Genomic DNA, 72,089 nt, shown 5'->3' with positions numbered 1-72,089 from the left:
ACCATGGTATGTGAAGAAAAAAAGGGTTATCCAGTTACTTGGTTATAAATACCAACAGATTTTTAAACATGTTTTCTGTATTAGACAATTGAAGAAATTTTGTTTTAGTTTCTGGGATTTCTCTTTCTCTTAAGATCTCTGTGCCATGCATAGACTTTGGGGATTTTCTTTTTCTCCAAAGTATTCAATAGATCATTATAAAAGCAGGAAGTTGAATGTTGGACTAATTAAATAACAGTTTTTGAAGTGTGTTAGAGCTTGTAGTACAACTCTATCATTTTACAGACTAAAGAGAATGAGCCTCAAAGATTATTATGATTTGTTAGAAAGAAACACCATTATCTATCAGTCTACTGAATAGGAGTACAAATTGTCTAGGTTGTGAAAATACTTTTTCAAAAACCATCAAAATCTTCAGATGCATATAGTTTGGAGATTCATTTGGCTGCCAAAGTGATTTTCCTAAGGCATGATTTGACCCTGTCATCTCTCTATTCAATAAATTTCAGTAGCTCCCTTCTGCCTTCAGGATCAAATCTCAAAATCTTTTGTTTAGTATTTAAAACTCTTCACAACCTGTTCCCTTCTTACCTTTCCAATCTTTTTGCATTTTACTTCCCTCCAATCATTTTTTTTGGTCTAGCTATATTTAGAATATGAAGCCATTACTTTTTCACACATTCTCATCTCTTGACTTTGTACCTTTACACTATTTTTCATGTCTAAAATGTTCTCATTGCCACCTCCTATTTTCCTGGCTTCCTTTAAGACCCAGTTCAAATCTCACCTTCTAAAGGGGACTTTTCTTATTCCCTCCTGCCACCAGTAACTTCCTTCCAAGGTTGTTTTCCATTTACTCTCTCTCTCTATATATCTTTAATGTACCTAACTATTGGTATGTTTTCTCTTCCATTAGGATGTGAGCTCTTTTGAGGGCAGGGATCATGTTTTTGCTTTCTTTGTATCCTTTTTGCTTAACACAATATCTAGCACACAGTGCTGAATAAATTCTTGCTGACTAGACTGATTGATTGACTGGTTTTTATTATATTTGAGGTTAAGAAATAACCAGCTTTCACTTGTTACTGGTGATAAGGGAAACCAAATTCATAAATAATCACTAAATTTTATTTTTGTCATTGAACTTCTATTGCTAGCCCTCCCCCCCCCTATTTTTTATACTATTTTACTTTTTCCAGTTACATGTAAGGATCATTTTTAACATTCATGTTTTATAAAGTTTTGAATCCTAAATTTTCTCTCTCTATCCCTTCTTTCTAAGATGGTGGCACTTTGATATAGGTTTTATATATATGTATATATATATATGTATATATATACAATCATGTAAAACCTATTTCCCCATTAGTCATGTAGTAGAAGAACATTTTGCAAATACTGTTACAGTTTGCAAAAGGAAAAGCCCATGGGGAAAAAAAAAAAAGCAAAAATAGCATACTTTGATCTGCAGTTAGACTCCATTTTGTCTTTCTTTGGATGTTTTTTTTATTAGAATTTTAGTAGGTTACAAAAATGGACTCTACCATAAATAGTAAAATGCTCAGAAAGATGAGGAGGTCAAAAGTCATCTACAAATTGAATAGTAAATCTTTGAAACATTCTAAAATCAGCTATATTAATAAAACACCTAGCTTTCAACTGAGATAATTTTAGCAAAGCTTTTGCTCAAGTATCGCATTGATCTTAAGGAGAAGATGAAGAGATGAATTTCATGTTAATGTAATCAGATGGATCCAGAACTAGTTTTATGGCCTAACTTAACATTAATAGTTAATAATTAACATTTTATATTATACATTAATTGATTTCATTAATTATAGTCAATAATAAATTATAATATTAAATAATGAAAAGTTAGTAAATAATAGTTAATAATGAGTTATAGTTTAATGTCAGTTTGGCGGGAGTGGAACACCCTGAGCATCTATTCTGGGCCGGGCCCTATGATGTTGAACATTTTTATCAATAATTTATATAATGACATAGATAGTTTACTTATCAAACCTGAATATAATACCAAGTTGAGAAGTTACTGGATCCAAATGGATTGCCAGGGTAGAGCATTAGGCTGAATTTAAGAAATGAAATTCAACATGAACAGATGTGAAATCTTATTCTTAGGTGTAAACAAATCAACTTCAGTATAAAGTGGGGAAGAAAATGGTTCGTCTGAAAAATATTCGATAATTTTAGTGGATTACAAGCTTAATGTGAGTCAGCAGTATGATGCAGCCATCAAAAAAAGACCATAGACTACAGTACTGAGGGAACTCACTTCTGGAAACAGGGAAGTAATAATTTCAGGGATTTCTCAGTTGATAAATAAAATCAGATGTTGGAAAAAGAGCTGCTCTAAATTGTGATTTGATTATCACAACAAAAGGATTTATTATCTTAGGTGTGTATAGTTTATGTAAATTTGATGTGTTACATTCTATGACTTCAACATATAGGTCATTCTTGTTCCTTTTTCTTTTAATTTTCCAATTAAAAAGTCAGTTTATTAAATTTTATTTTTTATTTTCAAAAAGAAATTAAATTAAAAAATAAAACAAGGGAAAAATAAACAAAACACTTAACTGCACATAATATAATTAGATCATTGTGAAAGTTTTCCTATTATTATGAACATTAGTATGGTCGGTATTTAATATAATCACAACTACTTGATGGTACTTTTGAGTTCTTGTGGCTGTAATAGCTTTTTGAGTGATGTTTACATTTCTATCCTGGCCCATTTCCAAAAAAGAAATGATATTAGAGATTTTTGTGATGGGTTAATTTTTCTCTTTTTGGGCTTATTTAAAAAAATATATTTTAAAAGATAGTCTCATTGGCCCTTGCCCTTCTCAGACCTCATCTGACATAAGCATTGCAGTTTAAGAAGGAAATGGATAAGTTGGAGAGTGTCCAGAAAACCGCAACTGGGCTGGTGAAGATCCTTGATTCTTGATTGTGGGAAGATTGGTTGAAGGAACTTGAAATATTTATGCTGGAGAGAAGAAAACACCTGAGACTGCTTCAAGTATTTGAAAACCTTTTAAGAAGGAGGGAACTAAATTTTCTTTCTTTGGTCCCAGAGGGCAGAACCCAGAGAAACTGGGACAAGTTGAAAAGAGGCAGATTTAGTCTTAAAGTCCAGAAAAGCTCCCTAACAATGAGAGCCAACCAAGAATGGAATGAGCTGCCTTGCAAGTGATGGTTGATCTCTCCCTAAAAGGTTTCAAGCAGAGACTAGATGACCACTTGTCAGATTATGTTAGAGTGGGATTCCTTTCACATCTAGATTGGAATAGATGAATTGCAGAGGTTCTTTCCAACTTTCAGATTCCTTGAATAAATAGTAGCATAAGATCTGTAGATGTGGGTGGGTTGGGAATCTTCAAATCTAGAGTTAGAAATTGTTGAAATTGCAGAACTATTTGAGCAAAATATGGTGCTATATTCTGGCACACACACACACAAACACATATGTGACATTTCTGTTGTTACCTGTGACAACTTGCTGATTTCTCCTAACTTTAATTTGCTATATGAAGAGTCCAAGTTTTTGAATGAAAAAGTTTGAGTCTTGGCTGTGATAACTTACTATACGTCTGATCCTAGATAAATTTATATGTTCTCGTTTTGGAATTTCAGTTGGGATTTCTAAGTAGAGGTGTTTTGTAGACAGAAATAGGAAATTGGAAGACAAGGAAAAAATTGCTCTTGGGGATATATTGTGCAGTAGGAAGTGCTGGATTTTGAATTAGAAAACCTGAGCTATTCCAGTGCTGTTATTATCTGGGTAATATTGGTCAAGTCACTTAACTATTTTGAGGTTCAGTTTCCATAACAGTAAAATGAGATAAGGTAGTAAATGATTTCTAAGTTTCCTTTTCTAAATTTGTGATCCTATAGGTTTAAAAAGCTCCACAGAAACTTGGTTGATTTTTCTTTCAGATTTCAGGTAGATTAGATCACTCACTTGTATATAGATGATAGTAAAAGGGTGTGAGCTACTCCAGCTAATGAGTAAAGCCAAAATTTTAAAGCATTTTATTTTTCTATCAGGGGTCATTGATATATAATATGTTTTTAAAAATTTGATTTCTAGGCTTTTTGAATCATCTAGTGCAACACTTTCATTTCATGGATGAGGAAATATATCCAGAGATCAGAAAAGTAAAGTGAGTAATGTTAGATCACTCAGATAATTAGTATTAGAACTGAAACCTAGAACCCACCTCAGTTGGCTACTAATTTAATGCTCTTTTCATTGTATTTTATTGTACAGGCCATAAATAAATAATTTTGTACCACAAACTAAATAGCACCTTTTTTCTTTAAAAAAGCAAATTTGGGAGCAGCTAGGTGGTACAGTGGAAAGAGTACCAGCACTGAAGTCAGAGTAAAACCCGAGTTCAAATCTGGCTCAGACACTTAACACTCCCTAGCTATGTGATCCTGAGCAAGTCACTTAACCCCATTTGCCTCCACAATAAATAAGCAAATTTGTGAAGTTGAGAAACTATAAAGTCATGGTGTTATATATTATCAACAAGGATTTCCTGAGTTTTTCTAGAAAGGAGTGGGCTGTTAGAAGTCAAGGTCAAACTAGAACCAGGATAAGAAGATACAACTTGGAGTTATAGGAACTTTCAACTGACTTATCTGAAGAAACAGAAAAATGAATAATAAAGTGAAAATACTATCACCATTTCTTGGAGGAGTTTTAACTAATGTAATAATTCCCATTAATGGGACCAAAAGTTCCCATTAACTCTTTCGGTTAGGAAATACTTTATCTCCTTGGCACACTTCTTGGTTTCCAAGGATGCCATTGTGTCTGAAGGGAGTGGGAGAAGTTGGAGCTATTCCACAACAAAGACATTGGGGGATGCATTGTGATTTAGTGAGAGCCAGACTTCCATTGAAGTAATCAGTGCTTGGCACATTTGTTTTTCATGTCCAGCTCTTTGTGACCCCATTTTGAATGGTTTTCCATTTCCTTCTCTAGCTCATTTCACAGAAGAGGAACTGAGGCAAATAGGGTTAAGTGACTTGCCAGCCAGTGTCTAAGGCCAGATTTTAATTCAGGAAAATTAGTCTTCCTGACTTCAGGTCCAGCACTGCGTCCACTATGTCATCTGGCTGCCCTCATCTTGGCACATAAGAAATACTTAATAAATATCTATTGATTTCAACATCACCAATAATCTGATCAGCCACAATAGGACATATTGTAACATGACTAACAGTGATGTCATTTTGGTTCTCTTCAAAAAAGAAGGACAACAACCAACCATTTATTGATTTAGCAGGGAAGAGGCTAATTTCTGTTATTCTATAATTGGTATTGTCTGACAATTGCTAGATTTTGGACTGTCTTTATTAAATTTGATGCCTATTTTTGCAATAGGGGAAGCATAGTACATATCCCAAGTTTTGCTGTTTACCTGAAATATGATTAGAGTGGAAAACCTTTAGTATATTGAGAGATACTTTTAGAGTATTTTTGGAAACTTTGGACATGCTGTGTCTAGTTGCAATCTGCTCTTATATAAGGGGTATATTGATGACATTTTGGCTCTCTGAAAGTTTTTGAAATGGTCTAGACCTTATATTAAACAACAAAGAATTGATTTATTTTTTCATTATGTTTGAAGTGGGGGAAAATTGAGGTTTGTCCAGGAGATGACATTGGAGAATATCGTATGGTTTGGGGACAACCAAGCACATATTGAGATTATATGGAAAGAGATGAGGAAGAAATGCCAATTGGGAAGTTGGCAGAATAGTATAGAAAATTCTAAACTTTTCATATCCCCATCCCCCACAAACAGGATAAAATTGTGCCTCAGGGCAAACTATGGTGGTAAAAAGAAATAAGAATTCCTCCTGGGACAATCTGGGGAGAGCCAAAGAAAGGCACTAAATTGGAGGTTTGGCCTAGGTAAAGTGTAAACACCTCTAAGCTAGTTCCACTGAAATAGCAAGGAGCCAGCCCTGGGGCTAGCTGGGTTGGGAAATAGCCTTGGTCTCAACCACTGGTATCTTCACCTCCCGCACAATATGGAGAATTGGGCAGCTGAGTTGGGGAAAATTAAAAGAATCTCTATTAGGGGCAGTTAGGTGGCGCAGTGGATAGAGCACCAGCCTTGAATTCAGGAGGACCCAAGTTCAAATCTGGTCTCAGACGCTTAACATTTCCTAGCTGTGTGACGCTGAGCAAGTCACTTAACCCCAGCCTCAGAAAAAAAAAAAAAAAGAATCTCTGTTGATAAGGAATTCAGGCCCAGTTGTGCTGTGAAATATACTTTGGCTGAAAAGGAACCAGTGCCTGGTAAGTGTAGAAGTGTTGCGGGCGTAGCCCCTTTAAGATTCCTTGTCTGATCTACCTTTGGGACAAGATCTGGTCAAAACCACCCTTTTATATTCCTAGGGGCAAAGATCCATATCTGAGCCAGTTTGGGCTTGTACCCACCCCTACCCCCACATCTGAGCTGGCTTGGATAACCCAACCCCCAACTATCTGCTCAGGTTTCCCCAAAACAGTTTCTTCCTTATCTGAAAAGCCTGCCAAAAAATCTGGCCTTCCAGGAATCAACCTGAGCTCTGCCCATTACATCTTCAAGCAGATAAAAACAGCAAAGCTAGTTTAGTCATCTTTGGTCAGAGAGTTGAAAGATGCCAGCCAAGTTGCTTTGCATCAGAAACCCTCTGTCCCTGCCGCTGCTGTTGGTATGTATCTTCCTCTCTCTAATGCCTTTTACTAACTAGACCTTAACCTTGCTTCCAAACCTTGCAGTAAACATCTTTTTACCCATCTAGGTTTTTGGCCTGTAATTTCATTTACAGGGGACTCTCACCGCCACTAGACCTAATTTAACTTTGTATCCTTGTGCCCAATCCTAAGGGGTTGCAGGGGAGCTCCATGTGACTCCCTGTACCCTGAATCCTGCCACTAGACCTTAATTAATCCTATTGAGGTATATACCTCACCATTAGGTATTTACCTCAATTATGAGGTTCCCTGTTACCTCATCATGTTACCTCATCTGAAGCAGTGGGGTGGGTACTTACAAGTGGGTGGAATTTTTTATTTTGGTTTCAGAACAGAGGGAATAACTAAAGGAGGATTTTAGTCTAGAGGCACCATTCCCACACTCCAGGGCCAGAAGTAATCATTCTAACAATCTGCTACTAATTTAAAAAAATAAAACCCATGAATAGGTAAAAGAGAAAGAACCCAAATCAGAGGGAATGGGAAGATCAAAATTCAACTTCAGCTGAAGATACTAAAGTAAAAAGAAAATCCTCTCCTATTGCAAATAGCAACATTGCCCAAAAAGAATTCAGAGAAGAACTCAAAAATGACTTTAAAAATCAAATGAGGGAAAACTAAAAAAACAAACAAAAAAAGAATCTGAGAGCAATAAGATTATGAAAATTATGTAAATTGCAAAAGGTGATACAAAGTTTTAAGGAAGAAAATGACTCCTTGAAAATTAGACTTGTGCAAGGGGAAGCCAGAGAAGTTAGAAAAGATCAAGAATTTACAAAGTAAAATATAAAGAGTGAAAAAATAGATGAGAATGTGAGAAAAATAAGAAAAACAGATCTGGGGAACAAATCTGGAAGAGAAAACAGAAATAATTGAACTACCTAAAAGCTATGATCAAAAAGAGATCTGGATTCAATAATACAGGAAATAATTAAAAGAAAATTATCCTGAAGCTTTAGAACCAAAGGGGAAAGTAGAAATAGAAAAAACCCACTAATCACCATCTGAAAAAGATTCTAATGAAAAAGCCTACATTAACGTCATAACCAAAATTCTGAAACCCCCAGATCAAAAAGAGAATATTACCAGCAACAAGGAAAAAACAATTCAAATACAGCAGAGCCACAGTTAGAATTATACAAAACCTAGTAGTTGCTATATTAAAAGACCACAAGTCTTGAAAAACTATCAAAGAACAAAAGAACTAGGGTTGTGACTGAAAATTACATACCTAGTAAAGTTAAGCATGATCCTGAATGGAAAAATTTTTTTAAAATTGATATTCAATGAATTGCCAGGCTTTCAGGATTTTGTTGCAAAAAACTCCTTGAACTTAATCGAAAATTTGACATGTAAAATCCAACATAAATATGAGCTAAACCTGAAAGACTAATTTCAAGGAACTCAATAAGAGCAAACTTTATGTTTTATTTGTAGAAATATACATATACATATATGTGTATATATATATGTGTGCATATATATATATATATATCAGTAATTGGGTAGTTCAAAAAGCTGAGTAAGATGTGATTCTAAAATAACAATGTAGGAAAAGGTTTAAAAAAAGTATCTTCTATGAATAAGATGCAAAAGCTAGAAGTGACAGAGGAATTAGATGGGGGAGGAGGGTTGGTAGTTTTGGAATTCTCACATCAGAATAGGTTAGAGAGGGAACAATTTGTATATATCTTAAAAGGTATAAAAGTTCTAAATTTATAAACAATAATAAGGTAAGGGGAGGTAGTTGGAGAAAGATGTATAAATAAATGGGAATAGGAAAAAAGAGGGACAGAAAAAGTATGGGGAGAGGATAAGGGAAAGATCCTGGAAGTGGGGAGGTTAAGTAATAGCAAGGCAAGATAGCAGATTGAAGTAAAGCAGAGGAATTAGTAGGCATAGGAAATAAGAGATACACACAAACATAAAGACAATGATCAGGAGTAAAACTTAGGAAAACCTAGGGCTAGGAATCACTGGTTTCAGACAAAATTAAAACTAAAGATGATTGTCTACTTACTGGTTTTTTTGTCTTTTTTGATTGAAAAAGGAAAATAGGGAAACTACATTGTCCGCTATATTAATATTTTTAGGTTACTTAAAATAACTAGATAGTATAAGATTGAAATATTGCTGTGGTAGAGGAAGTGATGAGTTGGTGGATTTAGAAAAATATGGAAAAACTTAAACTTCTGAAGGATGATGTTATTTACCTTCAGAGAAATAGGACTTTACAAACAAAGAACAGCCTAACATAGATATACATGCTTATGATTATATCTATGCTTAATTGTAGCTTTGTGGGGGAGGGAGACGAGGAAAAGGGAAAAAAATAAAAAGTACACAGCAGAGAACAGAAGAAAACATACATGGAAGAAAAGATGGACAGCTCTGGACACAATATGTTGTATTTATCATACGATTTCTTGAAAGGGAAATTTATCATCTTATATTTTAAATTTTCTCATGTTCTGTGCATGTGGGAATTTTTTCTTTTTATATTTTGCTTGTTTTTCTATTTTGAAATTTAAAAAAATGAGGAAAAAGTTCTTGCTTGATCAGAATTCCTTATTAATGGAGAGATTATTAAGACACAGAGGATGATAGTAGTAGAAAGAAATATATGAGTATATATTTACCATTTGTTTCAGTTGTGTTTGAGTTGTGTAGAACAAGGATTTAGATGGAGGCGACTGGAGGCGACGGAGGGTAACTAGAATTGAGGAAAGAAATTAATAGAGAGTAACTTAATTTTTAGTCATGAAGGAAACATAATTTTTGATCTGTTCCTTAGATTTTTGGTGGGGTCAATTCTCCTAGAGCCTCCACAGCTGTGGATCATAACATCTGAAAGAGTTGCAAGGCAGCCTTTGCTGACACAGGTGTTGTGGACTGGAAATGAGATAAATTGGAGGCAGAGGGAAGAGGAGAGAGGTCAGACAACGCAATGATCTCTCAGTCAGAGAGGTCAGAGAGCAGTAACTGCCTCTCAGTCTCCTTCTATCATCCTCTCACAAGAGGAGATCCATTCTGGGTTGGATCTCCAGCAGCCACTGTCAGGTGGCTCCTGTGTATTCCAACAGGGTGGGAATGTATTAACATTGTATTAATAATATTAACCCTGGCAGAAATGGGAAAATTTGAGAAAAGCTTCTTGTTGATAGGAGCAGAATTATGAATGAAAAGTGTTTTAATGACCATACAGTGTATTTTGTAATTAGAAAACAATCAGAAATACTGATAACATTGGAGGAATGAATGATTATGTTGGAAAACAAATGATCTTTTATTAACATTGGAGGATTGTAGCTTTGTGGTATTTAATTGGAAATTAATATTGAGGGTGAAATTGATGTTAGTGTTAACCACGGCCATCTTAGGGTGAGTTTAATTCATTCTTTGGGTTTTAGAGAAAGTGAATGTCTCATTTAAAAATCATCCTTTCTCCTTGGAAAGGAGGTAATAAGAGTGGACTTAAGCAAATGAACAGGATGCTGTATGTCCCAAGGGGACCCTTGAATTGCTATTCTTGTTGCTACAATAATTTCTAATTATTAGAAATAAGTTCCCATTTTCTTAACAGGATTTAGTGCTTCTCAATAAAATTTTAAGTTCCATAAAAGTATGAAGCACATCACATTCTTCTGTGAGACTCCCTACCTTTCTACCACAGTTCTGATATGTGATGTATATGGTAACTACCTATAGTAGGTTACAAATTATATAGAATTACTCTGCTGTTTTATCAGTGTCTTACACACTCTTCATTTCTTTGTTGTGGCCAGCCTCATCCCTATAAGTAGGGAGCTAAATAGCTGGCAAGCAGATATGTGTTTGTGTTTCAGGAATCAGTGACATTCAAGGATGTAGTTCCAGACTTCACTTGGGAAGAACTGGTACAACTGGACCCTGTTGAGCAGAACCTATACAGAGATGTGTTGCTGGAGAACTACAGGAACTTGGTTTTTCTTGGTAAATTTCCCCCGTATATCTCAGAATCACTAATTTTTAAAGACTATGGGCTTTGAAAGTATCACAGTGAATTTATTTGATGTAGAAATCAGAGAATCTTGATTTTTTTTGTATTTTAGAATTGAAAACGAGGCAGTTTCTTTCCCCCTTTACTAGTCTGGATACTGTCCTTTTCCATTTCTTTGCCTTTTTGTGTTCAGATTTTCTGCTAAGAACCCAGTAAAATAATTTCATAGGTGGAAGATTTGTATTATCCTCAGTCCTTGTGGCCCATTCTCCTGTATTTTATGAGGATATAACACTGAGTACTTTTGAAGTTCTTTAAATTGTGGCTAACATATGCTACCCTCTCTAAATATGTAGAGTCTTGGATTATATTTTGGAATGATTTTTCTACCACAAAAATATGCATTTCACTTTACTTTTCCATGAACAGGTCTTTCAGCTTCTAAGCCAGAAGTAATCTCCCAGTTGGAACATGGGGAAATGCCATGGATGCTAGAAAGAGAACCCCCCAGAGGTATTTGTCTATTTGAGTAAATGAAAAACTAGCAGACAATAATTTATTGTAAGCAACAGCTCATTTTGTTGGTCAGAGAAAAAAAAAACCTTGGAAATGTTGATCCAAGAAACTCTTAAAAACCTTTAAACTATTGACAAGGACTGAGAGAAACTTCTATTCCTCACCTAGAAAATGCTGATTACATTTATACTACCTATTTCACAGGGTTGTTATGAGAAAAATGTATTGTTAACCTTAAAGCAGCTACAGAAATATGAACTATTTCATCAGGGGTAATTTTTTAATCTTACTTTGTTTTTCCATTTCCACTGCAACAGTTTCTTTCTTCTTTCAGATTCAGTCATTATTCCTGAAGCCAAGGCATCATTTGAAAAGTGGGAAACATCTGTGGAAAGATCACCTCAGGAAGCAATAGTGGAAAGACCCAGAAAACATATTTCTTGGAACTTCAAACTGAAAGAAGCTTTTCACTGTTATGGCAGATTAGTCAGGCAGCAAGGCCACCATAAGCATTTGGAGCAAGAAACTGTTATACATGAGGAAATTTCCAGTAATGAGAAAGACTTTGAGAATGATGAATTTGAGAGAAGTTTCAACCTGAGGCCTGTCTTAGATACAGAACAAATTCCTATAGTAAAAAACATGTATAAATATGATATATATGGAAAGAACATCAAAAATAATTTAGGGCTACTTAAGTATCAAAAGATCCAACCAGGAAAGAAACCTTTTGTATATAAAGAATGTGAAAAAGCCTTTAGTCACATTTCACAACTTAATCTTCATCATGACCATCATTCTGGTGAAAAACCCTGTACATGTAATGAATGTAGGAACATTTTTACCAAGTGGGTAAACAGTGCTGAACATCAGAGGATTAATTCTGAAGAAAACTTAAATCATTATAAATATAATGAGTGTAGTAAAGTCTTTACTAAGAGGTTAAATCTTATTCAACATCAGCAAATTCATTTTGGAGAGAAACCTTTTAAATGTAAAGAATGTGGGGAAACCTTCAAATGGATTTCACAATTTAATGTTCATTGTGCCCGTCATTCTGTTGAAATTCCCTTTACATGTAGTGAATGTGGGAAAGCCTTCATCAAGTGGGCAAATTTTACCGAACACCAAAGAATTCATTCTGGAGAGAAACTTTATAAATGCAATGAATGTGGGAAAGTCTTTACTAAGCAATCTAACCTTATTCAACATCAGCATACTCATATTGGGTTGAAACCATTTAAGTGTAATGAATGTGGAAAAGACTATAGCTACATTTCACAACTTAATCTTCATCAAAGAATTCATTCTGGAGAGAAACCTTATAAATGTAATGAATGCGGGAAATCCTTTACCAAGCAGTCAAACCTTACTCAGCATCAGCATACTCATATTGGATTGAAACCATTTAAGTGTAATGAATGTGGAAAAGACTATAGCTACCTTTCACAACTTAATCTTCATCAAAGAATTCATTCTGGAGAAAAGCCCTATAAATGTAATGAATGTGAAAAAGCCTTTACTAAGCGAGCCAATTTAAATCAGCATCAGAAAATTCACTCTGGAGAGAAACCATATAAATGTAATGAATGTAATAAAGCCTTTACCAAGCAGGCAAACCTGACTCGACATCATAGAATTCATTCTGGAGAAAAACCCTATAAATGTAATGAGTGTGGCAAAGCATTCACCCAGAGAACACATGTTACTCAACATCAGAAAATTCATATTGGAAAGAAACATTATTGAAAGTATTGATGATCAGAAAAGTTTCAATCTGAGAACACATTTTAATCTGTATAAAAGAAATTGTAATAAAGGGAAATTTTGTAAATACAACGACCTGTGATTTTTTTTTCTTTCAGATTTCTTGTTCTTTTCAGAATCATAGGCTATCAGACTCTACAATTTAAACTATGTTCTTAGTTCAGTTGCCTTGGGCCAAGTAAAATAAGATTCATAACCAAATTATAGAACCAAAGAGCTAGCCATTACTTTAAAGGCTATTCCATTCTATCTACCTAGCCAGGGATTCTTTTTACAGCATCCCTTACAAGTGGGTTTTCCATCTTCATGCAGATCTCTAATGAGAACACATTGTCTTCCAAGGTAATTTATTCTACTTTTTGTTAACTCTTGTCATTAAGAATTTTTTTTCCCTTGAGGCAATTGGGGTTAAGTGACTTGTCCAGGATCACACAGCTACGAAGTGTTAAGTGTCTGAGGCCAGATTTGAACTCAGGTCCTCCTGACTTCAGGATCATTAAGAATTTTTATGTCCTCCAAATTTAAATCTGGCTTTTTGTAGTGTTCACCCATTTCTCTCAATTCTGCCAGATGGGGCCAAGGAAAATAACAGATCTTTCATTTATATGATAACCTGTCAGATGTTAGAAAGACAATTATGTTCCTTCCATGTCTTAATTTCCTCTGATTATATGTACCTATTTCTTCTAATCAGCCCTTGTCTGGACATTTTCCAATGTTCTTACTCTCCTATATTCATGCTCTACTAGAAAGTTTCCTTATATCTATTTCTAAAACTGTCATCTAAATATTAATTGACCAAGACACAATGTAATGTAACTATTACTTGTTCTGAATATTTTGTATCTCTTAATGCAGACTTGAGTAGAACTGAAGAATCCTATGAGTAGAAAGAGGACATTATTTTGATTTGATTGAATTAACTCAATATAGATTCTGTAGAAATCCTGTAAAGTACAACACACAGTAAATAGAACAAGGTATCCATGCCATGGCCTATCTTCTGTCAATGAAGAATTCTGACAAGTTTTTGGAGTTGTTTGCTTCAGGGGAAGCTTTTTTCTGAGTGATTTGCAAACTGAATTATCCAATGGGTGAACTCTAGAGAAATGGTTTACTTATGTTGTTGACACTGGGAAATGTGGACCTAGTTATCAATACCTGTAAGTTTGACAGTAGTGGAAATATTAAAAGTACCTGTTACAGCCCTTTCCATCTAGTCTCCTTTGTGTTTCTTCTAAGACCAACATCCTGGTTTCAGACAGTAGAGTAGTGTAATGGGTCAGAACTCTGGAGAAAGGTGTTAACTCAGTGGAATTGATAAGAAAAATGGCTATCTAGTTTAGCATGGTGATTAAGAGTTCTCTAGTTCAGTATGATTAATTTAATTTTATAACAAATAATGGTTCCTAGTAATATAATAATTGGTTTTTCTCAATATGATGAATTGATTTAATTGTAATAGAGACAATAGGGACAAACAGCCACAGAAAAGAAGACTTGAGCAGCCTCTTAGTAGCTCTCTTGCTTCCTGCATTCCTCCACTAAGAAGACCTTGACCCATTGAAAGTCCCTTAGAAAGCTAGCAGGGCCCCAGATAAGGAGACAGACTGTGAAGGAGACAATATTTGCTCGGCCTATCCAAGAGCACTGAATGTCTTTCCAATTATTTAAATCTGACTTTATTTTTGTGGCAAGTGTTTCGTAATTTTGCTCATATAATTCCTGACTCTCCTTTGGTAGATATATTCCCAAATATTTTATACTGTCGACCGTTATTTTGAATGGAATTTCTCTTTGTATCTCTTGCTGTTGGATTGTGTTGGTAATGTATAAAAATGCTGAAGATTTATGTGGATTTATTTTGTATCCTGCAACTTTGCTAAAGTTCTGAATTATTTTTAATAGCTTTTTAGCAGAGTCTTTGGGGTTCTCTAAGTATACCATCATGTCATCTGCAAAGAGTGATAGTTTGATTTCCTCATTACCTACTCTAATTCCTTGAATCTCTTTCTCAGCTCTTATTGCCGAGGCTAGCGTTTCTAGTACAATGTTGAATAGTAATGGTGATAGTGGGCAACCTTGTTTCACTTCTGATCTTACTGGGAAAGGTTCCAGTTTATCGCCATTACATATGATGTTTACTGATGGTTTTAAATATATGCTCATTAATTTAAGGAATAGTCCATTTATTCCTATACTCTCAAGTTTTTTTAGTAGGAATGGATGTTGGATTTTATCAAATGCTTTTTCTGCATATATTGAGATGATCATATGGTTTTTGTTAATTTGGTTATTGATGTAGTCAATTATGCTAATAGTTTTCCTAATATTGAACCAGCCCTACGTTCCTGGTATAAATCCCATTTGGTCATAGTGTATTATTCTGGGGATGATTTTCTGTAGTCTTTTTGCTAATATTTTATTTAAGATTTTAGCATCAATATTCATTAGGGAGATTGGTCTATAATTTTCTTTCTCAGTTTTCAGCCTACCTGGTTTAGGTATCAGTACCATGTCTGTATCATAAAAGGAATTTGGTAGAACTCCTTCAATCCCTATTTTTTCAAATAGTTTATATAGCATTGGAGTTAGTTGTTCTTTGAATGTTTGATAGAATTCACATGTAAATCCATCTGGTCCTGGGAGTTTTTCTTAGGGAGCTGGTTAATAGCCTGTTCTATTTCTTTTTCTGAAATGGGACTATTTAGAGTACTTACTTCTTCCTCTATTAATCTGGGTAAGCTATATTTTTGAAGGTATTCTTTCATTTCATTTAAGTTATCGAATTTATTGGCATAAAGTTGAGCAAAGTAGCTCCTAACTATTGTTCTAATTTCCTCTTCCTTAGTGGTGAGTTCTCCCTTTTCATTTTCAAGACTAACAATTTGCTTTTCCTCTTTCTTTTTTTTAAAATCAGATTTACTAAGGGTTTGTCTATTTTGTTGGTTTTTTCATAGAACCAACTCATAGTTTTATTAATTAATTCAATAGTTTTTTTTACTTTCAATTTTATTAATCTCACCTTTTATTTTTAGAATTTCAAGTTTCGTGTTTGTCTGGGGGTTTTTAATTTGTTCCTTTTTTAGCAATTTTAGTTGTAAGCCCAATTCATTGACCCTCTCTTTCTCTATTTTATGCAAGTAGGCCTCTAGAAGTATAAGACTTCTCCTTATTACTGCTTTGGCTATATCCCACACATTTTGGTATGATATCTCATTATTGTCATTTTCTTGGGTGAAGTTATTAATTATGTCTATGATTTGCTGTTTTACCCAATCATTCTTTAGTATAAGATTATTTAGTTTCCAATTATTTTTTGGTCTATTTTCCCCTGGCTTTTTATTAAATGTAATTTTAATTGCATTGTGGTCTGAAAAGGATGCATTTACTATTTCTGCCTTACTGCATTCGATTTTGAGGTTTTTATGTCCTAGTATATGATCAATTTTTGTACAGGTTCCATGAACTGCTGAGAAGAAAGTGTACTCCTTTCTGTCTCCATTTAGCTTTCGCCAAAGATCTATCATATCAAACTTTTCTAGTATTCTGTTTACCTCTTTGACTTCTTTCTTATTTATTTTGTGGTTTGATTTATCTGGTTCTGAAAGTGCAAGGTTGAGATCTCCCACTATTATAGTTTTGCTGTCTATTTCTTTTTGCAGCTCTCTTAATTTCTCTTTTAAGAATTTAGATGCTGTATCACTTGGTGCATATATGTTTAATAGTGATACTGCTTCATTATCTATGCTATCCTTTAACAGGATATAATGCCCTTCCTTATCTCTTTTAATTAGATCAATTTTTGTTTTTGCTTGATCTGAGATGAGGATGGCTACCCCTGCTTTTTTAGCTTCACCTGAAGCATAGTAGATTCATCTTGCTCCACCCTTTTACTTTTATTTTGAATGTATCACCATTTCAGGTGTGTTTCCTGTAAACAACATATAGTAGGATTCTGGCTTTTAATCCAGTCTGCTAACTGCTTCCTCTTTATGGGGGAGTTTGCCCCATTCACATTTATGGTTAGAATGACTAATTCTATATTGCTTGCCATCCTGTTAACCCTTGCTTATGCTTTTCTCCTTTCCTTCCCCCTATCCAGTATTAAACTTGTGAACACCACTTGCTTTTCACAGCCCTCCCTTTTTAGTATCTCTTCTCCACCTTAAAGTTGCTCTTCCTATTTTACCTCTTTTTCTCACAATTTCTGTATTCCCTTCCCCTTAGCTTACTCCTTCCCTCTCACTTTTCAATGAAGTGGAAGAAGTTTCACCATAAATCGAATATTTCTATTGATACACACTATGTTCATCCCCCTCCTTTCTTTCTCTCAGATATAATAGGTTACCTTTGCCTCTTCATGAGATGTAGTACCATCACTTTACCCTTTTTTATGATATAATTTCCTTTTCACCTCTAGTTTCTAGGACAAATTATACATGTGTTCTTTACATATCTTTATGGCAGAAACATAGTTCTCAAGATTTCTTTTTACCTTTTTAGAAATCTCTTGAGATCTGTATTTGAAGATCAAACATTTTGTGTAGATCTGGTTTTTTCATCAAGAATAGATGGAATTCATTTATTTCGTTAAATGTCCATCTTCTTACCTGGAAAACGATGCTCATTTTTGCTAGGTAAGTTATTCTTGGCTGCATACCAAGTTCCTTAGCCTTTCGGAATATCATATTCCAGGCCCTTTGTTCTTTTAATGTAGACGCTGCTAGATCCTGGGTTATCCTTATTGTGGCTCCTCCATATCTGAATTGCTTTTTTCTAGCAGCTTCCAGTATTTTTTCCTTCATGTGATAGTTCTTGAACTTGGCCAGTATATTTCTTGGTGTTTTGATTTTAGGGTCCCTTTCAGTAGGTGATCAATGAATTTTTTCAATGTCTATTTTACCCTCTGTTTCCAAAACGTCTCTCTTTGATAATTTCCTGGAAAATAGTGTCCAAGCTCTTTTTTTCCTCACATTTTTCAGGGAGTCCGATTATTCTCAAATTGTCTCTCCTGGATCTGTTACCCAGGTCTTGACATTCTTTTCAATTGTTTCGTTTTTCTGATTTTGCTTGACTACTTCTTGGTTTCTCCCTTGAGTCATTCATTTCTACTTGTTCCATTCTAATTTTCAGTGATGTATTTTCTTCACTTACTTTTTTTATATCTTTTTGTAATTGTCCAATTGAGTTTTTATCTTCTATGGAATTTTTTTTCCATTTCATCCATTTTATTTTTTAGAGAGCTGTTTTCTTTTTCCAGCTCACTAATCCTGTTTTCCTTGGAGTTGTTTACCATTTCTAATTCACTAATTTTATTTCTCAATGATTTGATCTCTTCATCCACTCTGGATAACTTCTCCAGGCTCTCTTGCCAAGCTTCCCTTTCCTTTTCCCATTTCTCTTTTAGCTCTCTTCTGAGAGCCTTTTTGATTTCCTCTATGAGATTCTTTTATATTGAGGAGCAGATCATATCCCCCTTAGGGGATTCCTCTGGAGACAATCTGCTTTTGGTCTCCTCAGTATTTGAAGTCTGCTCTCTCTCCATACAGAAGCTGTCAATGGTTAAGAGTCCTTTTAAATTTTTTGTTCATTTTGTCAGAGCGGGAAATTGAAGAAAACAAATTGACAAGAGAAACAATTGGTCTGTTTCTGGCGGGGGATTGGGCTGGATGGTGTTACTAGGCTTCCTCTACAGACTGCGGGAGACAGCAGCAAGGCACTTATAGGACAGCGATGACTGCGCTGTGTCTGTGCTCTAAGACTCTTAAGAACCTGCTGAGTTATTCTGGGTGGGGATGGGGGTGGCCAGGTCCCAAGAGATGCTAGCTTTCCAGGGTTTTATTCTTTACCTCCGGTGTTTACACCTTCTCCTCTGCTCCTGGCTTGCTGCCAAGACAGAACATCCACCCTGGGGTAAAATTATTTTTGCTGAAATGAAAGAGATAGCACCCCTCCCCCCTCTGGTCCAGGCTGTGTGAGCTTCCTTTCTCACTCTGGCTGCCTGCCTTCAGTCTGCACCCAGTCTGTTCGACCCTCCCCCGAGCAAACACAGACCTTCTCTGGCGAATTTCAAGGATGTCTTCTATTGGTGATTATTTGTGGGTTTCTTTTCCGGTCAAGCATTAATTCCGAGGCTTGTCATGAAGTAAGTCCTGAGAGAAAACGCGGAGCTGAAGCAGCTGTCTGCCTCCATGCCGCCATCTTGGCTGGAAGTCTCTCTAAGCTAGTGTTTCTAATAAATATTGAATAGTAATGGTGATAGTGGGCAAACTTGTTTCACTTTTGATTTCATTGGGAATGGTTCCAATTTGTTACCATTACCTATGATGCTTATTGATGGTTTTAAATAGATGCTACTGACTATTTTAAAGAAAAGTCCATTTATTCCTAGACTCTCTAGTGTTTTTAATAGGAATAGGCATTGAATTTTATCAAATGCTTTTTTCTACATATATTGAGATGATCATATGGTTTTTGTTAATGTGGTCATTGATATAGTCAATTATGCTTATAGTTTTCCTAATACTGAACCAGCCTTGCATTCCTGGTATAAATCCTATTTGTTCATGGTGTATTATCATGGAGATGATTTTCTGTAATCTTTTTGCTAAGATTTTATTTAAGATTTTTGAATGAATATTCATTAGGGAGATTGGTCTATAATTTTCTTTCTTTGTTTTTGTCCTACCTGGTTTAGGTATCAATACCATATCTATGTCATAAATCATAAGAGGAATTTAGTAGGACTCCTTCATTCCCTATTTTTTCAAATAGTTTATATAGCATTGGAATTAATTGTTCTTTAAATGTTTGGTAGAATTTGCATTACTCCTTCCTGTGTTAATCTAGACAACCTATATTTTTGAAGGTATTCATCCATTTCATTTTAGTTATCTAATTTATTGGCATAAAATTAGGTAAAGTAATGCCTAAGTATCACTCTAATTTCTTCTTCATTAGTGGCAAGTTCTCTCTTTTCATTTTTAATACTAACAATTTGATTTTTCTCTTTCCTTTTTCTAATCAAATTTACCAAGGGCTTATCTATTTTTTTTTTGTTTTTTCATAAAACCAACTCTTAGTTTTATTTATTAATTCAATAGTTTTTTTTTTTTTTACTGTCAATTTAATTGATCTTTCCTTTCATTTTTAGAATTTCAAGTTTAGTGTTTGATTTTAAGTCTAGCTTTTTTCGTTGTAAGCCTAATTCATTGATTTTCTCTTTCTCTATTTTATGCAAGTAGGCCTCTAATTTCCCCTTAATACCACCTTGGCTGCATCCTACATATTTTGGTATGAAATCTCATTTTGTCATTCTCTTGGGTGAAATTATTAATTGTGCCTATGATTTGCTGTTTCACCCAATCATTCTTTAGGATGAGATTATTTAGTTTCCAATTACCTTTTGTTCTGTTTTCCCTTGGCTTTTTATTGAATGTAATTTTGGATGCATTTACTATTTCTGCCTTTCTGCATTGAATTTGAAGTCTTTATGTCCTAATATATGGTCAGTTTTTGTACAGGTTCCATGAAATGCTGAGAAGAAAGTGTACTCCTTTCTGTCTTCATTCAGTTTTCTCCACAGAGTTATTATACCTAGCTTTTCTAGTGTTCTATTTACCTCTTTAACTTCTTTCTTATTTATTTTGTGGTTTGATTTATCTAGTTCTGAGAGTGCAAGGTTGAGATCTTTCACTATTATAGTTTTGTGGTCTATTTCTTCTTGCAGCTCTCTTAACTTCTCCTTTAGGAAGTTAGATGCTATATTGTAAGGGTCCTTTAAATGGGCGACCACAGCACAACAGGAGATTGAGTGGCCCAGAAATAATTTCTGTGGATATAGGACTGCCCTGTGGATGGGATCCTGGCCATATTGAGATAGCTTTGTAATGGGTGACGGCTCTCTAGCTGGTTGGCTGTGTGTGTGACCTCACAGGCCCTTTATAAGCCCACTGCAGACAGCAGTCGCTCTCTTTAACCTGGCTCCCTAGCCTGGGGTAGCTGAGCCAAGCTGAAGGATAGCCTAGAGAGGTAAGGAGTTTGGTAGTGAACATATGGGTCTTCAGACTAGGTGTTCACTAGGGAGCTAAAAAGTCAGGGCATTATGTGAGTAGGTATAATAAAGGCTTTTAAAATTATACGTGGCTGTTCTTGAGCTAGCTATCGGTTATTAAACTACTATTCAAGAAATTGTGGCCAGAGACCTTTGAAGGCCTCAGAGGAGGCGAGCTGGGTAGAGTTGATACTGCAAAGTTCAGTGGTCAAAGGTACTCTGTTGGGTCTAGGACAGACTGGTAATAGTAACTACCAGGAGGGCATGTTACACTCTACCACTTGGTACTTATATGTTTAGTACTGATATAGCTTCATTATCTATGTCCCCTTTAGCAAGATTTGGTGCCCTTCCTTATCTCTTTTCATTAGATCAATTTTTGCTTTTGCTTGACCTGAGATCAGCATGGCTATCCCGCTTTTATTTTTTTTTTTTATTTCACCTGAAACATAGTAGATTCTGCTCCAGCCTTTTACCTTTATTTGGTATATATCGCCCTGCTTCAAGAGTGTTTCCTGTAAACAATATATTGTAGGATTCTGGCTTTTAATCCAATCTGCTAGCCACCTTTACTTTATGGGGGAGTTTACCCCATTCACATTTATGGTTAAAACTACTAATTCTGTATTTCCTACCATCTTATTATCCCCAAATTATGCTTTCCTTTTTCCTTTCCCCCTTACATCCCTCCCCAGTATTAGACTTATGAGCACTACTTGCCTCACGCAGCCCTTCCTCTTTAGAATCCCTCTCTCCCTTGAAGTCCCTCTCCTTTTCTTAAACCTTTTCCTTACTATTTCTGTATTCTCTTCTCTTTACCCTACTCCTCCCCTTTTTACTTTTCCCCTCCCACTTTTCAGTGAGGTGGGAGAAGTTTCTATGTATGTCTAATATTTTCTCTTTGAGACAAATCTGATGAGAGTAACATTCACAATATGTTCATTCCTCTCCCTTCATTCCTTCAGATATAATAGGTTTCCTTTGCTTCTTCATGAGATGTAATTTCCCTCTTTTTACTCCACTTTTCCCTTTTTCTGGTACAATTTCCTTTTCACCTCTAGTTCCTTTTTTATATTATAACAGTAAAACCAAATTATACATGTATTCTTTATGTATACCCATAACAGAAATACAGTTCTCAAGAATTCTTTTTACCTTTTTATGGTTCTCTTGAGTCTTATATTTGGAGGTCAAAGTTTTTGTTTAGCTCTGTTTTTTTTTTCATCGGAAATAGATGGAATTCACCTATTTCATTGAATCTCCATCTTCTTCCCTGGAAGAAAATGCTCAGTTTGGCTGGGTAAGTTATTCTTGGCTGCATACCAAGTTCTTTTGCCTTTCAGAACTTCAGATTTTAGGACCTTTGATCCTTTAATGTGGATGCTGCTAAATCCTGAGTGATCCTTATTATGGCTCCTCAGTACAACCCTGAGAAGTAGGTAATCATGAGGATTGGATTGTGGTCCCTTTAAAAAACTAGTCCTAGAACCAGCTACATCCAGAAAAGGAACACTGGGAAATGAATGTAAACTGTTATTTTTACCTTCTGAATCCAATTCTTCCTGTGCAACAAAAAATTCGGTTCTACACACATATATTGTATCTAAATTATACTGTAATATATTTAACATATATAAGACTGCTTGCCATTTGGGGGAGGGGGTTGGGGGAGGAAGGGAAAAAATCTGAATAGAAGTAAGTGCAAGGGATAATGTTGTAAAAAAATTACCCATGCATATGTTATAATGTTATAATTAAATGTTATAATTATATAATAATGTTATAAAAATGTTATAATTATAAAATAAAATAAAAAATTAAAAAAAAAAAAAAAAAAAAAACTAGTCCTTTCAGACTGATGTATTCCTTTCTGATTCCCAACCCCTCCTAGCTGATGCATTAACAATTCAAGAAGCTAGGACCTTTGATTCACAAATCCTGGTCAAAAGCACCCTTTTGAATTCCAATAGAAGATTCAGGCCTTTGTCAGCCCCCATCAGATCTGAGCCAACTTGGGACTCCACCCATGGGCCCCTTTAGCTAAATCTCTCATTATAAAAGAGCCAAGCTGGAGTCCTCTCTTTGCAGAGAGTCGAAACATGCCAGCACCATACCTGGCACCAAGGACTCTCTGTCCACTGGAACACTGTTTCTGGTGCCCTCTTATCTTTACCTTCACTTTTTGCTAACTAGACTTTAACTTTACTTCCAAACCCCATAATAAACCTCTTTTATCAATCTAGGTTTTCGGGTCTGTAAATTTCTTTACAGAGGACTCTTGCGCTGCCACCAGACCTCATTTAACTCTGTATCCTTGTGCTGAATCCAAAGTGTTTGTAGGGGAGCTCCATTTGACTCCCTGTTCCCCAAATCTGCTACTAGACCTCAATTAAACCCTAATTTCATTTGGGTACCCCAAATCTAGATCTCATCAGGTGCTATTATAATCCCCTTACAGATGAGAAAACTGAGGCATATAGAAGTTAAATGACTTATCCAAGAATACATGTAGTAAATCCAGCTTAAGTTGGACTTGAATCTCTGTTTTCCTGACTCCTTGCTGATACTCCATCCATTGTCACACTGTGGGTGTATCATTGCCTTTGCCCCTTGCTAAAAATGTGTGATAATGGTTTTATTTGTGTTTCTATTTATTTATTTAGATAAGTTTTTATTGAAGTCTTTTTCATCAGGGTAATCCCTATTATCCCAAAGTTAAGTCTTAGTTCTGCCATGATCTGTGTGTTCTCATGTAAAACTTTTTATAAGCCTTAGTTTTCTTACCTTTAAATGGGGAGAAATAAACTTGCACTGTCTGCCTCACAGGTGAGTGAACAAAGGAGTTTTGGAAATTACAAAATGCTGTTAAATATAAGTTGTTATTATAATTCTTATATCTTGGTGATTGTTCACTGACTAAAGAATTTTCACTTGTTATTTTTTATATAACAATTTTTCATTTATTTTATTAAATTTATTTTATTAAATTGCTAAAAATATTGGTGATTTTTAGTATTTTAAGATTAATAGGCATGCTTTTCTATAAAGTTTTAGTAAACTTGAAGTAAACTCTTCAGATTTCCAGCGTAATGTACTCTTGGATCCCTTATGGTTTCACTAATGTTTTCCCCAAATTCTCTCCTTTTAGCATTCCTATGAATGCCATTGGCATATTTTCAAAACCTTCAGTGATGTGTTCTTGGTACTGGATTTTGCCCTGTGGAAAGAATAAATAAACAAAAAATAAAAGGAAGTAAACCAATTTATAATTATAGTCTTATTCCAGTAGATAAGAATAAAGGCAATTAAGTACACAGTGGATAGAGTGCTGGGCCAGGAGGCAGGAAGGCCTGAGTTCAAATCCAGCCTCAGATACTTACTAGTTGAGTGACCCGGAGTAAATCACTTACAATTTTCCTCATCTGTAAAATGAGCTAGATAAGGAAAAAGCAAATCATTCCAGTATTTTTGCTAAGAAAACCCCAAATGAGATCACAAAGAGTCAGACATGACTGAAAATATGGGACATAGGTATTAAATCAATGAATATTTCTTAAAATCCCACTGTGCAAGGCATCATAGAGCATACAAAGCTATAAAATGTGCCATATCTATACTGTTAGATTATACTGTTATGTTATAAATTCTAGGAATGTAGAGATAGGGGCTTGATCTGTGATTTTACAAGCATAGGGAACTCTCTGGTGGATATATTCTCTCTACCAGTGCAGGTTGGTACCTTATCTATGACTTAAGTTTTAGCCAGAGGCCAGTGTCTCTTGGTTTTTTTTCTTATTTATCAGTCTGCTCCTTCTCAGTCTCCTTTGCTAGCTTCTTTTCCAGTACACACCTTCTAAATGCAGGTGTTCCATATGGCTCTCTTCTCTTTTTTTCTCTGCTTCTTCACTTGATGATCTAATCAATTCCAGTGGATTGAATTATCTCTATGTTTATATTCTCAGATTTACCTATCATACCCCAACTTCTCTGCTGACCTCCAGTCTCATATCTCTAATTGCCTTTTAGACACCTCTAATTGGCTGTCCAGTGGATACTTTAAACTCACTATGTCCAAAATGGAACTCATCTTTCCATCTAACCCCATCCCCTCCAAGATTTCCTATTACGATTGAGGGTACCATCATCTCCTCTTCTCTTAGGCTTGCACTCTGGGTATCATCTTCCTCTCTTTAGTCTTATCCCCATATACAATATGTTGCCAAGACCTGCCAGTTTCACCTTTGCAATTTATTTCAAATATGTATCCTCTTCTCTTATTCCAATTTAGTATTGATTTTTGACTTCGCTTTTACAAGTCAATGATCTGATTCTGCACAATCTGGAAATTCTCCTACTTCAATCAAGATACAATTAATTTCCCTTCTTTTTTGATGTTATTCTATATTCACAATGTTCGTTGCCTTACAATTTTCTTCTTTAAGTGAGTATTCATGACATATTGGTATAATTCATAAATAGGCCTTTGATCTCTTTAAATAAATATCCTTGAGCTATATTTTTCAATTTATATTCTATTATCTTCTCTAGTGCCCTCCTCTGCTTTAATATAATCAAGTATTAAAGTACATATTGATTTACTTTGAATGTTTTTGTCAAGTTCTTCACATTCTCTCCTTTCCTATCTTTTGTACCAGAAGTTGAAACACAAGCCACAGTTATCTTCATTTTGGTCTTTGAAAAATATGCTCATCTTGTGTACATCAATATGGTGGTCATATCATCCCACAAAATATTTCTTTCTTTCCTTTTTTAGCTGAGGCAATTGGGGTTAAATGACTTGCCTAGGGTTACAAGTGTTAAGGAAGTGTTAAGTGTCTGAGACCAGATTTGAACTCTGATCCTCCTGACTTCAGGGCTGGTGATCTATCCACTGCACCACCTACCTGTACCCCATAAGATGTTTCTTGCAACCTTTCAATACATACTCTACTAGTTCCTCTATCTTTTCAAGAAGGATCTATGAGCCATCTTTAACTACTACTTTCATTTGTCTCCTGGTTTCATTTTTAATAAGAACATTAATATTCATATGATGATTTATTTTCTACTATTCTATGTGCATTTGGTCTCTGGACAATGATTTCACAATATAGCATCAACAGTTACATTAATATTTATAGTATAAAAGCTATGTAATTCTTAGAAATTTCTACTCCTTTTCTTTTTAGTTTACTTCAGAATCACTGAAAAAACTGAAAGGGAATACCCGGGACTGCACATTGTTTTGCAATTTTCTTTGCTTTGTGGTTTGGCATTGCCAAACATTCATCATCTGGTAACAAGTTTTTATATAATAATTTCTCTATTTATGCTATTCTTGGCAGAGCAGATACTGAATTTAGCTTGGATGAGACTTACAGTCTTTCTACCATTGTAGAACTTGGCAGAGCTTGTACTCCATAGACATTTTACCTTCATATCATCATAAGGCATTTTGAGGTATGTTGGAAGTTTTACTTTTTAAGATAAAAGATTTATATTTCTGTTTTCAAAGTACTTAGAAGACCATGAATTGTTCGCCAAGATATATCATTGCCATAGCTTATAGATCCCAAATTCATAACATTCTTAGACTATGTATAAAAGAAATATGTCTATGGAAGGAAATGTGGTAGAAAATTCCAGTGTAGAATTCTAGAAGAGAGAAATCTCAATTGTACTGTCTTACCTCTAAGACCCATTTCAACAAGTCTTTTAGGCCTTTTTGGCGAACATCTCCTTGCCAGCGACTGACAATAAATCCTTCCATGCGTAGCTCACCATAAATAAAGGGATATTGAATATAGATTCCTGTAAGGAAGAACATATGACATATTTCTATAATTAATACTGAGGCTTTATAAGTACACAGGAAAAGAAAAAGTTAGGAAAAACAAAGCTTAACATTTTTTTCAGGAAGTATCAGTTTCACTCTAAATTGTCCATATGGTTTGACCCAGTAATTTCATAACTGGACATCTACATCTAGGAAATCAAAGACAGAAAAAAAGTCCAAAGAATCCCAGAATATTCATAATAGTATTCTTTGGAAACCCAGTTGAGTATCCACCACTGGGGAATGATTAAAAAATTAATATGGTATATGACTGTAGGAACAGTATTATATGAGTGAGGAATTCAGGGAAAATAGCTTTCTATGAACTGGCACAGAATGAAATAAGCAGAACCAAAAGAACACTATAAATAATAACTGCAACAACATAAATAAAAAGATCAATAGTGTAATCCAAATTCATAAGTGAAAAAACTAGGAATAATCTTAGAGAACATACTTCTCTTTTCATACAAGAAGCAGAGAACTATTAGGGCAAAGTGTTTTATGCATTATCAAATTCAATCTGAAGGGGGTAGGGAAAAGGAAGAAACATTAAATAATGCTTACCTATATGCCAAGCACTTTACAAATATTATCTCATTTGATCCTCACAACAACCATGTGAGATTGGTACTATTATTATTTCAGTTTTATAGTTGAGGAAACAGGCAAACAAGGATTAAACAGCTTGTCCAGAGTTAGTTAGTCAACATCTAAGTATGGATTTAAACTCAGGCCTTCTTAATTCCTGGCCCAGTGTGCTTTACCTTACTCAGAAATTACTATGATATAAAGACAAAAGAAACTGATTAAAGTGTATTACAATTTTTAAAAAATCAATATCATCTTCTAGTTACTTCTAGGAAAATTGTTGCACAAAGGGCCCAAATAAAGGTTAAGTGAGGTGGATATGCCTTTTCCTTGATGTAGCAATGTTCTTGTTTCTTATTTGGGTGGTCAATAGCTGACTTGGATACTGCAGCATTTAACCAGAATACTAAAAGAGACCTCTTGAGACTTCCTTCCTTCCTTCCTTCCTTCCTTCCTTCCTTCCTTCCTTCCTTCCTTCCTTCCTTCCTTCCTTCCTTCCTTCCTTCCTTCCTTCCTTCCTTCCTTCCTTCCTTCCTTCCTTCCTTCCTTCCTTCCTTCCTTCCTTCCTTCCTTCCTTCCTTCCTTCCTTCCTTCCTTCCTTCCTTCCTTCCTTCCTTCCTTCCTTCCTTCCTTCTTTCCATATGATGACAAAATGGAAATAGTCCTTGACTTCAAGAGGCTTACATTCTATTTGGTTGGGTGGGGAATAAGTAATTATAGTACCAGGAAAATAGAGAAAGGGGTGGGGAATCAGGGATGGCTTTACATCTGGCTTCAGCTTTGGAAAAAAAAAGGCTTTTGAAAATTATTTAAATTTTAATTTATGGAATAAAACAAGCATTTCCATAACATAGTATCATAAAAATGATTGCATATGAGACTGCAAATTTATTGTATATAACTTGCAATTCCTTTAAAATGTATAATAAAATTATAATGTAAATTTCTTTTTTCCCTCCTTCCTCACCCCGACCCTAGAAACACAAATTTGTATGTGTGTGTAAGTATGTGTATCTATATATACATATGTGCGTGTATCCACATACACACACACATATAAATATGTAAAATCATTCTGTACACACTTCTATTTATCAGTTCTTTCTCTGAGAGGCAGAGATGATAAAGGAGTACACTGTAGACTTGTGTGGAGATAGGAGATGCAGCATTGAGTTAAAGGACAATTTAATAGTCCAGTTGTGTGGAATATAAAATTGCAAAGGAAAATAGTATTAAATAATCTTAGAAACATAGAACTAGATTACAAAGGTCCTGAATCAACTCTGGAAGGAGAATTGAACAACCCATCTGAGTTATTCACTATCTACAGTCTTTGGCCTCTCCTATCATAGCTTAAGGGCAACTTGGAGTAGTGAATAGAGAACTGACTTAGACAGGAAAATTTGGGTTCAAATCTACCCCTTAGACACATTGGATGTGTGGCTTTAGCAGTGCTTAAGCTCTTAGTACTCCAGGAAACTCTTTTACTATAAGTTGCAGAGAAAGAGAGTTCCTCATCTGAAAGTTCCCTCTACTTATGAAATCATAGGCTATTCTCTGCCCTTGTCACCATAGTCAGTACTATGTATTCTTGGAAAAGTTTGAAAAGTGTGTCCTCTATTGGCCCATCAAATGCCTTATCTATTGTAATATAGGGGATTGGGCTTGGCATTTTTTCCCCTTTTAAATCTTTTATTGATATTTTTTTTGTTACATTGCCCAATTTCTTCTGGTACCCCTCTCCCTTTGTGAGAAGACTATTTTTAAAAAGGAAAAAAAAAACAATAAAAATTTTAAAATCCTCTTGGTTTAAAAAACAAAAACAAAACCAAAATTACAATTCCCCCCCAATTCAAAATTGATAAGCCTCTGGTTAATATGATTAGAAAAAGGAAAAAAGAAAACCAAATTACCACTATCAAAAATGAAAAGGATGAACTTATCATCAGCAAAGAGGAAATTAAAGCAATAACTATAGGAGCTATCTTGCCCAATTATATGCCAATAAATTTGACAATCTAAGTGAAATGGATGGATATTTACAAAAATATAAATTGCTGAAACTAACAGAAGAGGAAATAAAATACTTCAATAACTCCTTTTCAGAAAAAGAAATTGAACAAACAATCAATGAAATTCCTAAGAAAAAATTCCAGGGCTAGATGGAGTTACAAGTAAATTCTACCAAATATTTAAAGAACAATTAATTCGAATATCATATAAACTATTTGGAAAAATAAGTGAAGAGTCCAGCAAAATTCCTTTTATGACAGAGATATAGTGCGGATTTCCAAACCAGGAAGATTAATTAATCTTTTTGCTTATTTAATTAAGCTATTATTTATTAAATTATCAATTAATCAATAATTAATTTAATCAAAACAAAGAAAATTATAAACCAATTTCCCTAATGAATATTGATGCAAAAATCTTAAATAAAATATTAGCAAAGAGATTACAGAAACATCATCAGAAGGTGATATTTATACCAGGATTTCAGGACTGGTTCAACATAAGGAAAACTATCAGCATAATTGGCCATATCAACTAACAAAAATCATATGATTATCTTAACAGATACGGAAAAAGTATTTGATAAAATACAGCACTCATTCCTAATAAAAAACACTAGAGAACATAAGAATAAAAGGAGCAAGCATTATATGTAATGGTGATAAGCTTGAAGCATTCCCAATAAGATCAGGGGTGAAATAAGGATGCTCATTATCACCACTATTAACAAGTATTATATCAGAAATGTTGATTTTAGCAAAAAGAGAAGAATTTAAAAATTGAAGGAATTAAAGTAGGCAATGAGGAAACAAAACTATCACTCTTTGCATATTATATGACAGTATATTTCCTAGAGAATCAACTAAAAAACTATTTAAAATAATTTATTTTAGCCAAGTTGCCAGATATAAAATAAAGCCACATAAACCATCGACATTTCTATATGTTACTAACAAAGCCCAGAAGCAACAGATAAAAAGAGAAATACCATTTAAAATACTTGTAGACAATATAAAATATTTGGAGGATTATCTAGTAAGACAAACCCAGGAGCTATATGAACACAATTATACAACACTTTTCACACAAATAAAGTAATATCTAAATCACGGAAGAATATCAAATGTTCTTGGGTAGGCTGAGCTAATATAATAAAAATGACAATTCTATCTAAATTAATGTACTTATTCAGTGCCACACCAGTCAAACTGCCAAGAAATTACAGAGCTAGAAAAAATAATTATAAAATTAATCTGGAAGAACAAAAGATCCAGAACATCAAAGGAATTAATGAAAAAAAATGTAAAGGGAGGAGGCTTTCTTGTACCAGATCTAAATAAAGTGGGACTTACAAAACCATTTGGAATTGACTAAGAAATAGAGTAGTAGAGCACATAAGTGGTGCAATGGATAGAGCACCAGCCCTGAAATCAGGAGGACCTGAGTTCAAATCTGATTTCAGACACTTAATACTTCCTAGCTGTATGACCCTGGGCATGTCACTTAACCCCAATTGCCTAAAAGAAAGAAAGAAAGAAAGAGAGTAGGAGATCAGTGGAATAGATTAGGTACACAAGACACAATAGTCAGTGACTAAAGTAATCTACTATTTGATAAACCCAGACTCTAGCTTCTGAGATAAGAATTCATTATTTGCCAAAAATTGCTGGAAAAATTGGAAAATAGTATGGCAAAAACTAGACATAGACCAAAATCTTACACCCTATACCAAGATAAGGTCAAAATGAGTTCATGATTTAGATATAAATGGCAATATCATAAACAAACGAGGAGAGCAAGGATAGTTGATCTGTCAGATCTTTGAAGAAGGGGGGAATTTATACCCAAAGAAGGACTAATGGATAATTTTGATTACATTAAAGTTTTTGCACAAACAGATCTTAAAATTAAAAGGGAAGCAGAGAAAAAAAGAAGGAAAGCAGAAATCTGGGAAATAATTTTTATAGCCAGTGTTTCTGATAAAGGCTTCATTTTTAAAATAGACAACTGAGTCATATTTACAAGAATACAAGTCATTCCCTAACTGATAGTCAAAGAATATGAACAGACAATTTCAAATGAAGAGATTAAAGCCATTTATATTCATATGAAAAAATTCTCTAAAACATCATTGATTAGAGAAATGCAAATTAAGACAACTCTGAGGTACCACTTCACACTTCTCAGATTGGCTAAGATGAGAGGAAAAGATAATGACAAATATTAGAGGGGATGTAGAGTCACAACAAATGATCCAGCAATTCTGAAGAGCAATTTGGAACTAACCCAAAAGAGATAAAACTGTGCATACCCTTGGATCCTGCAGTGTCACTATTGGGTCTGTATTCCAAAGAGATCATAAAAGAGGGGAAAAAACCTATTTATGCAAAAATGTTTGTAGCAGTCATTTTTGTAATGGCAAGGAATTGGAAATTTAGAGGATGCCCACCAATTGGGGCATGGCTAAATAAGTTAGGACATATGAATATAATAGAATATTATTGTTCTATAAGAAATGATGAGCAGGCTGATTTTAGAAAAGCCTGGAAAGACTTACATGAACTGATGCTGAGTGTAGTAAGCAGAACCAAGAGAACACTGTACATAGTAACAGTAAAATTGTCTTGATCACCTATGATAGATTTAGCTCTTCTCAGAAATGCAGTGATCCAAGACAATTCTGGGATGGAAAATAGTAGTGTGTTTTCTAGAGCCCCCAAATATACCATCCAGAGGAACTCAGGACCAGCTCAAGTCCTTGATCTTAGTGGAAGAGTGATGAGGCAGGGAGCCATGTGGATGACCAAACATGAGGTCCCTTTATTTCAAGTTCTCTCAGCCCTACATACTTTAGTACAATTACATCGCTACAGCACACTGAGCATGTTTTCACCACAGCACACTGAGCATGTGCTAACACTAGTATGATTACATCACTACAATCCACTGGGCATGTGCTAACTATAAGCACCCTGCTATTATTATGTAAATCTCTCTTTTATTGCAAGTATCTCTGTTTCAAGTAGAACACAGGTTGTCATGTCCCACCCCACCTCTGACTTCTCAGGAAGGCTGAGGTGCCCCAAGAGGAGAAGAGAGCCAAACCAGACATTGTCAGCAGCATTGTCAATTCCCTCTGGATTGAAGAGTCATCACCAAGAGTTCTTCCACTATCTGTGGCTCTCTATAGAAAATGCCATCTGCAACCATAGAGAGAACTATGAAGACTAAAGGTGAATCAAAACGTACTATTTTCACTTTTTTCTTCATTTGTTTGCTTTTTCTTTCTCATGTTTTTTTTTTTTCCTTTTTTATACTTATTTTTCTTTCACAATATGACAAGTATGGAATTATGCTTTAAAATATTGTATATCTTTTGATTCTTCAGAAAATGTAGCATTCCAAAATATAGAATTATTGGATGAAATGCAGGCCTCTCCTCATCCACTTTTGTGGCAACCCATGAAGCAAATCAGTGAGTAACATAATGCTAATAAAAAAATTTGGGATACTAGCCCTGACCTATGGTTTCAGCAGTGTAACAATTTGCCAGTAAGAAATTCCTCTACCAACACAAGCACGTGTTCTGTAATTTGTTGTCCAAGAAAAGCAAAGTAATATAACTGAGGCCCTTAAATAGTATCAGTCCAAGGCAAGACTTGAACCCAAGTTTTCCTGACTCCTAGAACAGCTCAATAATTAAAAAAATGTATTATACATGTACAACCTCTATCAGATTGCTTGCTATCTTGAGAGAAGACATAAGAGAGAGAGAGAGAAAAAGTTTGGAACACAAAATTATATAAAAATAAATAGTGTGAACAAGTAAACTATCTCTACCTGTATTTAGAAAAATAAAATACTATTGAGGAAAAAATAACTTAAAACTGATAAGCAAAAAATTTTGGTTTTGTTTTCTAATTCATTTTGTAACTTTTGTTTTATTGGATTATTTCATTCTTTCAACATGTAAAGTTATGAGTTAAGTTTATATTTTTGTTCTTGTCACTAATATGGTTTTCTTTTTCTGAACTGATGTTTTTTTTTTTTTTTTTTTAATTCATCCTCTTTAAAGGTATAGTCACTTGAGTTATTATTGCTTAATCTATTTTAAGGAAGCCCTATTTCTAAGGATTTTCTTCTATTTACACTTAAATTCCTCCCTCCATTCCCTAATTGATAAATGGCCAAAGGACATGTACAGGCAACCCCCAGAAGAAATCAATACAATCTATAATATTCTAAATCACTAACAATTAGAAAAATTCAAATCAAAATAGCTCCAAGGTATCATTCCACATTAATCAAATTGGCCAATGTAACAGAAAAGGAAACTGACAAATGCCACAGAGGATGTGGAAATAAAGGGGTACCAGTGCACTGGTGGTATAGTGAATAGATCCTTCATCTGGAGAACAACTTATAACCATGACGAAAGAGTACATATTCTTTGACCCAGCAATACCATCATTAGGTCTGTATCCCAAAGACATCAAACATAAAAGAAAAAAGAACTCATCTATACAAAAATATCTGTAGCAGCTCTTTTTGTGGTGGCAAAGAATTAGAAATTCTATCAATTGTGGAATGGCTGAACCAGTTGTGGTACAATACAAGAAATGATGAGCAGGATGGTCTCAGAAAAACCTGGAAAGGCATAAGCAAACTTATAAAAAGTGAAGTGAGCAGAACAAGCAGAATACTATGCACAGAAACTGATGGTCAGCCATGAAAGATCTAACTACTCTGAGCAGTACAATGATCCAAAGTAACTCTAAAGGACTCATGATGAAAAATTAGATGAACTGAGTGCAGACTGAAGAATACTGTTTTTAATTTTCATTTTTTTTTGCCTTTTCTCCCCCAATATCACTAATTCAAAAATATTTTGAGTGATTGATTTCACAAATATAATAGGTATCATATTGCTTTGCCTTCTCAATGGGAAGGGAAGAAGAAAATCCAGAATTCAATAACCATAGAAAAAGAAATGCTACAAATAACTATTCGTCCGTTCTCCCTACCTCCTGTATTTGTCATCCTTTCCCATAGTTTTTGAAGTTTATGTATTAATTCCTTTTTCATTCTTTTACATAATTTAATTATTTTTCTTTCTCCATTACTTGATTAAAATCTTCCTTTTCTTTTCTTTCCTCTTACTTATTTTGTTTGTTTTTAAATATTCTGTGTCTTTTTCCAAAAAAGGATTTCCTTTATCTTCCTTAATTCTCTTTTTTCTCTATTCCAAATTTTTATTCTTTCATTCATTGTCCTTATACATCTTTATTCTTTATTCTGTGTTCCTCATATCTCTTTTTTGGAGAGATTTGCTAAGATAGATTCAATTTTTTCAATTCTGTCAATTATTTCTACTGTATAGGCCATACATTCTGCTTCTTGTTCCATTAAGAAATATCCTGCTAGGATTACATACTTTCTTGGGATCCAAAATTTTTCCTGACTCATCATCACATGTTGCTTCATTTTTCTATCTTATATTTATTTACACAGAGATTTCTGGGTTTTTTTTAATGTCATCTTCCCTTCTTTTATTAATAACTAACCTGTTGACATCTGCATGCATTCAATTTTTTAAACAGAATTTTCTTCTGGAATCTTTGGTAACTTCAGTCTTTTCTTTTATTCCCCTATTTTTCAGTTTCTGAATCTTTTTTTTTTTTTGGTGGCAGATCCCCTGAAAAGTTGGAACTCAAACATTCTCTGCCTCTTCCCACACATCACACTGGGGAATTCACTTTTCACTAGGCTCAGTCTCTATACCACATGACTTCAGTGAGTATAGAACTGGTTCTATTTGTCTCCTTTCTTTCCACTCTGTAGTACTCCACACAGACTCCCAGCTCCAGTACTCTGTTCTTTAGTTCAACGACTAAGGAGTCCCAGGCACCCAAACTCCTGGTTTGCCATCCCTCCACCTCCTCTATAGTCATTAATTACCAGTCTCCCACAGTACTTTATTACCACAGAATGTCTCAGTGCCACTTAGGAAAAGTAAATTTCATCCCTCTGGGAAGGTGGCAGCAGTAGGAGGCTCTAGTATTCCTCTCTGGTAGATGAGCCCCTGGTGAATCCCCTTAGGGCTCAGAGCTCTGAAAAAAGCTTCTTGCTTTCCCCTCTTGTACTTTTGGACACTTTCTTAATAAAAGAACCAGGATAGCAGAATTTCCTGACTTTGAAAAACATGTGCATTTATAAAAAGCATGTTGAGAAGTGTCCATGGCCTTCTAGTATCCTTTTCCGTCTACTCCTAGTATATTGTGTTCTAAGTCACCACTTCTTAACAGTAATTCACGACCTCATATGGGGTCTCATAACTGAATGTAGGGATTGTAAAATTATGATTTATTATCTGTAAATATTTGATTTGTGTACTTGTTTTATATACCTATGTATCTGGGGTAATATAGAAATTTCTTGGATGAAAAGGGGTTAAGAGTGGAAAAAGTTTAAGTTTTAGGTAACTACCTATCTTTATTTATAGTCTTGCTCCCTAGTTTTTTTTTTTTTTAAGAGAATTCTTCCTCCTACCTAGTTTGCTTCTATTTCATTTGGTATCATTTCTATCTATCTTTGATAGAGATGAAAAACAATTGATTACTACTGATTGGGTAAATAATGCTTTTTGATATATTTGAAAAGTGTTAGCAAGTCATCCCATATTTTGGACAGGAAGCATTGCTTTTCTGTAAGTAGGAAAGAGGACGCAGTATTTACTGTAAGACATATCCTTTCAAATGTCAACTGGCCAGAGTTGTACCTAAAAGTAGCCATTAAATTAAAAGGTACTATATTGATAGGCCTTTCAAAGGTAAGAGAAATGTCAAAGAGTAGGATGAGACTTTATTCCATAGTGTTTCCCCTCAATCCATTACAGAAGAGAAATTAGAAATGGGGGTAGAGAAAAGGAAGGGAGGAAGCCAGAGACATTGTTGTCCACCATAGTCAGAAATGAAGAGGTAATGGAACAATCAGATAGAATAGTGTTTGGGGAAAATACTAATATCAATTAAACTGACCTGGCAATAAAACTATTTACATAGACATGCTGGATTCACAGTTGGTAAATTACTGTCCTTGGGGGCATTTTGTTATGTTTAGAGGAATAGCTAGATACTTTCTAATCTCCTAATCAGTTTTTTGTCTCAGGAAGAGAAACATTAGTCTTTTTTGGCTGTTATATAAGAACTGAGATAAAGGAAGTGGTTAGATATAGCTATCTGTTTATATGTAAAAGTTTATTTTAAAATGATGTTATTCTCTGTAAAACAATTATAAATAAGCAAAATTATAAGAATATTATCATATTCTTGCAGTTTTACTTGTTTAATCCACATCTGTGACTGGACATGATTACCTTACCTTGTTGAGGTTTTTCACTATTGTATGTGGAAATGGCTCCACAAATAGCAATTCTTCCAAATTTCTTCATCTGAGGAATAACTGCATTTGTAAATGCTCCACCTACCTAAACCATCAAAGACAAAATCAGAGAGTAAAGGTTAATATTTATAAATATCTGTGTAATTCCTGTCTTATGGTCACTGAGATTCCCAAGTTGAATAATAGAATAGAACAGTAGATTGCCTTTCCTTTTCTAGCTATTTAACTATGAGAACATTTTAAGCATGCCATCTGTGGGTAGATCTAGAATTCCATGACCAGATTATTATGTTAAAAGATTCATCATAAGATAATGACTCCAGTGGGATAGAAAGGACACGGAGAAACCTGAAGTTCTAGAGGGGTGATTTGGCTCAGACACATGTTCCTCACTTTCGGCATACTCAAAGTTATGCCTAACTCTTCCCACAAATGTATGTGTACTTCTGTCAGAATGTGACACAGTCTTATTGGGGAAATGTCATGTATCTAATGTTTTTGCTATGCCACTTTATTAAATGCTTTTGTTAAGAACTAATTATGTAAATGGCACAATGAGAAGTATAGCAGTGGGAGTTCATAAGCTATAGTAGCAGAAGTTCAAGTCCAGAAAATACTTTAGAATATAGGAGTAGCAATTGCTATCTGAAGTCTATACCTTAGGATATGAGCTTAAATTGGAGGACTATTCCAGAGTGGGCTCTACATGCACACGTAATTGTCAGTTCTGTATGAATAATTTGATTCACTTTGTAGATGGTTTCCTGTAAAGTTCTGTCGTCCCTCCATTGTAATCCTTCTCTGGGAGGAGGTTTCTTTTCTGTAAATCCTTTTCTCTGTGAGCAGGTTTCTTGGGAGGCTTCTGGAGCCTCCAGCCAGAGCGAAGGTAGAATCTCGAATCCTTCTTCCTGAATCCTGGCTCTGAATCTCCTCAAGTTTCCCAGCTCACTGAAGTTCTGTCAGGAAGTCTTGTCCTTCCCCAATCCAGACTCCTCCTCCAGGCCGCCATCCCAACTCTGGCCCAGACTCAACTAATTCCTTGCTCAATGTTGTCTTCTTTTATCCTCCCAGAGAAGGGGTGTGTGAGAACTCAGGGGCTTGTGGGAAAATTACTTCAACCAATGAACTTGCTCCTTTTAAAGGTTGTGTAAACTCCTTTTCATATGTAAACTCCTCCTCAGAAGTTCAAAGGGATAAACTCCCCTTAAAGGCCTGAACCAAAGGTGTGAACTAGAGAATTGTTAAGTACCGACTTAGCACTTAGTAAGAACCTAACAGTTTCCAAAAATAAAATAAAATAAAATAAAATAAAAATATATATATATATGTATATATAAATCATATTTCTTTTCTTTTTTCTTTTCTTTGGAGGCAATCAGGTTAAGTGACTTGCCCAGATTTACATGCCTACTAAATATGTGAGACTGTATTTGAACTCAGGTCCTTTTGATTCCAGGACTGGTGCTCTATCTATTGTGCCACCTAGCTTTCCCTAAATTAGATTTCTTTAAGTGAAATTAATTTTTTTGAATTAAATTTTATAGTGAAAATATCACAGCACTGCCTGGCTTTAAAGGAATTTTTGGTGAATTATTTTGCCAAGTGATTTATCACCTCTTAACATATGTTTAATATATTCTGACCTTCATGGGCTAAAAGAATTTAGAGCTGGAAGAGATTTTAGAGATCATTTAAACCAGTCTAGGGAACTCCTAGATAAGGTAACTTCCTCTACTAAGACAGATTGGCACCTTCTTTCCAAATTAAAATTTTAGAGAATACTAAAAAAAAAAAAAAAAAATAGAGGTTAAGTGACAACCAATATGTGTCAAAAATGGGATTTGAGCTCAAGGTTTCCTGGTTCAAAGTCTAGCTTTTTATCATGTAACCTTTCTCTTTTGAAAGTCACACATATTTAGGAAATACAATGAATCTTTAGAACCTAGGAGTAGCACTTACCCTTGGAGAATTAAACCTTAGACTACATAGAATAATGTAGTTTCTTTGTTTTTCTTTGCTTGATCATCAAGTGCTATTATTCATCTTTCTCTTAATACTGATTTATCTCCATCACCTCAGTATTAATTTTTTTTCTGGCTTCCTTGCTGGATGTTTCCTCAACTTTTCTAGAAACATTTTTTCTCTTTAAATAAGCCATAGAATGGAGGTGAACAGATGTTCTTATTTTTAAAAGGGAATAGCCTTGCTTCCCTGAACTATAGGCTAGTGAGTTTAAATTTAATTTCTAGCAAAATTCTATAATGCATTGTTATGCATTGTTAAGGGAATGATTTGTATACATATAGAAGAGAAGCAGACAGAAAGAGCTTCATTAAGAATGTGGAGATTAATCTCATATAACTCTTAAATAGTAATTTGATTGATAGATTAGCAAAGACATGGCTTAACTATTTCAGCAAACATTTGATAATTTTTCTTATAATATCTTTGTGGACACGATGAAGGGATAATTAATATATTAAATAGCATTAGATAGATTTGGATCTAGTTGACTGATTGTACTTAAAGAGTAGTTGTAAATGAGACATCAAGAGAGAAAAGTCTCTACATACCTCAGGGAAGTCCATGATTTTGTGCTGGTCATATATTTGTCAGAAAAAATGGATGAAAATACATGCTGCATGCTTACAAAAATTTTAGGGTGAAATATTCCTTTATTTTTCCCTTGGCTTCCTTCCAATCTCAGTTGCCTTCTGTAAGAAGACTTTCCCAGTTTACTTTAATACTAGAGCCTTCCCCAGAAATTATCTCCAATTTGAAGATTGTCTTCCCTATTGATTGTAAGCCCCTTGAAGACAAGAATTTTTTTCCTCTCTTTTTATAACCCTATTGTTTAGCATAGTGGTCTGGCATATAGCAGACGCTTAAAGAATAATTACTGATTTGATAACTCAAGCTAAGAGGCATAGCTGACACATTTACAAAAGGATTCAGGATCTCAGAAGTTCTTGATAGGTTAGAATGATGATCCAAATCTAATGACATGAAATCTAATAAGGATAAATGTGTGTGTGTGTGTGTGTGTGTGTATGTGTGTGTGTGTGTGTGTATACAAATATATATTGGTGAGGTATTAAATGTTAAGTGACTTGGCCAGGATGATACAGCTAGGAAGTATTAAGTATCTGAAGCTGGAATTGAACTCAGGAACCCTGACTAAAGGGCTGGTGCTCTATCCAGTGTACCTTGATAAATGTATTTTTGAGGACAAAAAATGTGCAAATTTTAATAATTCAAGTTCAGTAGTCACCAATAGCATGTCATGGAAGCAAAAACAAAAAAAACAAAAAAACAAAAAGCCAATTCCATCTTAAACTGCATTGATAATTATATATCAGAATGAGAGAGCTGATAGTTCTGTCTTGGTCAGATTATATCTGAGGACCTGTTGAAATATGTAGGAATGTTTAACTTATCTATTTGAAGAGTAAGAGTGAGTATTTAGATATTTGAAGGGCAGTTATAGGGGTAGCTAGGTAGCATAGTGAATAGAGCGCAGGGCCTGAAGTTAAATGGAGACTGGATGATCAGGGATGTTGTAAAGGAGATTCCTTCTTAAGGATAGATGACCCAGACTAGACTAGAAGGCCTGTGAGGTTTCTTTCAACTTTGAGATTCTGTGAATAAAATTATAAAGATACATTACATTCACGGAAATAACTATACATAAAATCTCAGAAGTAAATCTATTTCTTGAAGAGTTCACTTATGTTCAGTTCTGTAAGTGATCCTATGTTTCTTTAAGTGACTCTTAGATGGGTTAGGGCTGAGAGGCTTCCATAGTGGAAACGGAGACCTCCCATGATAGGGAGTGAAGCAGGGCTGAGGCTTGAGGTTTCTTACTCATAGCAGGACTAGAACTCTTCAGGTACATCAGGAGTTGTCTATCTTCTGTGTTTTTTCTGAAATAACTTTAGAATTCCCTCCAACCTCCCCTCTAATATCGTTTGTTTATAAAATACTTTTTTTACTTCAAGGCAAATCAAAGCCATTAGGTCCCTGAGAATGGATTTGAATTTCTATAAGCAGCCTATCCTCTATCTTGATTAATCATAGGAGAAATCTTCATTCCTTTATCCCACATATGGAAACAAGCCTAATGAGATTTGTAAAACTCTCATACAAATCTTCTATGATTTTTTTTTCCACATATGAGGATCCAGGAAGTGTCTGCTCAGACGCAATGCTTTGTTATTATGGGGTAAGAGCCTCTTTGGTGAAAACAATTTGGACTTACATTGTCAAAATAGCAATCATAGCCATCTGGAGAAGCTTTCTTCAGTGTTTCTTCCAAAGATTCTACTGTCTTATAGTTAAAAGCAACATCAAAACCAAATTTTTTGAGAATTGCAACCTTTTCATCTGAACCAGCAGAGCCAACCACTTTGCAGCCCTAAAAAAAAAAAGAAACAGGAAAAATAACTTAGTGATTTTTAAAAGACTCAAAGATGGGCCATACATAACTGAATCCTATCTAATCACAAAAGAACTTCATATCACTTTAAATAGTAACTCCCTTTCTTTGGAAGAAAGAGACTTTAGGAATTTTAAGTATCATAGACTTATCATCCAATCAGGCTTCACAAGACTGCAAAGGCACTCATTGTGCGCGCGCGCACGCACACACACACACACACACACACACACACACACACACAAAAACTAAGGGTTTTTGAATTAGAGAAACACAATTTTCTGATTTGAACCTGTGTGTTGATTTCTCAAATAACAGCATACAATTTATTTTGAAAGGATCCACTTCGGGGCAACTAGGTGGTGCAGTGGATAGAACACCAGCCCTGAATTCAGGAGGACCTGAGTTCAAATCTGGTCTCAGACACTTAACACTTCCTAGCTGTGTGACCCTGGGCAAGTCACTTAACCCCAGCCTCAAAAAAAAAAAAAAAAAAAAGGAAAGATCCAGATCTGTTTCTCCAATCCATATTTTGACATGCTAAAAGACCTCTTCTACTTGAAGTGAGTGATGTCATAGTCATTGAATTTCTAAACTGGAAGGGATCTTACTGATAATTGTATTCAATCCTTTTATTTTATAGATGAGGTAAATGAGGTCCTGTTAAATAAAGTAATTGGTACCATCACTTACTTTGATTTTAGCAATCTGTCCCACCACTGAACCCACTGCTCCGGATGCCGCATTGACGATCACAGTTTCTCCCCCCTTCAGATCACAGATGTCTAGGAGGCCAAAGTAAGCTGTTAATCTAAGGAGAGACAAACAAACATCTTGTCAACTGCAAACTGTGGATTTCATTAACCAAATAAAGCAATAACAGCTCTTCACTTAAGTTCATTGAAGGGTGGGAAGAAGAGAAGGTGAAGAAAAAAGGGAAGTAGACAGAGGAAAAGCAATCTTCATTTATTATTCCCTCAAGTTACCAATCTTTTAATGCAGTCTAATGCATTCCTCTAATGAACTCCTTTATGATTCCTAGGATGATGGCTGACTTTTTTTTTCTTTAAGAAACAAGTATGTATTTAAATCTTAGAGTACTATAGTCTAGAAGTTGTTATTAATATTAAATCACTTAGTAATAAAAGCATATCACACACAAATCTCAGTATTTCTCAGAAATGTCATTAATATCTTAAATACCAACTGCAACATGCTTTCGTGGATTCCCAGAGATCATCTTGGGATTTTAATTTCAGTTTCTGTTTTTCACTAGAGTTTTTAATATCATTAAAATTTAAATTCTTTATCTAAACAGTTGGAATCTTCTTCATAACAAAGAAGTTTCAAGTTCAATGTTCCACTTATTTACTTCTAGAATATAAAGAAAAAGGGAAAAGAAAAAAAAATCTTTAGATTTTAACTGCTTTTTGCCTGACTTGTACAAGTTCAAAATTGCAATCCCTTGCAAGGTCTTCAGGCTCTTGAATAAGGGATTTGTATGATCATCTAAAAGCTCAAGTCCTAATCAATTGTCCTAATAATATATACTACTAATAGTAATCCTAACCCCTTTTCCAGGGGATTAGATTTGTTCTACTCCCCTTTCATTATCCTTTCCTTCCAATTAAGACTAAAAGATGGAAATTTCAAAGAGGCAAGTTTAGATTTGATTGACTTGCTAATAATCAGAGCTGTCCAGTAGTAATGAATTGACTTCCTTTGCAGCTATGATGTTACCTCACCGAGAGCTTTAAACAATGCTAGATATCTTACTCGTAACTCTGAAGTTCTTTCCAACACTGAGATACTGTCATTCCATAATTTCTAACTAGATCTAAAATGAAGTTTAAGAGATTCTTTGAGAGAAAAGAAGTAGCTTGTTTTCTCATTAGCTTTCTAGAACTTCACTAGATTCTTTTTGCAGTTAGGTAGTACATTGCATATAGATCAATAGACTTGGAGATGTGAGTTTAAATCCTACTTCAGAGAAATACTTGGTTGTATGATCCTGGGGAAGTCACTTAACCTTTCTAAATCTCAGTTTTTTCCTGCAAGATGGGGATAATAATAGCACCTTTCTCACAGGATTATTGTGATGATTAAATGAGAGAATATATGTAAAGCACTTTGCAAACCTTAAAGGGCTATTAAAGAGTTATTATTATTATTTACTTTCTCTGATAATTTATTTTCACATGAATTCATACATGTTTCTTATCTTTGAATTACAAACCTCAGATATCCTTCTGATAATTTGAAGTTCCCAGTTTCCACATCACATCTTGTTATTGTGATTTAAGCAAGCTTTCTTTGCCCAGCCCTCTCTCTATTTTCCTCTATTATGGTTTCAGATTTCTGTATTTATGAATTTATAGCCTGATTTGACTGTTCAGAATCCAACTTTCTATTTATAACATCTTAATTATGGAAATAATTGCATCATGTAATTGCATTTCAACTTGTAACTTTCCTCAGTTTATTAATGTTATATAGAGAGATAACTAATTTCAACTAGTTGGATTACCTTCAAAACACAAACCAATGAATTAGTCTCTTTAGTATTTTTTTTTTTTTTTTTTTTTGGCGATGGTGAAGATGCCCAGCAAAGTGTGTGAGTGTAAGAGGAGGGACCCAGGGATCTTGGTGAAGATGTTTTATAGGTCGAGGGAAGAGCACATTTTAGGGGGAAGAAGGAAATGATTGTTGTCTTGGTACAATAATATCATCCAAGATAGTTTGTGAGAATTTTGTGAGATGTAATACCACTAATTGTTTTTTAAAGTAGAAATTAGATGAAGCAGCCACTTAGGAAGGCTATGCAATTGAGCCATGAAAAGTAGAAAGACAAAAATTTGAAAAACAACTCCAATGTAATTCCCTCTCTGCTCCCTACCCTCTCCCCACATTCATAGCTGCCTATAGGAAGCATGTAATCAGTTTAAGTGTAGACCTCTGGATTGCTTTTTCTAAACTGGTCCTTATACAATGGCTACAGAGCTAATTGTATTAGAAGGAGGGAGAGCAACGGAACCAACTGAAAGCTTTCCTTGACACAACCATATGATTCTGGAAACCCTTGCCATGTGGCCTTCTCTTTGTGTCTATATTTGTGTTGCTTTATATTGGATATGTCCTTAGGAAAGTCTTTGGTGTTGTGATGTACTGTAACCTGTCTGAGGTATAACACCCACAAAATCTTGATTAATAATGATTTCCACTAAGACAGTTATCAGGCACACCCTTGTTTCTGCCTTCCATGCCCTTCCTTATTCTCTCAGTTGTGCCCATGCTAGAGGTCAGAGGATCCTTAAGACCATGATACTATTATCCCTTCACCTCATTCTCTCCTCCTCTCCTAAGTCCCTTTGCTATTTCTGGGTAACATAAGCCTAAGGCCTATTTTTTCTAAGCTTTCCTTTTGCTTTGTTAGGTGCAAAATCCTTACCCTTCATATAAGTTTTACATATTTAAGAAACATATTTTCCCAGATTAAAACAGTAGGAGAGTGCAATTTTACTGTCTTAAATGAAATAAAAATATGTGACTTACCCTGTCATGCCGATGGTCCCCAGAGCCAAAGACATAGGTAATGTATCTGGCCACCCAGCAGGTAATGTCTCTAGGTCTTTTCCATTAGAAATGGAGTGAGTTGTCCATCCTGAATTAGCCACCACAATGCTACCTACTGGAAAGGCTGAATTCTTACTTTCCACAACTCTGAAAGAAAAAAGAATTCAAACTAGTGAAACACAAAATTCTCTTTCTTTCTTTCTTTCTTTTTTTAATGCAAAGTATAATTTTATTTTCCTTTTCTTATACTATTTTATTTTTCTAGTTATATGTAAAGATACTTTTCAACATTAATTTTTGTAAGATTGTGATTCCAGATCGGGGTGACAGGGGCAATAATGAGCCAGAGAAATAAGAAAAAGTTTCTCTTTGAGGTCAGACTCTTTAAAGACTGAACCTTGTGGGAAAGCCTCTCCTCTTGAGGCCATAAGTGAAGGGTAAAATGCAAGTCCTGCTTTTTGGAATATGTTTATTGAAATTTAGAGATAAGGAAATGAGCAAAAGACCAAATCTGTAGTGGAAACAAAGATCAATTGAGACTTGGGGGGGGGCAAGCTATTGGAAGTGCTCAAAGAATTATCTTAAAATTCATCTAATTCAACTTTGTTACTTTATAGATTGGAAATTTGAAGCACAGAAATATTAGGTGATTTTGTGTTCACATCGTGAATTTAGAGCAGCAGAGCTGTTATTCTCTTTTCTGAGCTCTAACCTTACATGATACCATATATTTTAATACCTTCCATGTTCTCTAAATTTCAGTCCTACTGTCCTATAGGCACCATTCCTTTCATATAATGCTCTTTATCTAGATCTTTGGACTGATTATCTACCAGGCCTAGGATGAGCTCTTTCCTTATCTCTACATCTTAGAATCCCCAAAGGATGCTTTATAACTTTCTTAAAAGAAACTTTGACTTAGTTGAAGCCACCTTCTATATGCAGTCCTTTCTGATCTCCCCATCTATTTCTACCAGATAAATAATGCAGTGAATAAAGTGATGGACCTATATATAGGAAGGTCTGAGTTAATATCCTACTTTAGTTATTGTCTGACTATGGGGAAGTCTCTTAATCTTTGTTGACTCAGTTTCCCAAGTGTAAAATGAAGATAATAATGGCACCTCACTACTCCCCCCAAGGATTGCTATGTGGATCAAATGAAATAATATTTGTAAAGCCTTTGTCTTGGGGAGGCAAGCAAGCTTATGTGACTTGCCCAGGATCACAGAACTAATAAATGTCTGAGGTAATATTTAAACTCAGGTCCTCCTGACTCCAAGGTCAGTACTCTAAAAACTGTGCCACCCAGCTGGCCCTGCAAAGCACTATGCAAACCTTAAAGCACTATTATTATTATTAATTATTTCAGAACTGCCTTTTATTAATTGTATACATTCTTTATATACTTATATACATATAGATTCTCTCATTAAAATACAAGCTTTTTGAGACTATTTCACTTTGTCTTGTATCTACAGCATTTTAGCACGATGCTTTAAAGTACTTATTGATTTTGATTCTAAAGAGCCAAACAATATGCCCTACTCCAATTAATCTAATAGTTTATCATTTAAACCAAATGGGATAGAGAGACATGTGTGTACATGTAGATATAGATATACATAAATAATTTATGGAGTTCTCTTTATTATATATGTTTGCACATATGTATATGAATAGAACATATATACAAATTGGAAAAAATCCTTAATAAATAAATTCAAAAAAGATAGTTTTTATACGAATTATAAGAATTTAGTAGGAATGTCAACAAACACAGGAATAATGGTAAATTAAACCTAGAAAGGAAAGGGGGAAATTCCACCTTTCTTGATTTACGAGAGAAGTTGAGAATTTTTCATGTATTTCGAATAATTGACAAGAGAAGGAACTCAGCAAGCAAAGGTACTTGTGTTTCTATGGGGTGTGTGTGGAGGATTGTAACAAAGAGAATGTTTCAGTAAGAGTCTAAGTTTAGAGACACAGCTGAGGTGAGACAAAAGAGCCCTCACTTTTTTTAAAGAGCACATAGATAAACCAAATGTAGTCAAATACCTGGCAACTTGGCTTCCCATCATTTTATCACCTTCCTTCAAACTTTTTTTCACAGCAACTCTGAAAAATAAGAACATCAATAGTGATACATTAAAAAAATAATAGCCTCCTATTTTCAAAATATGTGCAAACACAGTCCTCAACATTCACCCCTGCAAATTTCTCTCCCTCTCCTCCTTCAGAAAGCAAGCAATCCAAGATGTATTAAACATGTGCAATTCCTCCATACATACTTCCACGTCTATCATGCTGCACAAGAAAAACCAGATCAAAAAGGGAAAAAATGAGAAAGAAATAAAAAGGCAAGCAAATAACAACAAAAAAGGTGAAAACACCCTGTTGTGATCCACATTCAGTCCCCACAGTTCTCCCCAGATAGCGCTCTGCAAATGATACATTTTTTAATGTATAAACTAGATAAACTAGACTATTTTATTTTGGGTTTAAAGTAATAATGATAAGTTCATTTATAATGAATTTCTGGTTATTTCATAAAATCTGGAAAGAAGAAATCTATACCTGTCACTTTGAAATGGTTATGAAAAACTACTCAGTAATGTCAATATGATGGTGAAATGACATATGTTTGTTGTGCCTTTGACAAAGAACTGGTTTGTTAACTATCTCCACTCCTCTCAAGTAAACAGTAAGTTATGCACCATTTACACTCATAAATGAGTTTCTAATAATACTCTTCAACCTGTAGCCTATAGTTGAATGTAGTTTTGGGGGCGGGGGGAGAGAAACAGAAGCTGGAAGAGTGTGGGAGATCAGGAGTTCTGAGTTGCAGCAGGGCTTAAGCTAACTAGGTATTCCAAGTGTTAGTAAGAATAGATTGGTAGATGACATTTCAGCTTGGGTGAAATAGAGAAACCCAATCTCCCGAGACCTTTCTCTCTCCCTCTGAGATTGGGTTTTTCTATCCGTGTGTGTGTGTGTGTGTGTGTGTGTGTGTATATATGCATATATACATATCAAACATATGCACATCTACACATGCACACACATATAAAATATATGCATAGCATGGACATATTTATAAAACATAACATATCTAAATGTCTATGTGTGCATACATATACATTTATGTATATATACAATGCATATATAATATGTGAGTGATATACATACACACATATATAAATTATATATATTCATATATATATTTTATCTATCAATACTTATGTTTTGTAAAGATCATCCTTCTGTTCAAGGAGTTCCACTGACTCACAGGATATAATATATCCTTTTTTATTTGTCAATATTTGTCATAAATGACATTAATTGTCATTTAAAGCTCTTTATAACCTGGTCCCTTTCAACTTATCTAGACTTTTTACATTTTATTCTCCTTCATATTCTCTACATTCCAATAATATTTACTTATAATTTTCAAATATGGCATTCCATCCTCTATAACATTCTATAGCTGAATTCAAATTTGAATTCAGACACTTTCTTAATTATATGACTGAGCAAGTCCTTTCATCTCTGCTTTAGTTTCCCTATCTATGTTGTTGTTGTTCATTTCTTTCTGTCCCTTTGTGATCCCTCTTGAGTGTTCTTAGTAAAAACACTAGAGTGACTTGCCATTTCCTTTTCCAGACCATTTCAAAGATGAGGAAACTGAGACAAACAGGATTAACTGACTTGTCCAGAGTCACCCAGCTAATAAGTGTCTGAAGACACATTTGAACTGAAGTTTTCCAGACTCCAGGCTTGATGCTTTATCTCTTGATACCTAGCTTTCTTTTCTTCATCTCGAAAATAGTGAGATTGTATTGTTTGTTTTTGCTCTAGTAGCAGGGGAATAGATTCCTAAAGTAGTCTTTAGTCTAAGGGATTTGAGAACATAAATGTTTCTAATAAAGTATTACTACAGTTAATTTTAGATTGTGTGAAATATTAGTACAGATAAATGAAAGTCTTCCACAATCTAAGATAAATTGTCTCCTTTCTTCTAATTCTTCCTGATACTAAAATCTTTTACTAGAGTGATTTGAATTTTTCCACTTCTCTTCTCTTTTCCTCTTCTCAGTTTTTGGTAGAGATTCGGCTGGGCAAAACATGTACTTGCAGAATGGTAAACCTTGTCTGAGACTTGAAAATACGTTTCTTTATGAACTGAGGATATGCCCATTGTCCTTGTAGGAAGGATGAGGACAACTATTGGTTGAATCTTTGGACCTTTGATTGCCTCAAAATGATTAGCTGGTTAAGATCAACCCCTTGGTGCTTTTGAAGGACAAGTTTTAGTGATTGGTACTGTTACCATAATTATTTGAGTGGATGAGATTCTTAGAAAGATGAATAGATTATTTTTATAATGACTGTTGTTCTAGGCTAGCTTTCAGAGAATGTCCCACAGATCTTTCTTTGAAGTAGTTAGGTGCACAGTATTCCCCTCACATATTTGTTAGTTGTAGGATCTTGGGCAAATCATTTAACCTCATTTTCCTCAACCATATAACAGGGAAGAAGGAAGAGAATTGTGCTGATTATTTATGAACTATTGATATTTTATGCTTCCCGTGATTAGGCTCTTGTAAGTGCACTTTTTTCATATGCTTCATTCTTTATGGCAACTATTCTCTAAGTAGGGTTTAGTAACCTCTGGGTGTCTCTGAGGTTAAAATTATTTTCATAATAATAATATGTTTAATTTCTAATATGGTAATATTTATCCCATATAAACAAAAACCAGTAATTTTTGAGAGTTTTGAAACCAAACAGTTCTATGAAATTAAATAAAGGCTGACTTTTATTATATCATGTTATGTCATATTATATCATACTTCACCAATTTGTATATATACATGCATATATATGTGTATATATGTGTGTATACACACACACATACATATATGTGTATAAGATATGTGATAAGGACTATGCCTAACTGAATGGATAAGTCAATTTTCCGAGAGCCTCCACAGCTGTGAATCATAACATTTGAAGGAGTTGCAAAAGACCCTTTACTGACACAGGTGCTGCTTGTGGACTGAGAATGAAATGAATTGGAGGCAGAGGGAAGAGGAGAAAGTCAGAGAACTCAACTGCCTCTCAGTGGAGAGGTCAGAGAACAGCAACTGCCTCTAACATGAAGAGATCCATTCTACAGGTCTGAGTTAGACTTTAGCAGCACTGGCAGGTAGCTCCTGTATCCTAACAAATATGTATACATATATGTATCTTTTTTATGTTGAATGCTTATTAAGAAACTAGGGACATAATTATCCATATTTGTGGAAGCCTACACATCATCTGAGGCAAGTACATCATGGATAGAGAACTAGACCTAGAGTCAGGAATATCAGGGTTCAGATCTCAGATACTTACTAGATATGTGACCCTGGGCAGGTCACTTAACCCTGTTTGCCTCAGTTTCCTCAACTGTAACATGAGAAGGAAATAGCAAACTATTCCAACCAATAAAACCCCAAATGGGATCAGGAAGAATCAGACATGACTGAACAACACTAACAGTACACATCAGCTGGACACAAATTATATTCAAATATTAGTTAATATTTGAGTGGGATATCTTATGCTGAGGGAAATGACATTTTTGAGATAATCCCCAAGAACAAATCTAGTCTATATGAAACCAGAGCTTTGAGTACTGAACCACAGGTTATAATGGAAAAAGCAAACAGACTATTCTGGGAAACTTTTAATGCCAACAGTCATTTTAAAGAATCTTATACTTAAAAAAATAATAATACCTCATGTAGGGGTCAAGGCTGAGGAACAAAGCTTCAAGCAAGACCTCTGCAAAACAAAATTTCAGAACTTATTAAGAACAAAATTACTAATATTAGCACTACTGTCTCAAGTAACCCAGGTTACTTATACCTTCAGAATCCAATACTTAACGTGCAACAAGAAAATTGGATTTACACACATATATTATATCTAGGTTATATTGTACACATGTAAAATGTATGAGATTGCCTGTCATCTAGGGGAAGGAGTAGAGGGAGGGAGGGGAAAATCTGGAAAAATGAATACAAGGGATAATGTTATAAAAAAATTACTCATGCATATATACTGTCAAAAATGTATAATTATAAAATTATTAATAAAAGAAGAACAAAATTACTTTTTTAAACAGTATTCTTAACAGGTATTCTTAATCTATTTGCATATCCTGGTCCTTTTGTAATCTGGTAAAACCCATGAACATTTTCTCAGAATATTTTTTTTAAATGCATGAAATAAAACACACAGAATTGCAAAGAAATTAACTCTATTGAAATACATTTATAAAAATGTTTTTGTTTTTAAAGGTCACAAACACAGCCATAAACTCCTGACTTAGCTGATTAAATACATATGCTCATTGATTATTGCAGTAGCCTACCACTAGAGGATTTAGTTACCTTTCTAATGAGTTTCACAGGTGAATCTTAACCAAAACAGATAAAAGCAATTTTACAAAAAGGTAAGAAATTAACTTTGATTACATGAAACAGAAAAACTTTTACACAGAAAACATTAATGTATATAAGATAAGAATGAAAATGGTCTAATAGGGGAAAAAAAAACACCTTTGTATCAAATTTCCCTAATAAAGATCTGGTATTCATGAGATATAAATGATTTATATAAATGTGACTGATAGCCATTCCTCAATAAATAAATGATCAAAAATATAAATGATTTTCAAAAAAAGAATTGCAAAGTATCATAACCACATAAAAGAACATTCTACATCACTAATAAGAGAAATACAAATCAAAACCTCAATAAAATGACCAAAAATTATAATAATAAATTTTGGAGGATTATGGAATGATAGGCATGCTAATATATTTTTGGTAGAGCTATGAAAAAGTATAACCATTCTCAAAAGCTACTTGAAATTATGCAAATAAAGTGATGAAAAAATTGTTTACATTATTTCAGCCATTACTGGGTTAATACTTGAAGAAAGTCATCAATGAGAAGACAGTTTCCATGTGCTACAAAATATTTATAACAGGGGACAGCTAGTTGGTATAGTGGATAGAGCACCAGTCCTGAAGTTAGTAAGAACTGAGTTCAAATCTGGCCTCAGACACTTAACACTTCCTACTTGCATGATTATGGGCAAGTCATCTAACCCCTAATTGCCTCTGCAAAAAAATAAATAAATAAATAAATATTTATAGCAGCACTTTTTGTGTTAGCCAAGAATTGAGGGGGAAAAGTTAATTCCCATAAACTGGGGAATAGCTAAATTGTGATATTATTATATGAAGTATTATTGTACTATAAAATGATGTGTGTCAATACATTGTAGCATGGAAAGATCTATGTGAATTGCCACAGAGTGGAGTATAGAAGAGCCAATAAAACAATATATACAGAACTATAACAATGTAAATGGAAATACTTGATCAAGATCATAGAGCTAGTAAGTTAGAACTAGAACTTAAAACCTAAGTCTTTTTATTGCAAAATGGTTGCTCTTTCATGTTGCTCTTCTCACCTATTTTTTTTTCTTCTCAACTTTCCCAATTAGATAATAAACTTCTTAATAAAGAAGCAAGCTGCCATCATGAAGAAAAATAATGACATATTCTCTAGTCCCTTATTGATCTTTTTGGAAAAGTGCCAGTCTGATCATATCACATCTTTCTTCATTTAAAAAATGCCAATGGCTACCTATTAATTCCAAGATCAAACATAAAAAACCTTCTGGCTTGTAGAACGCTTCATAAATTGCCCCCTTATTACCTTTTCAATTTTCTTACACCATGAGGCAAAGACTTTGGCTTCCTTGTTCTGTGAATAATATATTCCATGTACTGAATCTGAACATTTACACTATACTTGGAATTTTCTCCCTTCTCATCTCTGTCTCCTGACTTCTGGCTTCTTTGCCATCCTCCAAGTTTCAGATAAAGTCCCTCTTTTACAAGAAGCCTTTTCTTGTCCTCCTCAATCTTAGTGCTTTCCCTTTGGGATTATTTCCAGTTTATCTTTTATATATCTTGTTTTTACATAGTTGTTTGCATGTTGTCTCCCCCTTAGACTGTTATCTACTAGAGAAGGGTTTGTTTTGTGCCTTTCTTGTATACTTAGGACTATCCCTGAAACAGTAGATTCTTAATAAGTGCTAATTGGCTAAACTTTCCAGAAATTAAGCATGACTTACCTCCATTTTTTAAGGCTGGTAACTCAACCTCCTTTAGCTCAAAGTCACTTCTGGTTGGTAGACCTTCAAAGTGCTTCTTCAATGTCCAGCACTTAGCATAAACCATCTTGAAGCTCCTGGAATGGAGATAGAAAAACATCATTAAATATAAGAAAGAAAAGCTCAGCTCTATCACTGATTGAATATGTTATGTTGGGTAATGTCATTTTTCCAGAACTTAATTTTTTGAACATTGCCTGAAGATATTGCTTTGTGAGCATGAGGATACTGCTAATTTTTTTTTTATTTCCTTATGCTCAATCAAATTAATGTGGTCAAATTAATCTTGGCATACCATATCTCCCTTTAAGAAGAAACCCTGACTTCTGTGGAAAAATCATGTTAATATTAATTAACCACAAGGTGGCACTGTAAACCTTCGATTCATAACAAGTTTAACTTTTTTATTATTATTTCTCTTCCATAAATTCTAAATCTTAGAACAAAATCTTACATTCTTTATTTATTTTATTGGTTCATAGTATTTCTTCCATTTAAAGCATGAAAAAAATCAAACTTATTTCTCTTGTATTCTTGGTTTATTTCCATTTTCCTTTTTAAAAAAATGTAAAAAGAATACCTAAGAGAAATGAGAGTAGAAAATTATTTTACTCGAAACCATAAACTTCACTGTTCAGTTAAAAAAAAAAACCCACCACATATATTAACTTTAAGAAGATCATAACAAATGTACTCTTTTCATTTTTCTCCCTCTGAAATAGTAATTCCCTTGTGTATTTTCCTGATATTTTTCTTCTATCATTGTAGAGGTAAGTGTAATCAGTTAGATGTTTTGATTCTACCTTTTTTCTCTTTGTATGACTTCTCATAAATTTTCCTGCATTCCTCCATGTTTTTTATATTGGTAATTTTTGTAGGATACAATTAAATTCTATTACCTGCAGGTACCATAGCACCATATAGTGAGATGAGCACCGAATCTGGAATCAGACTTGGTATCAAATCTAGACTTTGCTGCTTATTACTTCTGTGACTGTAGGCAAATCATTTAGCCTAACTTCATTGGTCATTATATTGGTTTGTACTTCTTAACAGCAAAATCTATAGAGGCAACTTAGTGGGAGTGCTAGATTGGGAATCAAGAAACACTGAATTGAAATAATGCCTCAGACATTTACTAGCTGTGTGACCACAGACAAATCACATGACCAATATATGTTTCATTAGAATCCACTAAAAACTATAGCACCTTCCTCTTAAGATTGTTTTGAAGATAAAATTAAATACTTTATAAAAATAGTACTTTTGTAAATTTTGAAGCATTATGTGAATACTAGCCATTAGGAATATTAACTAGTAGAAAGTTGAACTGATAACTAGTATGCTTCTCCATATCGTTTATATGAGTATGAAGTGAAGTCTAATAAAAAGTTGTAACAGCATGTTCTGTACAATATACTTTATCAGAATGTGTGTGTGTGTCTGTGTGTGTGTGTGTGTATGTATATGTGTGTGTGTAGAAGAACAGTTGCCACATACTAGTTGTATTACCACAAGTTATTTACTATTTCATACTTCTGGACTGGTTTTGATCTGTATCCTTATTGTATAGCTAAAATTCTACCTACTTAGTTATAGAGAGGTTGTGCTTTAGCCCAAGGCATTATGAAAGCAAACTAACAAATAATTGATTTGAAGGAGGTGACTAAAAAAAGAGCTTTTCAGAATACCAAAATTGAATTATTACTATTACTAAAACTTTTCATTGTGCATGTCACTGCAATGTGCTACTTTTTTCTTATTTGTCTCTCCAAGTGCAATCAGTGATTTTTTGTTTGTTTTCATAAAAATAATATTAGTTCAGAAACCAAACCAAAAAGTAGCAAATCAATTAGATAAAGGAATTCTCACAGTTCACTTATAATTCAAAGACACTCACACATGAAGGAGGACTTTCAATAGTATTGAAAAAGTCCTGGTTTCTATTTTAGCCAAATTAATGTTCTTTTCTCTTATTCTTGGCCAGTCATGGCAATGTGGTTAATACATGCAATCTCTTCTGTCTTTAACTTTTCATGACTAACCTAACCTATACCCTCAAGAGAATTACAAACGATTTGTCAATAGCCACTTATCCTGCTCACCTTTCATTTCATCTCTTTTTCAGTGACTTAAGATGTAAAAAGAAAATAATAAGAGAAGCTCAGAGCATCATGAATATCGGAGCTGTCCTCAAAGTCTTTAAGAGCTGGGTTAAACTGCCTCTGACACATGCTAGCTCTGTACCTTTGGCTAAATCCCCTAGCTTCTCATTGTCCTCAGATAACTTTTTAAGACAACTAGCTGTAGAACAGTTGGTAATTTGAGTGACATTCCTCTAGGATGCCTATGCCAATTAAATAAAAAATATACGGTAAAAAATTAAATAACATAATTCTTTAGCATTTAACTAATTACAACAATGTTACAGGGACTAGCAACTTAAAGTACAATCTTTGTCACAATTCTCTTATAAAGAAAAACCAAGACTGAGATTTAGTTTTGGAGGTTGTCTGATACTTCAGTATCTAGAGTTCTAGATCTCAATCATTTCAATATGTCAAATTAAAGATCTATACACAGAATCTAGAAATCCTGTCTCTGGACCGGGAACAAGAGGCTGTGTCTCTAGTATAACTCTCTAAAATATACTTTTACAATGTTTACTTACCACTTCACAGATTAAGCAATCCAGAGAAAGAATCAGCAAGTACAGTTCTGCAGACTACACTATAGCACTGTGTATTTATACTCAGTTAATGATGAGGGTGGGGCTTCTTCTAAACCTTGTCCTAGTTTCCATTTCCATTTCCAGTGGAATTATTACTATACAGGAAATAGAGAAATCTCATGCTGGAATGAGGGAAGTGGTATTGCTGGCAATTACACTCCCTTCCTCAGTCAAAACTCTAATATATTAAATTGGCACGGGAAGAGAAAAGAATATTGTGGCAGCAAATCAGGCTATATACATTTATCAGGTCAGAGTTCAAGATCCAACTGAGAATTCTAACCTACTCATTGGAATACTGTTACACTGAAATGCTTACATCAGTACTTTCTGTCCCATGGCCTAGTTATATTTCTCTTTGATATTGTACAAATTTTTAATTTTTTATATTTTAATACATACAGCTGTATAGGTAAAGACCAATTTGGAGTTTAGTTCCATAGTATCAACTTTGCTTGGGGAGAACAAATCTAGATGAGAAGTCATTTTATTTATAGGTACAAGTTACAGTTGTGTGCCCAGTAAAGATTGATAATTCTCTCTTGAATCCTTCTTTTGAGTTCTATACAGTTTCATAAGGTTAATTCTTTGTTAACAAAGTTAAAGTAGATTCGGAAACCTTAGTTCCTGTGTTGATGAAATTTTTTCAATAAGGTGTGAACTCATATTATCCCTCTAACATCATGTTAATATCAAAATTGGAAGGGAATTCATAATCCCACCCATACCTGAACAAGAATCTCTTATACAAAATGTCATTTTAAAAAATGGGAACTTTTACAAATATTGTAGCTTAGGTTACTATTCCCTGTAAAGTTGTGGGACCACATAAAAAAATATAATTTCTTTCACCTGAAATAGCCTATCAAGTAATTGAAGACAGTTAATTTGTTTAACCTTCCTGAAATGTCTTCTCTTTTCCTGGCTCAACATCCCAAATTCCTGAAATTCATTGTTATATGGCATGATCCTTTGTTCCGTCATCATTTGGATTGCTCTAGATATTATCCCATTTATCAGTATCTTTCATTAAATGTACTTCAGATATAATCTGGTAAGTGCAGTGTATATCTTACTTCTCAAGTCCCTTTATAACACTATTATGATAAACACTAGTGTAACCTAACATGATTGTAAAAGTAAAAATTTGGGTTCTACTATAATACTATAATATAGTATATACTATACTACACTACTATAGTAAACACTACTGTAGCCTAACATGATTATAAAAGGAAAAAAAGAGAGAGAGAGCTTTGGATTCCATGCCAGATGTTTCACCTGGCATGGAACCCAAAGCTCTCTCTCTTTCTCTTTTTTCCTGGATTGGTTTATGCACACCGATTTGGATTCACTCTAGATTTTCCTAGGTTGGGGAGAGGAAGTCATGGGTGGCCACATGGCTACAACACCCTCTCAACATCTGAAAAACACATCTATTCATGACTAGCTTCCAAGACCTGATTTGCTGACTTTCCAGACTAGTCACAATGACATTGTTAAATATTCTTAAGCATCATACCAAAGACAACAGAAATGAAGATAGTAAATTGTCACATTTCAGCCTATATAAGCAAAGGTTAAAAGATGTCCTGAGAATTAAGTGCTTATTGACTGGTACTTGAACAGTTTTGCAACTGAAGGTTAGTCGTTATTAAAAATATGTTTCTAGTACTGTTAGTAAGATTCATAGACCCTCTGGAGCTGAAGAAAATGTCTTCCATGGCAGACTTAAAAGATTTGGATAGTGATGGCATAGGTACAAAAGAAGCTACTGACTTTTATCTCCAAAGTCTTATGAAATTTTTTTAAATTATCAAGAAAGAATTCATTTCAAATGGTATGCATTGTACCAACTAAAAAAAAAAAAAAAAAAAAAAAAAAGATGTTTTAGGATAAAAATTATACAAAGTTCATTGAGTGCTCTTATTTTTTCATGCTAACAAACCCTACCCCACCCAGCCTCTTGCTAAGTTGTGTTCAGTCCTATCCCTTTCCTAGTTCTTGTACCCGTCTATTGTCTGGAAGGCTTTAGATTTCTGAGTTTCAAAAATTTGGTGTGACCCAATTAAGGTACTTCAAAGCCAAGGAATGAAATAAATAATGACTTCAAAGCCAAGGAAACACCTTTGCTGGGAGGCATGGATCATTACAGATGTAAAACCTTTATATAGGGATGTGATATCCTCTTCTTTTATTTTCTTGATGCAATTTTTTTTTTTTTAATTTTTTGGTACAGTCCAAAGCATTGATGTATTTTGTTTCTCCTGAAGAAGCTTAAATCTGTAATAGACACTTGATTCTTTCTCCAGTGATTATCATTTGTTGTGAATTCACCAGATGACATTCCGGTTGGAAACAGCTAGGGATAATTCAATGCATTATTTAGGTTCTTCTCATGAGCTTCCTTCCCATTCCCCCAAATCAAAGCCCAAGAAGCACACAACAAACCTAGAAATTAGAATGACCATTCCTTGAAATAGTTTTCAAACACTTTAACAAATATCTTTCTGAAACAAAATTCCTATAGTAGAAGAAAAGTTGTCCTGGGTAGCTCTTTAGCTGAGTTTTCAGCCTTACCTTTACTGTGTCCAGCAGATGGTCTGTGAACACCAGGCACATGCTAAAGCCCACAGATTCTTCAAAGGTTTATAAGTTCTTCCTCTTCTTTTGCCTGCCTTTTTTGTCTATCTCCACTTCAACCTCTCAACTCTTTTTTTTTTTCATTCTCTCAAATCTTGTCCTACCCCAACAGCAGCTATGACCTTTCCCTGCAATAAAACAACTTTTTAACATTAAAAAAAGTTTTGAGTTCCAAATTCTGTTCTTTCCTCTGTCTCCTCCCTCCTTCCTAACATAGTAATTAGACATATGTTATGCTATGTGGAATCATGGAAAACATTTCCATATTAGTAATATTGCATAAAAAGACTCAAATAAAAGATGAACATGAAAAATAGCATGCTTTGGTCTGTATTCAAAAAAATATCAATTTATTCTCTGGAGGTGGATAGTATGTTTCATCATTAGTCCTTTAGGATTGTTTTGTATCGTGTTGCTGAGAATAGCTACATCGTTCACAGTTCTTCATCAAACAATATCACTATTATTGTGGACAATATTCTCCTGGTTTTGTTCGCTTCACTTTGTATCAATTCATATAAGGCATTCAAAGTTTTTTTGAAACCATTCTGCTTGTCATTTCTTATAGCATGATAATATTCCATTATCATCATATACCACGGCTTATTTAGCCATTTCTTAATTGATGGAATTCATTAACTCTTAAAAAGAGAACTAAAACCCAAGAATAGTATTTATATGACATTTGCTAAGTAGAAGGCAAACAGAAGGAATAATCATACTTTCTCCCTAATATACATAGTCCTTGTGCAGAACATAAACTTACAGAAATTTAGCGGTGGGCCACAAGAGTGGGGAGATCCATATGGTTAGGACCCCTCAGGGTATCAAGAGTGTAGAGATGGATGTCTGTGTTCACTTTAGACAGTGGTTCTCAAACTTTTCCATAGTGATGTAACTATTCCATTCAAAACTTTGGTAGAATTATAGTAAAATCATTTAAAACTATTATTACTTTTGTGGAATATGAGACCTTTCTCTTTTTTTTATAAGTTTATAAGATTTTTATTGAACTAAATTTTAAAAATAGAAAAAGAAAGACAGAAAAGCAAAATAAAGAAAATAAAACATTGTCATGTGCCCAGCAGAATATCAAGGAGAATTTTAAAAATATAACAATAAATTTCCATTTCAAGAAAATATATATAGTAATAGAAAAGATTATATTGCTGATTGTCCATCTTTTCTTCACTTCCTTATATTCTTTTGTTCTCTACTGTGCACTTTTTACTTTATTCATTTTTCTCCTTTCATTCCCCTCATATCCCCCAAGCAGATTACAATTAAGCATGGATATATATGTATGTATATAAACATATTTATATATACACACATACCTATACATGTACACATACACGCATATATACATATGTAAATGCATCTAAAAACAATATTAGTATGGCTGACATAATATAGATTTCTCTCTTCATTGAATCTTTGTTTCATATTGCCTGAGATCAATGATTACTAACCTTAGTTTTTATTTCTAATAAATTCTAAGCCTGATCCTTGTTGTAGTGTTTGTGTATATCTCTTCTGTTCTATCCTTGTTAGCTTTTCTACTTTAATTCTACTCTTTGACTTGCTTTGCTTTTCCTTAACCACCTCTACTCAGAGATCCTTCCTTTGTCTTCTCCCTCTATACTTTCCCTTTTACTTTATCCCTTTCCCATTAATCTATACACTTTGTCTCTCTGAACTCTCTGTCTCATTATTCCCTTTTTTTCTATTTCTTTCTTTCTTTGGTGAGTCAATTGGGGTTAAGTGACTTGCCCAGGTCACACAGCTGGTAAGTGTTAAGTGTCTAAAGCTGGATTTAAACTCAGGTCCAATTGACTTCAGAGCTGGTGTCCCCCCTTATTTCTTTATAGATTTTGGAGAATGCTATATCCACCTGGTATGTACGTATATATGTATGTGTGTATGTATGTATGTATGTATGTATGCATGTATGTATGTGTATTGCTTCCTATTTAACCCATTCCTGATGTGAACAGATTTTCAGGCTATGACTTCTCTCCCCTCTGCCTCTGTGTAGGTTCTTCCTCTACACCTTACTATTTTTTTTTTCCTAGATAGTTTTGTTTTTTCAAGATACACATGTAGCATCACAACAACCCAACAAGATAGATGCTGCTTTTACTCCCGTTTTTCAGATGAATAGACTGAGGAAAACAAAGGGTAAGTGACTTGCCTGGAGTCAGACAGCTAACTAGTATCTGAGCTTGGTATATTGAACTCAGGTCTTAAAACCAGATATGGTCTGATATTCAACTGTCATTGTTGCTGTTTAGTTGTGTCCAACTCTTTCTGACTCCTTTTGGAATTTTCTTGGGAAAGGTATTGGAATGGTTTGCCTTTATTTTCTCCAGCTCATTTTACAGAAGAGAAAACTGAGGCAAACAGCGTTGTGACTTGTTCAGGGTTATACAGCTAAGTATTTGAGGCTAGATTTGAACTCAGGTCTTCCTGACTCCAGAGACAGTGTTCTATCCATTGTGCCACCTAGCTTATGTGTTTACACATTGTATCTCCTTTCTGGCAGGTACTATCTCACTTTTGTATTTATATCCCCAGTTTGCTGCAGAATAGATGCTTTTTTGTTGTTTAGTCATTTTCAGTCATGTATAACTCTGCAACTACATTTGAGGTTTTGTTAATAGAGATATTAGAGTGATATGCCATTGCCTTCTTCAGTTCGTTTTAAAGATGAGAAAACTGAGGCATATAGAACTAAGTGACTTGCCCAGGATCACACAACTATTAAGTGTCGGAGGCCAGATTTGAACTCAGGAAAATGAGTCTTCCTGACTGGTACTTTATCTACTACACCATTTAACCACTATATTTGTCTCCTCAGTTTCTGGATACCTGTCACAGAATGGACGTTTAATATACTTGATTGATTACTGGGGATTAAGCATGAATCTGGAAGTGTATGCTATCACTGCTTAAATTTTTTTTTTCCTACTGTGGGGAAAGGTGTCTGTGTATGGCAAAGTGTCTGTGTATATATGTATGCATGCATCTGTGAGAAATGGATTGGCATCCTTTGGAGAATGGATGAATAAATTGTGGTATATCAAAGTAATGGAATGTGAAGTCCTGGCTAGTTCCCTGAAGGGCTCAGAATCAGCCAGAATCAGGATAAGTAAAAGTCTTTGCCCCACGTTGGGCACCAAAATGTAATGATCTGTTTCTCTAAAATATGATTGTTCTCTTTGGGGCAGATTTTCTTGGGGGGCTTCTGGAGGCAGTCTTGGCTTTAGTTCCTGTCAGAATGTTTCCAGCCAACTTCAGACTCCAGCTCCCTCTGAATCCAAAGCCTCCAGTCAGCACGAAGGTAGATGTGGAAATGAATCAGACTCCGTCTCCGAGAGTGTGGGATTGTGGATTTCCTGGAAGTCAATCCTAGTTGTGAAGTCCATGAACAGGCTTTTCCTTTAGTTCTTGTGAATCTGCTCTTGTCCAAGTGTCCCCAGCCAGCACCACAGTAGAATTTCGAATCCCCTTTCCTTCCTGAATCCTGGCTCCTTATATCCTCCCAGAGAATGGGTATTCCATGGGCTTGTGGGAGCTCCTTTAAAGGTGTAAACTCTGAGCTAGAGATTTGTTAAGTACCAACTTAGCACCTAGTAATAATCCTAACAATGGAATATTATTGTTCTATAAAAAATGATGAACAAGCTGCTTTTAGAAAGCTCTGGAAAGATGTACATGAACTGATGCTGAGCAAAACAAGCAGCAGCAGGAATATGTTATACACAGTAATAGCAAAACTGTGCAATGATCAACTATGAAAGATTTGGTTCTTCTCAGCCCTTCAATGATCCAAGGCAATTATCAATAAACTTTGCATAGAAAATGCCATCTGCATCCAAGAAAGAGAGCTATGGAGATGAAGGTAAATCAATACATGTTGTGTTCATTTTTTTTTCCCTCTCTTTTCCTTTTGTTCTGATTTTTCTCTCCCAACATGATGAAGGTGTACAATATCTTTACCCTTTTTACAGAGTGGAGGAAGGTATCAAACAACACAGCCCATGAAATTGTTAATAATGTTGGGGTGGGCAACAGCAAGCTCAGCCCTTTTTCTGGGGTCTCTGTCAATGCCTATTAATTTGCAAGCTTGCCAGTTTTCTTGAAACTATCAGGGTAAGTAAGGTCATCAGTCCTGAGAAACAAGCCTATTTAGGATGTATAATTTCTAAATAAGAAATCCATTTATTAAGAATCTATAAGCTTGTTTAGTAATTGATCGTTTGTACCAGGATAAGTTGTAAATATATAAAACATGTTAAACAAAAATCTCATGTATGTCTTAGTAAACTTTAAAATAAAGAATCTAGCTCTAAGCTGCAATTAGTAGAATTTGCTATTAGAGATAAAATCTCTGGGACTGTAACTGATATTCTTGTGAGTTTTGAATTTGATTGCTTGATCATTAAATCAGTAATTCACCATTCCAGAGAAACGGCATAAATTACTCAGAGGAATGTCTACTTGAAATGTCTAGGTGGACATCTTATTTGGGTAAGAGTTGGGAAGACAATCTTAGCCTCTGCTGAAGGTGGGATCCTTCTGACTCAATTTCCCTGTTCTGTTTCTTTGTTTTTTTTTTTTTTTTTGTTTTTTTTTATTCCTGAGTCTGGTTATCAGGTGGAATTATTATTGCATGATCAATTGTCAAGCAGAACTAAGGATGCTTTATCCTGTCATGTATGCACTCTCAGGCTGAAGCCTGAAGGACCAGTTTTGATGTTATTATAATCATGTTCCTACTTTTTCCTCTTAAGGCAAATTTCTATAATCTGTAATCAGAGCAAATGCTCAGTAGAAGCCATGAGCCCAATATAAGTATCCCAAGGGACACAATGGTTAAAACGTTCATCCTGGGAACTTAAGTTTCTCAAGATTGTCTAGGTAGCATAACCTTAATGAAAACTGTATTAAAAAAGATCTTACCAAGAACTCCACTGACTCACTGATGAATGCAGAAAAGATTTATTTCACATTCTTGCAAGAATGGGTGCCTAGGTTAGTAGACATACCTTTGAAACTCCAAAGGCAATATTTTATTTTCTACCCTGAAAGTCAAATCCCTCCCCTGATTCCCATTAATTGGATGTTACAGAAGTTGCTCCATCCCGAATTACATAGCCCATCTCTGCCCCCAAGGACATTCTACCAGGGATAAGATAAATAAGGAGAGCTAGAGTCAAAGAACAAAAGATTCTTTTCAAATCTCAGGCTACCCTTAATTACAAAAGTCAGTTCTTGATTCTTCTTTGATATCCTTATGGGATTCAATTTTCTAATTTAAATTTCATTTCTCCAATTTAATTTTCATAACTGCGGAAACCAAATAACTGCTCATCTATTTCTCACAGGAACTTAGTTTCCTAGATTATGTTATTATCATAGTTAATGCAGCAAAAATGTGTTCAGATTGCCTTATTATCATCTTTAAGATAACTCTTAGGGGAACAAAGTTTCCCAGACTATTAAGACAGTCCCAACATTTCAATACATATCTTTATTTTGGCCTTTATTTCCCCTTCCTCCTCTAAGACTTGACAAGTTATGAGGTTTTATTTACTATAAAATATGTACTTAAGATAAAGATCCATGCTAATTCCTTTTCAGTTCTAAGTCCACTGACATGAACTGCCAAATCCTGTTCATATAGAATAATGTGAAGTTTAGTCTATTTTTAATTTATCCATCCTGTCAGTCAAACAACCTTTGAGATAATCTTGATGTAAACTTAGCTTTTCCAGACTGTTTTATGACCATAAGCTAAGAAGTTAAACTTTCCCAGATTATCTTGATTGGCATATCTTTAGGCAGGTCTGGGACTTGGTCTGCCACATGGCTTTCTCCCTCTTCATTTTTTGCAATCCCCAAGGCTACATTTCCCCTATAAAAGAACTGCTTATGATGATCTTTGCTAAATTCTCTTCACAACTAAGCCCACTGTGAGGTTCTCTGTTTCCCTTATAATGCCTTTCTTCTAATGGCATCATTCTCCTTAGTCTAGCTACTCTGGTCAGTCTAACCTGCCATACAATGTCTTTCTTCCACTTCATGGAACATTTCCTTTCTTTCTTTCTTTTTTTTAATTATAGCTTTTTATTTACAAGATATATGTATGAGTAATTTTTCAGCATTGACAATCGAAAAACCTTTTGTTCCAACTTTTCCCCTCCTTCCCCCCACCCCCTCCCCAAGATGGTAGGTTGACCAATACGGAACATTTCCTTTCTTCTGGTTAATGGTGAGTTCCCCTGAGAGAATTTGTCTTTTTGTTTTTCTAACTATATTCTCTCCCAACTTTATTACATATTTACAGGGGAAAGGCACTTGATTTAAGAAAGGTTGGTGAAAGCTTTTTGTAGAAGATCAGATTTTTATATGCCTCTTTTTTTCCCTCTCCCAATCCATTGCCTTCTTCCTCAGATGACCTTGATTTCAGTCTCTATCTCTCAATTTGGCATCCTATATCTTTAGAGACTGACTCTAAATCTTCACAACTGATCTGACACACCAGGCTTCTCCCTAAACAAGAATTTTCTGGTTTAATGTTTATTTAATCCTTGGATTGAGAGATTAGGCTTTGAGAATGAAAGTCTCAGGCTGGATAGCACCACACCCCAGTGGGTGGGTCCAGAAGAATGTCTCCCAAGTGTAGTTTGGGAGTGTAGTACTATGGCTGGAAAGGAAGCAGAATGCATATCCATATATACATACATATATATCCTCTTCTCCATCCACTCTTCTCCAAGGAAGACTTTATTTTTTGCCAGTAGGGGAAGCAGGGCTTGGAGCCAGCAGTTTGACTGCTATATTCTCTTTACAGAATTGGGCTTGAATTCATCTATTTGCTAGCCTAGGGGATGTGGTTTTCAAGCTGAAGCTAAACCTCTCATTGCTTTTCAATGCAGGGGGAGAGGGGGGAGAGGAAGAAGATTCCAATCTTTATATCCAAGGCTGGACTCCTTTCCCACCAAATGCCAATTCCATAATATATACATATAGCAATTTGCAAAGAAATCCACTTATCCAAGTCAATAAAACACAGCTCAACCAAAGCCTTTTCCAAGAGAAAACTATTCTGCTGTCTCCATTTGTAGCAAGCTGGGGGAATGTAATGAAGACTTCATGTTAGCTTCCTCCTTGTCTTATTCTCTCAGCAACCTGAAGTGGGACGTGACACCATTTTTTCTTTTAAAATTGAAGCCTAAAGCATCCTTAGTGACTGCTGAGCTCTAAGAACAGTCTGAAGAAACTGAATCAACTGGAACCCCACCCCCACCCCTTACCCAGGTGTAAGGGATTAATCTCCACTAATGAAAAGAAAGTCCCATTAAGAATTAGCTTTGGAACTAGATTACATAAGGGGAAAGATAAACTCTACTACAGGTTGTATACATGAATATATGAAAAAATCCCACCATTTTTCAGGGCCCCAGTTTTTCCATGCAGAATGTAATTTAGAAAAATAACTTCTATTTAATGAAATATCAGTAATGTGCTTAAATTTTTTGTTTCAACATGAAAACAAATATGGAGATAGTTACAGTTAAAAGACTTATGTAAGGAAAGATACTCAAATATATCATCGATGGAATTGTGAATTTGTCAAACTGTTCTGTAAAGCAATAATCCTAAATGTTATACAGATCAAGTTTGACTCCAGGTGAAACAAATGAAAAGCCTGACAAAGTTTTTGAGTGCTTAATAATCATTTTATTAATTAGACTAGCAGATAATAAATGGATGATCAATAGTCTCTCACAATAATGAAAGACAAAACCTCAGAAATCCAGATAGTTGCTTCAACAGATGAAAGTCAATTCTGATTGGTGAACAATTAACAAGTGGATGCATATATTGATGAGGAAGTGGACTAAAAGTCTTCAGCTCATCTTGCTGAGAAGAAACTTGATCATAAGACTCAGCAAGCTAGACAAAAGAATGCATCTCTTTCCCCACTGTTTTGGTGGTGGTTTTTTTTTTTTTCTTCATAAACTAGATCACCCTAAATGTTGATGGAAAGTTCCAAGTACAGGGGCTTATTTCCTAAAGTCAAGAACTCATCTAGACCAGATTCTGTTTTGTAAGGTCTTCTAATTGGGTGGGGTACCATTCAAGATGGAGAAGCACATACCCAGGGGATTTGAGCAATTTTGTCTATCAGCAATTCCCTCCAGAAACTGAATGAATGACTTACAGAAGCTGTTTCCTGAATGAGGAAATAAAAAGAAAAACCTTATTCCTAATTTAATAATAATAAAAAAAAAAAAAACAATCATTTCTCTCACAGACAAGAGTTGAGAAAATGTGTCTTCTCTATTTGTAAAGATTCAGTTCAGAATGTTGCATACACTGTTAAATGTGGTTGGTGTATTACTTTGTTTTGCTAATTTTATTCTTTTCACTCTTTTTTTAAAAAAATCTTTATCACAAGGGAATATTGTGATTATCTCTGGGAATAATTGGGAAATGATGATTTTTAAAAATTTCAATAAAAAGATGGTAAATTTAAAAAAAAAAACAGTTCAAATGTCAGTTACATGCAAGTATCTTGTAAAAGACATAAGCTAATTTAAATTTTTTACATTGGTTTTATTTTCATCCAAAATGCATCCAAAATGGGACTGTGAGAAATATAATCTTGAATCTTTGTAAATAGAAGTTTATTACTAGTTCTTCACTCCCTATTGCAGAAGGTATTTTTAACAACCCAAATGTACTGTCCTGAAAGATTGAGACCTTGACAACCTGATAAGCTTAAAGAAATACTGCTTCCTGCTGCCTGAGAATGACCTTCTTAGAGTGATAACTTTTTTTTGCCTCCTGTTTAGAATAGAAATTCCTTTATTATGACACATGTATCAAGAAACATTTTGATGTCTCTCTTTTTCTTCTTTCTATAAATATATGGCTCTGAGGCCACTCATTACTGATCCCTCCAGTCTTGGTGTTGGGGGATCAGTCCTGGACAGTAATAAAACGCTCTTAAAACTTCATTATTTTGGCTGCCCTGTTTTTCTTTCGATTGAGTACTTCACTTTCATCCACAAATATTCTAATTCCAGAACTTTCCTCTGTAACAACAAAAAAATAAAAAGAAAGTAGTTCAGCAGACTAAACCAATTGTATTCTCTGAATCTGATAGTATATGCAAGATTTAGCAATTGTGGATCCCCTATGTGTGCAAATAAGTGATCAAGGTACATTTTCTTACCCACTATTTTGGATTAAGCTTGATCATTATAGTTAAACATTATTAATTTTTTTCTCAATTTATTCTCTAGTAGATTTTATATAATTTTTATATATTTTTATATAATTTTCCTTGCTCTGTTTACTTCACTTTTCATCTGTTCATGTAATTTTTTTCTTTTGCTGATTTTTTCATATTCATCATTAATTAAGTGTACCATAATATTCTATTACATTTATAATTGTCTAACATTTATGATTTTTCTAGCCATTCACAATTGATGGGCATCTACTTTCTTTCTAGTTCTTTGACACTACAAAAGTCCTGCCATAAATATTTTGGTATATATGGGAATTTTATTTTCATCTTTGCCAGTGGAATGTGCCTTAAAAATTTCAATAAAAAGATGGTAAATTAAAAAAAAATAGTTCAAATGTCAGTTACATGCAAGTATCTTGTAAAAGACATAAGCTAATTGAAGTTTAGTGGGACCTTTGGGACAAAGAAGATGGAACTTCTAGTCACTTTCTGAATCTAATTTTAAATTGCTTTCCAGAAGGCATGAATCAATGAACGACTATCCACAGAGTATTAGTATATCTTCCAACCCCCAATTCCTTCAACACTAACTCACAAAATGATTTTCACTGGCACAATGGCACAAAGATCCACTAGGATCTTAGCCAACATTAGAAGTCAGCAGATCTAGTCATAACCCCTCCCTTTCCCTGACACACAGTCTAATGCTCTCCTGTTTTCCTTTGTGATTATACTTCACTAGCCTGTTCAGGCTTGCTTTTCTTTTTTATCTTCCCTATCTTGGAAGTCTCATTACTCCATCAAAACTCTGATTGAGTTAGCTGAGATCTTCTCAGCCAACTATTATGTTATCCGTTCCTTTAATAAAATTTCACACTCTCTTCCAGGAATATCTACATCTTAAAAGCTCTAATTCATATTCCTAGTGCTTAGTACAGTGCTTGGAGCATAGTAGGTGCTTAATAAATAAAAGTTGAATGTTAGTTTGATTGACGACAAGCCTAAATTTATTTCTTTGCAGTTTCTATTACTTTTAGTTCTTTTGTTCTGAGCTCAAACAGAAAAATCTAATCTAAATCTAATCCCTCCATCTTCCACATGGTTCTCTATATATTTTAGAAATGAGACCTTTATCAGAACCTTTAACTGTAAAAATATTTTCCCAATTTGTTACTTCCCTTCTAATCTTGTTTGCATTAGTATTGTTTGTACAGAAATTTTTTAGTTTGATGTAATCAAAATCTTCTATTTTGTGATCAATAATGATCTCTAGTTCTCCTCTAGTCATAAATTCCTTCCTCCTCCACAGGTCTGAGAGGTAGACTATTCTCTGTTCCCCTAATCTACTTATGTTCTCATTCTTTATGCCTAAATCATGGAACCATTTTGATCTTATCTTGATATATGGTGTTAAGTGTGATCCATATCTAATTTCTGCCATAATTTCCAGTTTTCCCAAAAAGAGGGTCTTTTCCTTTCTCCTCCCAAATAAAATAAACCAATCTTATATGAGGAAAGTCCCAGATCACTTCTGGGAACAGTTCTAATTCTTTAACAAAGCAATAGGCAAACATTTGATTCACAGTAATTTAGTCCTTAACATCAATTTAGTAATCTGTTTTTTAAGAATTTGATTCATTCTTTCCACTTTCCCTGATGAGGACAGATGCCCAAGTGTATGGAATTGCCATTCAATTTGCAATCTCTCCCCATTATCCCTTAGAAATAAAATATGTTCCTTTATCACAATCAGTAGGCCCCATACTATCAATCCATACCTAGGCCCAATTTGTTCCAATGTTATTTCACTAATCCCTCTTAAAATAGCATTCATATCCTACCTAAGAAAGCTTCCACCCATATCCACTATATCTTAGTTTCTCCACTGGTGTTATTTTATTAAAACCTAACAGGACTATTTTGGAGCCAGGCTCACTCCCTTTGGAGGGATACTTCCTCAATACCTTATTTATCTTTAGACATATTACACACCTTTCAGGTACAATTTGTTTTGCAATTACACACATCTCTATTTGACAAATTTTCTTGCTTTTACTTTTTTGTTAAAGAGAGAAAGCAAGACAAACCTTAAGATTCAGAATATAGATAATATCTAAATAACTTTGGACCAAATTTCACAAAATTTATGCCATATATGCAGTGGGGCTGACAAAATGTTAAAGTCCAAATTACCCAATATACAATTTAGAAAGCAACATAGTAGATTAAATTAGAAGATACAAACATGTGACCTCTTTAAGTAAGTTACTAGGGAACCAAAATTTTTAACTTAAAATCAAATCAAATACAGATTTAACTATCTAGTAGCAATTCTTCAATATTAGTGCACATATTTCTAAAAAAAGACATATCAGAATAAACAAGTTCATAATTTTAATATACATTAGTTAATAGTGATTATCTCATACAATTTCAGAATCAGAATTCCAATTTAAGCACACACAGCTCCAAAATTTAAGGATGCAGAAAACTCCCCTTTTAAGACAGTTTACAGGGCTTTAAGAAATTAGTGGACTTAAGGATCCTGAGGAAAAGGATCAGGGAAATTTGGATCCAGGTGTCCGGCTGCAGATCTGTGACTCATTGACTAGCTCATCTTCCAGGACAGAAATGGGGGGTGGGGGGAGGGAAGAGGTCATATCAAAAATGTTGGAGTACCAGCACAAACCCCAGAAGAATCCAGGCCAGTGAGGGATATGAGACTAAATTTGGGTACAGGACAGATTCCACAAACCTAAAAAGCTTGGGAAATCTCAGAGAGGGTGTTTTTTTTTTTTTTTTCCTTCTTCAGTTTTTCTGTAAGCCTCAAGTTCTAGTCCTTAGAAGACTTTTTGTCATGTAATTTTGGCCTATTTAAAAATTCAATAAATTAACTCAAGTTAGCTGATAGACAGTGGCAAGCAATTTAATGATTAGTCTCAAAACCCCCAGAATCTGTCAAAATGTTTTAGCAGTTCTGTAACTTTAACTAAATATTTTTGCAGACCCAAATTGGCCAGTTCTGATGAACCAAAAAAGCCAATTTTTTTTTCTTTTTGGTTTGATGGTTAAAAACTTTCCCCATCTCAGAATTAGTCTTTCCTCTCTAGCTAAAAGCTATTTGCAAAAGTCCAGTTATATATAAAATAAACACTTTTAAAATCCCAAATAGCTAGATCTTTTCTTTTGTAATTTGATGGAAACACAGAAGACATGCACACACACACACACACACACACACACACACACACACACACACACACACACACACATACACACACACACACACACACACACACACACACACACACACACACACACACACACACACACACACACACACAGCTTTTCTAAATCAATCTAACTCCAGTTCTTGGCCCCCTTCTTGAAGTGGAAGCAAGGAGGGAAGTTCTGGAGCAAAACCTTAGGAGTTGGCAGGCCTTTATTGAAAGCGCTTTTGAATTTATTATATCTATCCTTTGGGGGATGTACTCTTTTTCCTAGCAAATAGGCATCTGTGCAAACAAAACAACAGTATTTCCCCAAACATTTTGGTATTTTTATCCCAATTATTCCTAAATAGCTATCTTCCTTGGGATATTAGATAGGTTTGGAGCCAGTTACCTTCCTTTCCAAGGTTTCCAAGGTTGTCCAGAGGACTCATCGCTCTTATGGATTTTAACTCCCTAAATTTTCCCAGTTTCAATGCCTGTCACCCAGGTGGCTCACCAGTTCTTGGCAAAGGAAAAGTCCTCTTACAGCTCTAATTACTTAAGAATCTCTCTCCCTTACCCCCTACCAATTCTTGCCCTTACCTGAGTTATGCACAATTTATTTGACTAATTTCATAGTTGGCTTATCTCCTGGGGATTGAATTAATCCTCTATCTTTGCTAGCCTACTTCCATTTTTGCTTTCTCCAATGTCTCTTCTAGAGTTTACCGGATCAGAGTGGATGCTCCTGAGCTGAGTTCAAAGATCACGGGAGAACTCTCCAGAGGATGCCTGCCCAAGGATTTGGTATGGGAGATATTCCTCATAACAGGAAATATCTGGAATGAGCCCCAAATTGTGTGGGATAGTAAACCCAAATTAAAATCAGAGACTCTCACAGTAAGAAAAAGCAAAAAGGGATTTGTTATGATCTCTCCAGAAAGGGCAATTTCTAATTGACAAGGTGTCAGTTAAAGGAGGGCAAAGCACAAACTGCAAAACATAAGATTAAGTAGAACAGAAGCTCCCTCCCACTCTTTGA

General features: G+C 34.6%; 2 protein-coding genes across 3 annotated transcripts in view; one reads left to right on the top strand and one right to left on the bottom strand.

Annotated features, from left to right (window-relative positions):
- LOC141550466 (uncharacterized) overlaps window positions 1–13,121 on the top strand; it is an 18,459-nt gene extending 5,338 nt beyond the window's left edge. The window contains exons 4-6 of the mRNA XM_074281154.1: window positions 10,633–10,759; window positions 11,196–11,279; window positions 11,617–13,121. Coding sequence (XP_074137255.1) covers window positions 10,633–10,759; window positions 11,196–11,279; window positions 11,617–13,031 — 1,626 coding nt within the window. The 3' untranslated portion in view covers window positions 13,032–13,121. The remainder of the gene's footprint in view (window positions 1–10,632; window positions 10,760–11,195; window positions 11,280–11,616) is intronic.
- A 10,936-nt stretch (window positions 13,122–24,057) lies between these two features.
- Window positions 24,058–55,934, bottom strand: PTGR1 (prostaglandin reductase 1). Of its 2 annotated transcripts, XM_074280828.1 has the most exons (10): window positions 55,865–55,934; window positions 53,155–53,270; window positions 50,738–50,783; window positions 47,013–47,072; window positions 44,934–45,101; window positions 42,075–42,192; window positions 41,205–41,360; window positions 36,926–37,031; window positions 26,795–26,916; window positions 24,058–24,322 (listed from the first exon to the last, which is right to left on the bottom strand). In XM_074280828.1, the coding sequence occupies exons 2-10, from the start codon at window positions 53,258–53,260 to the stop codon at window positions 24,212–24,214; spliced, it is 993 nt and encodes a 330-aa protein (XP_074136929.1). In that variant the 5' UTR covers window positions 53,261–53,270; window positions 55,865–55,934; the 3' UTR covers window positions 24,058–24,211. The 2 variants fall into 2 exon arrangements, with proteins under 2 accessions (XP_074136929.1, XP_074136930.1); XM_074280829.1 differs by lacking the exon at window positions 41,205–41,360.
- Window positions 55,935–72,089: the final 16,155 nt, after the last annotated feature.

The sequence above is a fragment of the Sminthopsis crassicaudata genome, chromosome 1 (genome assembly GCF_048593235.1).
Source record: "Sminthopsis crassicaudata isolate SCR6 chromosome 1, ASM4859323v1, whole genome shotgun sequence".
NCBI lineage: Eukaryota > Metazoa > Chordata > Mammalia > Dasyuromorphia > Dasyuridae > Sminthopsis > Sminthopsis crassicaudata.
This window is presented reverse-complemented; position numbering and strand designations above follow the sequence as displayed.

Bases quoted from the DNA above. Each gene is read 5' to 3' on its own strand.
- PTGR1 (XM_074280828.1), bottom strand. From the start codon at position 53,260: ATGGTTTATGCTAAGTGCTGGACATTGAAGAAGCACTTTGAAGGTCTA. The intron at 37,032-41,204 runs GTAAGTCCAAAT...TTGATGGTTTAG, and splicing joins ATGATTGCTATTTTGACAAT to GTAGGTGGAGCATTTACAAA. The intron at 24,323-26,794 runs GTAAGACAGTAC...TTCTTTCCACAG, and splicing joins TGTTGAAATGGGTCTTAGAG to GGCAAAATCCAGTACCAAGA.